Source organism: Lygodium microphyllum, unplaced genomic scaffold (genome assembly GCF_053477565.2).
Source record: "Lygodium microphyllum isolate KBCC unplaced genomic scaffold, Lygodium_microphyllum_v1.1.10 scaffold_74, whole genome shotgun sequence".
NCBI lineage: Eukaryota > Viridiplantae > Streptophyta > Polypodiopsida > Schizaeales > Lygodiaceae > Lygodium > Lygodium microphyllum.
In genome coordinates this window covers 10969-83057 of record NW_028229557.1, presented here as the reverse complement: position 1 = coordinate 83057, position 72089 = coordinate 10969, and positions in this window count along the sequence as shown.

Below are 72089 nucleotides of genomic sequence, written 5' to 3'. Positions count from 1 at the left end.
GTCCATTATCAATGTGATCCTTAACTGCATTAAGTAGGGATTTGCACTGATTAAATTTAATAGTTGAGCCACCATTTCTCGAGTTTATCTTGCCAAGTCTCCCATGAAAGCCTAGAAACCTTCTAGCCTTCACTCCACCAATAGATGGTTTTTTTGGGACACAATTACCATCCTTAGACTTTTGAAGATCTGGTTCAATAACAACATTGCCACCATGCAAACCAATTGCAGAGAGAACTTTTTCAACCTTTGTTATAGCATCTGTTCTAGTTGATAATGGCTTCAGCTTCCATGCAAATCCTATATAGAGATGAACAAGCTTTTCAATTATCCTGCAAAGTGTATGAAGTGTACAAATATGGGCATTCGCTAAAGGAATGTTCAAGACTGGTTTAAACCGTGGATTCTTATTGTGCCTAGAGGGAGCTCTATTCCAATTGCTTGAGTTTAACTCTGCAGCTGGTGATATGCAGTATAAGCAAGGAGATCTCGAGTTAGCTCCCTTTGATACATTATACATGCATTTGAGTGTCTTTAGGTCACCAGCTATGTGCCACTCAATCGTGTAGTTCCCAAATCCTTCAATAAATAGCTCTTCTCCTACTTGTTGCCTTTGAATAACATTAAGTATTGATGTTTGATGAAAAACCCAATATAGTATATCAAAATTCTCAGTATCTACCTCAAATTCTCCTAGCCACCAGATGTTATATTCAGATTGAACACTAAATGATGTTGAGTGATTGCAATGACTTAACGAAAGTGCTCTATTCATCAAGGTGATAGAGATTCTCTCCAATTTTTTACATTTCAGAATCTCACTTTCATCAAGTTTAATCACAAATCTAGCCACTCCCTGTGCCTCTGCTACTGACAAGTCATAAAATTTGATCATTAAGCATTGTAGGGTGGGCAAGTCAAGGAAAATATTGTTAAATTCATTGAATGTAACCTCCTTTTTCTTGCCCTTGAAGCTAGCCTTAATATGAAAAGGCTCACCTAGAATCTCCATCACTTTGTTATTAACTCTCTGTCTGATAGTCCTAACCACAAATGGCTTCGAAAGTATGCAATTGTGTACATGTCCTTGCTTATATTTTATTGTAAAAGCTGGATAAGTTGTGTATAAGTATCTCGACTGATAGCAATACTATCCAGTCTCTTCTGTATTAACTCAGAATCCAAAGAATGATCCTTTACAAATGACTCCAAGAATTGTTTCTTTGCCATTTTAAATTTCTTCTTCTCCAAAATATCCTTTGAAACTACTGAAGGAAGAAGATGATAATAAAACTGAGCTGCTTTTAAAGAATCTCTTTCACTTGCATTTGGTTGTAGAAGAGTTCTAAGCAAAATTAACATCACAAATCAATGCAAGTAGTTTAAATAAAGCCATATTTAAGATTTTTCAAGTGAAAAAAAATATACCTTGCTGTTTGGATTCTTTTACCACAGCCTCCTCCTCCTCGTTTGAGATTCTCAATATTTTAAAGAGCTCTTTGTCAATTTCGAAGGCCTAATAAAGTTTGCTTTCGTTGATAAGCTTTGATACACTTTTCCAATGAATGAATTTTTTGTTGACAATCCTCTAGCTTCTGCAACAACTCTATATTTTGTTTCATCAAAAGATGATTCTCTAGTCCAAGGATATCCTTTTCTGCAACAAGATTAAGTGTATAACCTAAAAATCCATTGTAGCCATCACCAATAAACCTCATTAATGATGAGCTATTATAGAAAGGAAGAGTGCTATTTCTGCTAGGATCTTTGGGATATAGCTTTCCATCTAACCAAAGATCAATATTCTTCTTTCCTTCAAACCTCAGTATATGTTTCATAGACTCTGTAACCGTGATAGATTTTGTTCTTTTTCTTATTGGTTCATACTCACTGTCCAACTCAATATGAAGATGATAGAGAGGTCTTTTATGAGAGCTACAGAGATCATTAGATGATTTATCCATAGCTGAGTTAGAGAGATCATTGGGTAATTGATCCATAGCTAAGGATATGATTAGAAGCAAGAACGAAAACAAAGAAGAGACTACTAAGGAGGAGAAAAAAAGAAGAGAGAAATGATGGAGGGAGGCAATCGAGTATCCACCGAAATTCAAATTGAATATTACTTTTCACTTTAATGAGGAGAGGTAAGATCTTCATTATGACAACCTTGCCAACTTTATGGCGACCTAGATTTCTAGGTTTGATGTGACCACGAGAATATCACGACAATGACTTATTAAGGAATTTTGATATTTTAACTTATCAAAATATAAACCTTTTAAAAATTCTATAAAATGATTTTATTTCTTAAATTGTTTTCTCTCTCTAGGATCTCTTACAGGGCATTTTCGAGACCTCAAAACTCCCCTAATGCAAGAGGCAATGTCCCAAGCTTAGCGGAGGACATCATGAAGCACCTTTCCAAGGAACTGGCCATGGCCAGGGAGCCCCCACCCAAGGCAGAGAAAGAACCACCTGTGTTGCCAACAGGGAATTGTATGAAGAAGAAGATTCGACCTTGGAAGCAGAGTTTGAAAAGACGACAGTCCATGCCACTCTTCATAAGAAAGGCCCGAATCACCGGTTTTCGGTGATTCAGACACCATCGGACTATCAAGGTAAAGGTTTCAAAACCTTGATTGATTGTGGCAGTACACATTCCTTTATCTCACCAGCTTGCGCAAGAAGATTAGGAATAGCCATAGTAGAAGCACCTACCCTGCTTGTGGAATTAGCAAATGGTCGTGAGGTCACTTATACCAGGCAAACTGCTAAGGTGGAATTCTTTATGGGAGGAAAGAGGACTTGATTAAATTCAGAGTCATGAACCTAGGTATCCATGAGTGTTTACTCGGAATGGATTGGCTTAAACCTAAGGATACTGTAATATTTCCGCGTACCCCGTACCGCAAATATTAACTTCCCGCACGCCGTGTAAACCCTGTGCAAGGGTATTCCCTACTTCGTGATTATTGGTAACCTAACCCACACCATGCACGCTCGAAAATGAGGTCTCCACGTCGAGAATTAAAGGCCGGGGTTGAAGACCGTAAAACCGCGGGGAAACGACCGCTTGGGAAGGGCAATTGGATAAATTCAAGGCAAATTTTATTATTATTATCCCTTCCCCCAGCCGATGCATGGCTGGAGGAGAGGGAGTGTGGGGGAGGAATGGCCAAAGAGGAGAAGGTCAGTTTGCATGAGGAGGTCCTCCACGTGTGTGGAGGCCCCCTTTCCCCACCCCTCCCAAGGCCTATATAAACACCCCCCTAGCTAGAGGGGGGGAGGCTAGAGGGTGTGCAGGACGGGCCGTAAGGAGAGGGAGTGTGAAGGGAGGGACATGGAGGCAGAAGATCGTGTGAAGGCCGGCTGTGGAAGGAGAGGATGCGCCGTGGAGAGGAGGGTGCTGGACGAGCAGGAGGGTGAGAGGAGGTGGAGGAGGTCGCCAGGCTGCCGTGAAGGACGCGGGGAGGCCGCCAGGCTGCCATGAAGGAGGGGGAGGTCGCCAGGCTGTGAGAAGGAGGGAACGGGTCGTGTGAAGGGGAGAGAAGGACGCCGTGTGGAGGGAGGTCGCTATGGAAGGAGAGGACGCTGTGTGGGAAGCCGCTGGCCGCTGGGAAGCCGCCGACAGGGAGCCGCCACGCCACATGGAACCACCAGGCCGCCGCCGTCCTCGCCTAGACCACGCCTTTTCTCCCATGATCATTGGGACCCCCAACATGCCCACGTGCTGCCAGAAGCTCTTAGAAGCTTCTCTAGGAAGCTTCTAAGGGGGCTTCTTAAGCCCCCCTTCCCACTACCTTTTCCCCCCATAAGTCTATCCACACCCCCCGGAACTGTGAGAAGAAGGAGGCGACGAGCCTTCTCATCTATCACCCAATAAGTCCATCCCGGGACTTTGAGGAAGAGGAGGCTACAAAACCCCTTCCCACCAGTCATCCATGGGCCGGGATTTTGAAGAATAAGAGAGGAAGGCCATAAAGGCCTTCCCACTAATCACTCACAAGGCCGGTCCTTGGATTTTAGGGAAGGAGAAGAAGAACTCTAAAGCCTCCATTCTTGCAAGGCCCATTCGCAAGAGCCCTTTTCCGCGAACATCATCGTAAGGCCCACACAATTCTTCCTAAACCCGGAATTTCAAGGTGGATTAAAGCTCTCAAATCTCCATTGTCCAAGGGATCTCATAAGAACCCTAAGGCCTTCCCAAGGCAAATTCCGCAAGTCGGAACTTCGGTCAAGGAAGCCATATATCAAAGAGAATTGCGCATACAAGGGAGACGGACCAAGGTCATAAGACTGCAAGCCAAGGCCAAAAAGTTGAAATCCACAAAGGCTAACTGGAGATCGAATTCGCGATGGCCTCTAAAAAGATCACAAGGTGCGATGCGGAAGGTTCACCCCGAGCATACGTGGACATTTCCCGGAATTCACAAGTCCAGGTTTGATCTATTTGGATTCCACACAAAAGTATTGAATTAATCACGACAACTTCACGGATTAGGAAGCACTCATGCATGCACGAATTCAACTAGTCAAGTTAAGTGCAATTGGAAAATGAATTGGCTATTTGAACATTTATTAGAGATAGCTTAAGATATGAAAATTGATCATTGGTACGTTCAATGGAGTTAATGAAAAGAGCATAAGGTGTCTATGCATTTGCAGGACCTTATTAGTAAGTTTCCTTTTGTGCATTCAAAAGCGACGAGCCTAGGACAACTGTTGCCTCATTACAAGGTTGAAATTATTGAGGTACACCTTTTTACTAGGCATGGAAAGATTAATGGCATGTCCCATTTTTAGATAGATCTTCCATGTAACGATTCATGAGGGAAAGTTAACACCCATAAGACGTTATTCGAAAAGGAATAGAGGGCACAAAAATGATCTATGGACTTGAAAGTGGAATGATTATTTGACATAAATCCTAGTAGGACCTAGGAAAGTTAGTGTCCAGATTATCAGGCATTTTTACTTTGCCAAGAAAGGATAGGGTTATTGTGAACCATGTGATGCGTAGAAGCAATGAATCACATGTTTACACGTATGGGAGTAGTTGTAACTATTGACCTAGTTTATTACCTTTGGGAAAGGTTCATCCTTGTCGCAAGACAAGTATATTGTGTTGTCTAAGTCACCTAGACCACAAGGGATTCATTTGGGCATGGTTCAGTCGATATGATAGGTAGCCCAAGTGCTAACTAGGGTTTTGTGCGGTAAGAATTCGACCTAGCTTTACACTTGTTGCCAAGTCAAAACCCTCAAACCCAAAGATCTTACACACAGTCACTAAATGTCGAGTCAACTGGATGCTCATACATAAAATGATCTAAGGTTTCATCCTAAGGATCACTCGTACAAATGATGAAACTCCGACTGAGTTGGAAATTCCTAGGGTCGTGGGCCAATATAATTAGGAATGGATTGGGTAAGAAGATACCCTAAACCCTGCTACTCGGCTAGAGGTAATTCCGTGGCCGGAGGACGCCATTTCAGTGGGCGGAATGATCTCGTGGAATGATGCAACACATGTGCAAAAAGGTTGCAACATTGTATAGACTTGAGGTTTGTCCACAAGAGAGTTTTGTCAGCTCTCGAAATGAGGTTGGCAAGTTATTGAAAGAATTTAACTTACAAGAGGATGAGTAATCATCCTGTTACTCACTTTTCTTGGGGGATAACTGCCAAGGAAAAGGAAAGGTTAGGTGTTTGCCTTGAAGCAAATGACCAGACAATAAACTAAAGCGACATGGTCGCTGGATCCTGCCACAACAAAACCTAAAGTATTGGTAGGGTATGACCCTAACCCAAGAATGATAGGAATCTTGCCAAGTTGCAATTGATTCCGGATCGAATGCGGGTTGCATTCGGAGAAAAGGAGTCACTCCTTAACAGTTTGCCAGCTAAACGACCATTGAAATTGATTGTGCTTGTAACAGTTTAGAAAGGACTGTTTGCATTGTTTGCTCAATGAACTAAAGGATGAAAAGATATCTAAAAACTTCAGGTCGAAGCCTGAAGGGAGAGGCAGCTTCAGTTACCCCCGACTGCCTGCCTGACCCTAACCAAGGGGGTTGTTAGCCGCGCCGGGAACGTGGACCGAACCCGCCGTGAGAGGTCTCTCCGTTGAGTTCTGCTTGGAGCAGGAGGACGCTTGGGTGCCAGGGGGGGCTTTGGCTGTAAATCCCTCGCCTTCCCGGCCCTGCACAAGAGACTAACGTGACTCGGGATTGGATCTCGAGGCCCGCATACTAGTCTACGGGCAGAAACTTGGATTAGTGATCCCTGGTGGATTACTGGATAGCCTTCGGGCGGATTATGAATACGCCTACGGGCGGGAACTCCTTGTATTTCAAAGATAAAAAGATAAAATGATAATAAAGGAGTTGTTTGACATTGTTTTCTTTATGTCCTGTGATAAGATTACGTGAAGGAACCCGTGCTTAACAGGGTTAATCAAAGAAGCTGTTTGTATATGTCAAACTAATGTGGTAGGTAATTACATAACTAAAACAAACCGAGGAAAGTGCGGAGGATGGACCATGGGTCCGTCCTATGGAAGGGTGGTCCCGGTTAGCCGAGAACTTTTCTCAAAGTCTTCGACGAACAGAGGTTGATCGTCATCTCCGGAACAAGTAACGAGAACGATGACTTAGAATTAACTATTACCCGATTCATGCTGTTTTAGGGAAACGGAATGGGACTATGCCTTATGGCAGAGAGGTCGAGCCTTGCTTCCCTCTCGTTTCCCATTCTCCTTGAACCAAGTGCAGCGTGAATCCGCTTCGGACCTGGCGTTTCTGCGTAAAGTAGTTCGCTCGGGTCTGACGCTAATTGTTGCTAGCTAATGACCAAACAGGGAAAGCCAAATTCAGGTTGATCCTAAGTGGGAACGGCCAGGATACTTCCGCTACGTGGCAGACTCGGGAAGACCTAGATTGGAAAACCCGTAACATTCCATGGGAGTGCCGGGCGGAGTTTTCTAGACATCCTTTCCAATGGACTGCTAAGACGTGTCCTGAATGGTTCTAGTGGACACGTTACAGATACCCACATCCATTGTGGAAAGGGCCAAGTTTCCTTTTGAAACTCTGAAGGGGAATTGGTCACAACTCATGGTGAGGCTGCAAAGCCGAAAATTCAATTGACCAAAGCATCTCAGATTATAAAGGGAGTTAGAAATGGACTACCTGTCTACTTGATTAAGCTCAATAAGTTAGATCAGAAGCATGAGTCTAGTGAAGAACCTTCATGGCTAAAGGAGTATACAGATGTATTTCCTGAAGAGCTGACAGAACTCCCGCCTCAAAGAGAAGTGGATCATGAGATCAAGCTAGTGCCAGGAGCTGCATCAATTGCAAAGAGGCCTTATAGGATGTCCATCCCGGAAGCAATTGAGCTGAAGGAGCAACTCAAGCAACTGCTAGATCAGGGCTACATCCGTCCTAGCAGTTGACCATGGGGAGCTCCAGTGCTATTCCAGAAAAAGAAAGATGGAACGCTTCGATTGTGTATTGATTACAGAGGGTTGAATCAATCAACTGTTAAGAACAAGTACCCTATTCCTAGAATAGATGAGCTTCTTGATCGTCTTCAGGGTGCGAAGATCTTCTCCAAGATTGATCTTAGGTCTGGTTACTATCAGATAAGGATCAAGGAAGAAGATATCCCAAAGACGGCCTTCAACACAAGGTATGGACACTTTGAGTTTCTAGTTATGTCATTCGGGCTCACGAATGCGCCTGCCACCTTCAACAGGTTAATGCAAGATATCTTTAGGCCATATCTTGATGACTTCATACTTTTCTTCTTCAACGGCACCTTAGTCTATTCCAAACAGGAGGAAGATCATGAACCCCAGCTTTGCATTGTCCTTGAGAGGCACACAAGCTCTATGCTAAGATAAAGAAGTGTGCGTTCTTCAAGCGTCAAATTGAATATCTCGGATTCATTGTATCAGCGGAAGGAATCTCAATGGATCCAGCCAAAGTCAGAGATGTTCTAAAATGGCCAATACCAACGACTGTCAAAGAAATACGCAGTTTTCTTGGATTGAGAGGATGGTATAGGGTCTTCATAAAAAACTATGCTTTGATTGTAGCACCTTTGAGAGATTTACTGAAGAAGCAAACATCCATTGCATGGCCAGCTACCAAACAATCTAGCTTTGATAGATTAAAGCAAAGTTTGGTATCAACACCTATAATGAAACTTCTGGACCTTAGTAAGGAGTTCGAAGTGGTAACTGATGCTAGCACGCTTGCCTTAGGATGTGTGCTCATGTAAGAAGGTCATCCTGTAGCATACTCTTCAAGGAAGCCATGAGAAGAATTATGCTACCCATGATCTAGAACTATTAGTTGTCATCCATGCTCTAAAGCTTTGGAGACACTACCTCTTGGGTAACAAGTTTACTCTAGTGACGGATCATAAAAGTCTCAAGTGGATCTTTACCCAGAATGAGCTCAACATGAGGCAACATCGGTGGATTGAAGTGCTAGCGGAGTATGATTTTGAAATCAAATATCGACCTGGAAAGGAGAATGTAGTTGCTGATGCACTTAGTCGCAAGGCATTCCTTAATTCTCTAATCCTACAAAATCCATCAACAGCTAGATCTCTAGCCACAAAGGTATCCATGCCAAATAACCCAATATTTGAGCTAGTGAGAAAAGAAGCATGCCATGATCCAGCCTATCAAAAGATGCTAAGGGAGATCCCTATCAAAGAACATGACCAAAAGCTACAGGCTACGTATCATGAATTCTCTATCAATAGTGGACTTGTCTACTATAGAAGGAGATTATGTATATCGACAAGCCAGTCACTTAAGCAGAAGATACTGTGGGAAGCTTATGATTCCCCTTTCTCAGGACATCCTGGCTATGCCAAGACCCTCAATGTAGTTAGGAAGAGCTACTATTGGGAGAGGCTTAAAGGTGACGTTCTCAAATATGTCACTGAGTGTTTGTCTTGTCAACGTATCAAGGCCAAACATGTCAAAATGCTAGGGAAGTTGCAACCACTTGACATTCCCCAAATGAAATGGGAATTCATCAGTATGGAGTTTGTTGTTGGCCTACCCCAAGTTCAAGGAGGATACAACTCCATCATGGTTGTGGTTGACATGCTTACTAAGGTTGCACACCTTATTCCTACCAAGGCAAACTATAAAGCCTCAGACATTGCAAGGTTGTTTATCAAGGAGATATTCAAGCTACATGGGTTACCCAGAAGAATCATTAGTGATTGTGATTCTCTCTTCACATCACACTTCTAGAGAGCTATCTTTGAAGCCATTGGGACTCAACTCTGTTTTAGTACATCCTACCATCCCCAAACTGATGGCCAAACGGAGCGAGTCAATCAAGTCATCGAGGATATGCTAAGGGCACACTGCTGCCGTGAACCAAAAAGGTGGATTCAATACTTGCCCTTGGTTGAGTTTTCCTACAATGCTTCTTACCAACAAAGCATTCAGATGACCCCTTTTCAAGCATTGTATGGGCATGACTATTGAAGTCCCCTAAACTTCTCATATCCAAACTTGAGGGTTGAAGCTTCAAGGTAGATGTTGGAAGAGATGGATGACCAAGTAAAGTCAATAAGACAGGACATCCAAGCCACCAAGGATAGACAGAAGGCATACGCGGATTTGAAGCGTCAAGATAGAATCTTCGAGGAAGGAGACATGGTCTTCATTCACGTATGGCCAAAGAAGAGTTCTCTATCCTTAGGAGATTGCAAGAAGCTAAGTCCAAGGTATTGTGGACCATACAAGATCCTCAAGTGCCTAGGACCTAATGCTTATAAACTGCAACTCCCTGAGAACCTAAAGGTTCATAATGTATTCCATATCAGCCTACTGAAGAAGTATATACCTAATCCTAGCCATGTACTTGATGACTAACAAGTTGAAATGCCTAGCCAAGGAGTCCTTGAGCTAAGGCTTGACAGGATCTTAGATGTTAGGGAGAGACAACTGAGATCCAGAACCTTGAGAGAATACCTCGTCCAGTGGAAAGATTATCCGGAGGAGGATGCCACTTGGATGGATGAGAGCACTCTCAACCAACTATATCCCCAGTTCATCTCGAGATGAGGACACCTTAATTCCTCCAAGGGGGAAAGAATGTAATATTTCCGTTTGAAAAATATTACTAGTTCGACTTTCCACACCCCACGTGAAACTCATGCAAAGGCTAATTCTGGCATTGGACTTACCGACAGTGCAATCTATAAACCGTACACGAGGAATCATGACCTCCCCATTGGAAAATCAGGACCGAGGTTCAAAACCCACATAACCGTAGGTGAACTCCCTCTTGGGAGGAGGTTAAGAGGATAATGTTGAGATAAAATTATTGCAAATTTTTTTTATTTACCTTCCCTAGCCGATGTGTGGCTGAGGGAAGGGGATGGGCTATTAAGGGCAAGATGAGGAGGTGGGGCAAGGGGGCCACGTGGGGGGGGAGGTCCCCTCTCCCCCAGACTATAAATACACCCCTCTAAGGGGGTGAAAGGAGGAGACGACGCCAAACTGTGGGAGACTCGAAGCTGCCATTGTAGAGGAAGGAGGAATGGAGTGACGAGTTGCCGTGCTGCGACAACTATAACATGTGTGGAGGAAGGAGGGGGGAGTGATGAGACGTCTTGCAGTGCCGTGGAGGAGAGGGAGAGGCCAGTTGACAAGCCGCCGCCTGTGGCTCGTTTAGGTGCCGCAAGCTACCGACCGGATTTTTTGTTGCTATTCCACCTCACGGCCGCCATCAAGGTCTTCCAAATCCTCATCATCCACGTAGTCATTAATCCCTTTTTCTTCCACGTAGCCTAGCAAACACCCCCAGAAGCTTCTAAGGGGGATTCTCTAAGCCCCCTTCCCATTGGATCCCACACAAGCCATTCCCTAGTGTGGTTTTAAAGCCCCCTTCCCATTAGATCCTCAATAAGCACATCTTGGCTTTGAAGGCAGGAAGCTACAAAGCCCTTCCCACTACACTTCCCCCATAAGCCCATCCCTATTTTTTCCTTGGGTCTTGTAGAGAAGAATAGAATTTCCCTAAACCCCCTTGTCCACAAGATCTTTAAACCCGGGGATTTTTTAAGAAAATAAGTGTAAAGCCTTCCCACCAATCATCCACAAGCCCCTAGGCTTGGGATTTAAAGTTCCCTTTTCTGCAAGGGCCTTCACAAGAACCCTAAGGCCTTCCAAAGCCAAATTCTGCAAGTCGGTACTTCTGTCAAGGAGCCATACCTCAAAGGGATTTGCGCGTAGGAGGGAGACGGCCAAAGATCATAAGACTTCGAGCCCAGGCAAGAAGTTTGAATCAACAAAGGCAAACCAGAAGTTGATTTCACGATGACCCCTAAAAAGTCACAAGGCGCAACCACAGGAGGATCATCTCCTAATATTCATGTGGATATTTCACCGAACCCACAAGTCAAGGTTTTCTTCCTATTTTTGATTTACGTCGAAGTATTGCAATTATGCATGGTTAATTCATGGAATTAGGATGCACTTTTGCTTGTCAAATCCACCTAGTTGATGCGAATGAATTACATTGGCCATTTTTAAAGGAAGTAACTCACGATTGAAGATTGGTCATTTGTATTTTTCAATGGAATGAATGAAAAAGAACATAAGGTATCTATGCATTTTTAGCAAGTAGCCTTTGTGCATTGCAAAGTTAGGAATCTAGAACAATTACTAATGACTATCATTACAAATTTGAGATTATTGTAGTACACCTTTGATTATGCATGGAAATATTAAGTCATATGTCGTAATTTTTAGACAAATCTTCTTCTAATGATTCATTAAGAAAATTAATTATCAACCATAGGAAATTGCAAGGCATTGAAAGATTCTAGGGCTGCATGAAGTCGGCTAATTCTAGCTTCAATTGGCATAAATCTCATTTAACTGCGTAGTAGTTAGGAAAGATTGCGTAATGCTCATTCAGCGTACGAATATTTCATTCAAAAATGTAGTTAGGGAAAGGCTACATGGTTCATTTTAACATAAAACCTTAAAAGCTTAGTAGCATGAATTATGAATGCATGTCCTAGTAGGATCAATGGAAGTTATGCGAATTTTAACATGTGATTGGTCTTAACAAGAAAAGTTACGGATTGCGAATCTAGAGAAAATGAATCACGTGCTTACGTGAATTATGATGTAATGCAACTAGTTTTTCCCCTCTTTGATCAAGACAATATCTTTAGGAATAGTTCATCCTTGTCGTAAGACAAGTAAATTGGATTACCCAAAACACCTAAACCGCAAAGGATTCTCTTAGGATGGTTAAATCAATATAATATACTCCAAGTGCTAACTAGGGTTTAGCACATTAAGGACTTGACCTAGTCGCACTTATTGCCAAGTCGAAACTCTCATACCCCAAAGTCCTGCCCACATTCACGGAATGTAGGGACAATAGGATGTACTTGCAAGAAACGATCTAGGGCTTCTGCCCTAAGGATCACTCGTTCAAAAGATGAAACTTGAATTTAGCTAGAACCCCTAGGACCGAATGATGTCGGCCTAGTGTAATCGGGAATGGATTGGATATGAAGACACCCTGAACCCTCTTTCTTATCTAATCATGATTCCGTGATTAGAAGACGTCGTTCTATGGGTGAAATAATTCCATGGATTAGATGCGACTCTTGTGCAACAAGTTGCAACGTCGCATGAACTTGTGGTTTGATCACAAGAGAATGGCCAACTCCTCGGAATGAGATTGGCATATTCTTGTGCAAGTTTAACTTGTAAGAGGATGAGTAGTCATCCTGTTATATCACCTTTCTTGGGAAAAGTTGCCAAGATAAGGGAATTAGATATTTGCTTGGAAGCAAATGACCAATCAATAATTTGGAGCAACATAGTCGCCATGATTTACTGTTAATAGAACCTAAGGTATTGGTTAAGTTGGGTTAATAGGGTACGGCCCTAATCCAAGGACATAAGGGTTAACAAACAAACCCTTGGGGATCTTGCCGAGTCACAATTGATCCCGGATCGAATGCTGGATGCATTCAGAGAGAAGGGTTCACTCCTTAGCAGTTGGCCAAATTAACAACCACTAGAAATGATTGTGCTTGTAACAGTTTAGAGAGCATTGTTTTCTTTGTTTGCTCAAGGAACTAAAGGATGAAAAGATATCTAATGCTTCATGTTGAAGGCCTAAAGGGAGAGGCAGCCTCAGTTACCCCCGACTGTTTTCCTGACCTTAACCAAGGGGGTTGTTAGCCGCGCTAGGAAGGTGGACCGAACCCGCCGCGTGAGGTCTCTCCGTTGAGCGCTATTTGGAGCAGGAGGATGCTTGGGTGCGAGGGGGGGCTCTGGCCATAAATCCCTTGCCTTTCGGGCCCTGCACAAGAGGCCAACGTGACTCGGGATTGGATCTAGAGGCTCGCATACTAGTTTATGGGCGGAATCTTGGATTAGTAATCCCTGTGGATTGTTGGATAGCCTTCGGGCGGATTATGGATAAGCCTGTGGGCTAGACTTTATGAATGTATTCCAAATATAAATATGATAACCTGTTGAAAAGAAACTTGTTTGACACTGCTTTTCTATGTCAAGTGTTACGTGAAGGAACCGGTGTCTAACGGGCTAATTAAGGAAGTTGCTTGATACATGTCCAACTAAATGTGGTAGGTAATTAGACAACTAAAACAACTTGAGGAAAGTGCGATGGATGTGGACATGGATCCGTCCTACGGATGGATAGTCCTGGTTGGCCGGGAACATTTATCAATCATAATGGACATCAAGGAGATCTTCTCAAAGGAAATGAATAGCAAGGGTGCTGACCTAGAGTCTAGGTTATAATAATCCTGGTTTATGTTGTTTTAGGGAAACAGAATGGGACCTTGCCTTATGGCGGAGAGGTCGAGCCTTGCATCCCTCTCATTTCCCATTCTCCTTGAACCAAGTGTAGCGTGAATCCACTTCGGCCCTGGCGTTTTTGCGTAAAATAGTTCGCTCGAGGTTCGACGCTAGTTGCCGTTTAGGAAATGACCATTAGGAAATACCCTGATTCAGGTCGGTCCTAAGTAGGAACGTCTAGAATACTTTCGCTATGTGGCAGACGTAGAAAGTCCTAGATCACAAACCCCGTAACATTCCATGGGAGTGCCGGGCAGAGCTTTCTAGACCTCCTTTCCGATGGACTGCTAAGACGTGTCCTGAAGGGAATACGTGGACACGTTACAACATGGCTCAGGTGGTTGCTGTGGAGAGATGGACGCAGTGTCTCCTGTAAAAAATTACACGACGCAGCAAATAGAATCTGAGAAAGAGATAGAGAGTACACAACAGATAAGAGGAGAATCAGTAAATTCTTTAGCTCCAAACAACTAATACAAAGATGGCTTTGTCCACCCGTGCGCTTCCACTGTGTGAAGCTTAGATGGCAATCTAGACAGAAGATAGGTGAAGAGCTTAAGGCTAGCTAGAACAACAACTCTGACTGGGTGAAAGATGAATGATGGATGGCTGTGAAGGGGTTTAGATTTTATAGCCCCTTTTAACTCCCTTACCCCGCAACCCGATGCAATGCGCCTCGAGTTGCTACCAGCTTAACCACTCCATATAACCCAAAGATTAGACCCACAATGGTCACCTTTTTGCCATCCGGTCACATAGACCTCATTTGATATATAAGTCAGGACTCAACCAATGTCCGGGCTCACATTTGGCTTCTCCTCATAACAGGGGCCTTACAACTTTGAGCACCATGGATCATTGGTGACACCTAATGAGGGTGGAGCATTAATCATATCTAACACCCCCCTCAATGTCCACCCATAGGTGAACTATCTCCTCGGCCCAATGCTGAGTCTCTGAAGATGAACTTGAAGTAGATCCTTTGTAAGTGCTTTGGTGAAGATATCTGCCACTATCCCATCCTCCATCAAATCACACACATAGTAATATTGGATCTCTATATGTTTGGTGCATGCATGAAACACTGGATTTTTGGCAATGGCAATGCAACTCTGATTGTCACATCTCAGCACAGTTGGTTCTTCATCCTGCACTCCCATATGCTATAGAATCCTTCTCAACCATACTGCTTCACATGAAGCAAAACAAGCTACCTTGTACTCTACTTCGGTAGAAGACAATGCCACTATTGGCTACTTCTTACTAATCCAAGAGAAAATTCCTGAACCCAAAGAGAAACAATAACCAGAAACTGACTTCCTGGAATCACTGTCTCGTGCCCAATTTGAGTCACAGTTCCCCATAAGAGAAGTTCCGAAACTGTATGTGATACCATAGTCAAGAGTTTCCTTCAAGTATTTGAGCACCTGCATCCCAGCTTTCCAATGACTCTCATGAGGTTTGTTTGAGAACTTGCTCAAAACACCATAGTCAAGAGTTTCCTTCAAGTATCTGAGCACGTGCATCCCAGCTTTCCAATGACTCTCATGAGGTTTGTTTGAGAACCTGCTCAAAACACCAACAGCAAAACTGATATCTGGTCTGGTGTTACACAAGTAGATCAAACTGCCGACCAACCTCCTATACCTCCCAATGTCTGCTAGTGTTGATGTATCCTCGACGGATAACTTTGCATTCACCTCCATAGGTGTAGCTATTTCCTTGCACTCGGTCATGCCAAATGCCTTCAAGATCTCCCATGCATACTTCTTCTGAGAGATGAAGAACTTTCCTCACTCTTGCCAGACTTCAATCCCCAAACAATAGTGCAGCAAGCCCAAGTCTGTCATTTAAAACTCAGAACTCAAAGCCTTTCGAGTTTGGTTGATCATATCTTCATAGTCACCTGTAATAAGAAGGTCGTCCACATATAGAACAATCACTATAGACTTTTTACCATCCCTGTAAACATACAAGTTAGCATCTAAGGCACATCTTTTGAAGTTTAGGTTTAAAAAGAACTTATCTATCCGCTGGTACCATGCTCTAGGGGCTTGTTTCAGCCTATACAATGCCTTCTTCAACTTACACACTTTGTTCTCAGAATGGGGGGCCTCAAACCCTGGTGGCTGAGCCACGTACACCTCCTCCTTGAGGTCACCATTTAAGAACGCTGACTTAGCATCCATTTGGTACACTGGTCACTTCTTGTGGGTAGCCACTGCATGTACCGTGCAAATAGTGGTCATTCTAGCAGTTGGGCAAATGACTCTTGAAAATCAAACCCTTCAACTTGTGAAAATCCTTGGGCAACTAGTCTAGCTTTGTACTTTTCTAAGGTACCATCAGTCTTGTACTTTACCTTCGAGATCCACTTGGTGCCAATAACCTTTCGCTTTGCTAGTCGATCCACTAGCTCCCAAGTGACATTCTTCATTATGCTGTCATACTCCGCTTGCATAGCAGCCTTCCATGATGGATCTGCAAGTGCTTCTTCTAAGTCAGTTGGCTCCTTTACTTCTCTCATAATCTCAACCATCAAGGCCATATTGACTATGTGAGCAGAAACCCTCCTTTGCTCCTCTATTCTTTGAGATCGCCTTGATCCGTCTGCCTTCTCCTCAACAGTTGTAGGCATAGGATTATTGTGATCATAGAGCTGCTTCACCCAGCGTAGCAATGGATTTTCTGGTGGGGTGTTGTTAGGTTGGTGAACTTTTTCCTCATCATCTGAAGATGATACTTCCTCCTCCTTAAGGATAGGGACAGCTCTCGCGACAGGTTCATAGTGGACTACTTCTTCGCTTGATGATAAAGTGGAAGAACTTGCATTCTCCTCCTTCATTGTATGCAGATCCTCCTTGAACACCACATCACGGCTCATGATGATCTTCTTTGCCTCTTGGTCGTATAATTTGTAAGCCTTCTTCTCATCCTATAACCCAAGAAGATACATTTTCTGCTTTTTGGTTTTAACTTGTTTCTCTTCTCATCTGGAACATGTGCATAACATTCACATCCAAAAATTCTGAAATGTGAGACAGATGGTTTCTTACTAGTGTAAGCCTCATGAGGTGTTTTTCCCTTGAGAGCCTTTGTGTAGCTCTAATTTAGAATGTAGACTGCAGTATTAACAACTTCAACCCAAAAATGGTTAGGCAATCCCTTCCCCTTTAGCATGCATCTTGCCATCTCCACAATGGTGCGATTCCTGTGTTCCACAACACCGTTCTGCTGAGGTATGTGAGGCATCGTCAATTGACGCTTAATCCCTTTGCTCTTGCAAAAGTCTTCAAACTCCTTTGAGTTGAACTCACCACCACCATTTGTTCTAAATTTCTTCACACTTTTTCATGTTTCATTCTCAACAAGTTTTAGCCATTCTTTAAACTTACCAAAAGCTTGAGCCTTATCACGAAGGAAGTACACCTACATCTTCCTACTGTAGTCATCGATGATTAACATAAAATAAGAAGATCCCCCGAGGCCTGTGTAGGCATCTTACCACACAAGTCAGCATGCACCAACTCTAGAGGAGCCTGTGCTCTATTCTTTCTTTCTTGTGGAAATGCCTTTCTCTATTGCTTGCCCATCATACAAGCTTCACATGGTTCCTTCAATTCAGTTATTGTAGGTAGGTGAGCAACCATACCTTGCTTTTGCATCTCCTGCAACACTGCAAATCCGATGTGTCCAAACCTTTCATGCCAAAGCTTACTTGTGCCCACTCCAACGGTGGCTGTAAGAGCACTTAGCTCATATAGGTTGTTCCTTCTTTCTCCTTTGCCAACAATTGTGCCAGCACTATCAAGAATTTCTGCACCTATCTTCTTGAACCTCACTTCATGACCAAGATCAGTTAAGGCAACAACTGATAATAGATTTCTTCTGATTTCGAAAACATTTGAAAGCTTTTTACTTCACCATTTGAAAGCAACAAAAGAAATAGTACATGTGCCCGCAGCAGGGCATTTAGCATCATTTCCAACCATCACAATGATGGATTCTTGTAGACGCTGCATAGAACTGTATAGACCTTTCTTGTTGGTCATGTGACGGGAGGCCCCACTATCCAACACCCATGAGTCAGTGGTAGATTCTTCTTGCGCGGAGGAGCACACTTCCTCAATGGTCGCCATGAATAATTCCAACTTTGCTTCACAGCCGTATTGGCTGTCTCTTTCCCTTTACTTTTAAGGGTACCATTCTTTTCATCTACCTTCTTGACACGACAATATGCAATTACATGTCCTTTCTTCTTGCAGTAGAAGCACTCTCCTTGAAACTTCTTCTTGCCACCGTTCTTCCTTTTGTCACCATCATTTTTTGTGGAGGAACCACCTTTGCCTTTTGCATTGGCAGAGAGTGTAGCATCTCCATTATTGCTTCCTTCTCGGGCTTTCAGCCTCAACTTCTCCTCCATCAATAATGCACAAAACTCCTCAAAAGTCAAAGCTTGAGGTCTCACCTGAGTATTAAGGGTAGTTACTAGTCCATCAAACTTTTGTGGACAAATTAGAAGACACCTCCGAGCTAGCTCTTTGCTAGTCTTTTGTATCCCAACGCCAGCCATCTAGTCACGCATATTCTGAATCCGAGTGATGAATGCTTCAACCATCTCTCCTTCAGCAAGCTTCTCCGCTGCTAGTTGATTCTCCAAGTTTTGAATCCTTGTTTGGTTTCGTGTTTCATACTGACTCCTTATTACATTCCAAGCCTCTGATGCTTTGGTTGTATACTGAATCAAAGTCAGAAAACTATCAGAATATCTTGTAATTAAGGCACACAATGCATCTTCATTCCTTCGTTTCCAAGCTCGTAGAAGATCTACATTCGAAGGAATCATCACACTAGAATTTGATGTGTCGGGGATAGGCTGTGGTTCTGCGTCAGTCCCCAGTACAGTCTCTAGAAGCTCATAAAAATCAAGGACAATTGTAATTTTGAACTTCCACAAGGTGTAGTTTGTACCATCTAACTTGCCTTTGCTGAAGGTTGGTGGACAAATCCTCAGTGTTTGAATAGTCGGTACAGCAGCACCACCTCCTGCACCGCTTCCTCATGCACCAGAACAGCTTCCAAAAGTCGACATAGTTTCTCTTTATTATTGAAGCCTTTGCCTCTTGCACACTCTCTGATCTCTAGAGCCCCCCTGAGCTCTGATACCATATAAAAAATTACACAACGCAGCGAACAGAATCTAAGAAAGAGATAGAGAGTACACAACATATAAGAGGAGAATCATTAAATTCTTTAGCTCCAAACAACTTATACAAAGATGGCTATATCCACCCGTGTGCTTCCACTATGTGAAGCTTAGATGGAAATCTAGACAGAAGATAGGTGAAGAGCTTAAGGCTAGCTGGAACAACAACTTTGACTGGGTGAAAGATGAATGATGGATGGCAGTGAAGAGGTTTAGCTTTTATAGCCCGCGAAGGCCGTTAGGTCGGCCTGACCGACCTACCATATGAGCCTCCACTAGTCAGTCCCTTTTAACTCTCTTACCTCGCAACTCGATGCAATGCGCCTCGAGTTGCTACCAGCTTAACCACTCCATCTAACCCAAAGATTAGACCCACAACGGTCACCTTTTTGCCATTCGGTCACATAGACCTCATCTAATATACAAGTCATGACTCAACCAATATCCGGGCTCACATTTGGCTTCTCCTCATAATGGGGGCCTTACAACTTTGAGCACCATGGATCATTGGTGACACCTAATGAGGGTGGAGCATTGATCATATCTAACATCTCCATCTCGTCATTCTGCTGGAGTTGCATCACCTCCAGGATTTGTCACACCTGTGGGGACATCTACTCTAGTTACTCCGTCTTTTGCTCAATCGTTTGTAGGTGGCACCCCTATGGGTGCTACACTGATAGATACTACATTGGTCAGTACACCGGATGTATAGGGTTCTCCTCGATATGCCCAGGAGCGTGGACATAGGTGGGAGAGGACCCATCTTAGGCATACCCCAAAGGGATATGCCTATCTTGTCGATGATAGGTTAGGAGCCATCATCATGAATGATGAGGGGAGGAGGGAGATGGCTCGCATGGGAGAGTTGTGCCAACAAGATTTTTGGCACAATGTCTTAGATCATTGGAAAAACATACCGGAGGGGAGCAAGGACTACATAGTAGCATCCTTGCATGAGGTGTTTCTGGTTCTAGCCACAACAAATAGGCTTTCTAGGGGCTAGATGATGGATTGCATGCATGCATATATGTCACAGACGATCGGACGCACGCAAGGTACTCAAGAGTGGGGCTGCAAAGCCCGAGTGGCTAGATGCGGACGACTAGCGCCGACTGAGGGAGGTGGCTACAGACTCTCTAGAGTCAGTAGCGCAAGGCGGCAAGCGTACGACTAGAGGCCGGAATGGTCCATCATCTTGGGAGTGGTGGCCACAGGACATATCTGGAGGACTTTGTATGTTTTTTTTTGTTTTACTTGCTTATTTTTTTGCAATATCTTTTGTACTGACAATGATGTTTTTAATAGTTAGTATTTTGTTTTCTTTGCAGCACTCCATTACAAATCGCGATCTGACCAGCCTTGAGACTCAATATGCAGAGAGGCACGATCTCACTACATTGATTGACTGATTGTATAGACACAGCAGCCCTGTAAGTCACTCATCTTTTTTGTCCATAGTTACCATGTTTAATTAGAATGCATTATTTTATGGTAGACTGATGTGTATTTGTTTCTTTTTTTGCAAAGTCCATTCGGTGTGCCTTTGCGACAGGATGAGCTTTCGGATGGTGATGATATATACCTCACCCTTGGATCCCTGGAGCTCACACTTTCTTCTTTTTTGGTCGCCTGATCTGTGTAGACATTTTCTATGTAGTAGTGATATCTTGTCATGATTGTACCAGTCGCTTTCATTATGCAATCATGTATTTATTTCATGTATCAGTGTTATGATTTAAGTACACTTTTTTTTGTTTGCACAAGCATTGTACACAGTGCACAAACTATTTTGTATGGCCCAAATAAAGCACATAGTGCTATATGTGGCACGACAGCTTGCAGCCCTGCCACAAATATTTTTTCCCTATTACCGTCGCTATTAGCATTGCAAATTTACCTACACGCGTCATTATTGGCATCGTTATTAGCGTCGCAGAGCATCATTATTATCGTCGTTATTTGCGCTGATATCAGTGTTGCATACCGATGCAAATAGCGACGCTGATACCGACTGTTCTATGGTGTCGCCAATAACAACGCTTTTTGCGACGACAGGGGAAAATTTTGTTATTTACATTTTCGTGGCTTTTAACGTCGGTATAAGGCCTATATCTTGTAGTGTCTGTAGAGGCTTTGTAGGAGAAGAATAGGTCCTCCATCTTTGTGTCTACGACTACTTCTGCCTCTATCTTTAGCTCTATCTTTGCTTCTGACTTGGTCTCTAACTCTGCAACTGCCATGTAACAGGGAGAACAGTACATCCATGCTTCTATTTCGTTGTCAGAGGTACCATCTATTTTCTTGGGAAAGATTTGTTTGAAATCCTCCTTGTCTCCTAATGTACCATTTGTTACTTCATTGGAGGAGTTTGTTATGACTTTGATGGATGTGGATCCATTTCCTTTTGCGATCTATACAATTTCAACACCACTTTATTGGGTCCTCTACCAAGGGTTATGGTTTCTTTGAACCAGTCCATCCTTGCTCTTGCTTCAAAAAGCCAAGGTCTTCCCAATAGTAGAGGGTATGAGGTCCCGTAGGAATTCAGTTTGACCATCAAATAAGTCAACCAATAGTCTCTTCCTGTAAGGGTTGTTTTTACGTGTGGGAGAATGCCCAATGGTTTGATTCTGCTTTGGTCTACCAATCTAATAAGCAACTGTATAAGTTGAATTCCTTACAAAACTAAATTCTTCATTGTCACATATGTCATTATGTTTACTGATGAGCCTCCATCAATCAATGCATCTGAAGTAAAGCATCCTTCTATCCATACATTAATATTTGGGGTTCCAAGATCTAGGAAACCATTAGCCACATCCACTTCTTTCATAGGTTTTGAGGCTTTATTGGACTTTGTTGTGGTTGGGGGTGCAATCCTTAGTCTGCGTCTTCTTGTCAAGTTCCTTTTGAATCTTTTTCAGCAAACTAGGAGACAACATCAACAACTGTTGGAATGTTAGGTTTGGTTTAAAGGTATCTAGGTCTTTCACCAAATCATACACTTTAATAGGATCCATACGATTTTCCAATCGACTGGGAAATGGGGCCACGCCCACTTTTATCTTCACTTTTTCTTCCAGGAGTGGGAAAAGCTATGCTTCTTCCTCATGAGGACGTACTTCTGCATCCTCTATTTCTTGGACCTCTAGTCTTGTCTTTGCAAATGTCTCTGTAGCTCTCTGTGGCTCTGTAGTGCTTTGTACTTCCTTATTTTGGATTTCATTGTTCTATTTTTCCTGAGGAAGGTTGAATTCACAATCTTGGTAGAGGGAACGTTCTCATTTGGAAGTACGGGTTCTCTCTTCTTTGCTCGCGTTGTTACGGCCACTTCCAATTCCACCAAATTGGAAGCAAGTTCTTGGGTCTTCGGTTGGGTATCAAAAGTAGATTTCACAGGGACTGGACTTGGACAATCTTTTGCAGTGTGATATTCTTCTTTGCATTGACTGCATAAGGGCTTGTAATCCACAGATCTTCTAGGGTTTGGACAATTTAGTGAGATACGAATCTTTTCTCCACATCTGTGACATTCCACTTCTGATCTCTGGCCACCACCGAAATGTCGCCCTCTCTAACTTTGAGACGGAAACCTCCTTGGACCGAAATTAGGACCAAACTCCCTAGGCTTTGGTCCAATGTCCTGCATTGTCATTTTGGATTCTAGCAAGTTGAATCTTGTATTTTCATATTTCTTTCTTGGTTCTTGCATCTCTTTTAGAGAGCACATATCCTCTGTATGGTTCTTCTTCAAACAATATGAACAGAAGGCTCCAAGAATGGTTGGTTTTCTAGTACATTCAGTGCCTAAATGTCCCATTTGATGGCGCTTTCTGCACCATGTATTTGAATGTATCACATCTCTCCCACCTCCCACAAGAGTGGATATATTGGTGGTATTTAGCTTCAGTGTTATAGTTGTTATGTAATCACATCTATAAGCTCTTGAAGTAGTCCTTCAGATTTGAGGTAGATAGATAGTTCTTCATATTTTCACCTCCTAAAGTACTTGTAGTAGGGTTTTGGGAAGCTTCTGTTATTACTGCATATAGAGGTTGGGTTGATCCAAGAGGTCCTCTATTCTGATTCTGATTCTGAGCTCCTATTGGGACTTGGGGTTGTTGATTCCAGTGGGTAGGATTCCACTATCGTTAAGTTGCCATTGGAGGAACTCTTTGAGGCCATTCTTGTTATGGTTGAACCATCGTTTGAGGCATTGTCATTTGCAGCCACTGTGGATTAGGTGCATTGTATGGTGACATTGTTTGCATCTAGGGGTAGAGGTAGGGAACTATCCTTGGAACTCCATTTGGTGGGTATACCATTCCTGGCATAAGAGGAGGTAAGACTCCTCTCCCTGGAGTCATTGACAATCTTGCTTCAACTTTGTCATATAGTCTTGCACCTTCCACTAGAGCTTGTAGATTGACTAGTCTTCTCAATTCCACGAACTTGCGCTCCTTTCTGGATGCCTTCATTCAAATGATGATTGGTCCATCTCACTAGGATGGATTCCATTCATGAGAAATAAGCTTCTACTCTTTCTCCAGAGGATTGACTTAGGTTCATGAACTCCTTTCATATGCGCTCTTCAAAACCTTCACGCCTAAATTTAGTGAGGAACTTCAGGTCATCCCATCTACCAAACGTTTCTACTACTTGTCTCTCGACCCATTGAAACGCCGCGCCCTTGAAAGTGGCGGGGAAGATTGCTAACCAATGCTCGAGGATTCTCACATTGTTGGCCACACATGCTACCATAAACTCTGCTACATGAAGATCATGGTCTTCATTGTACTCTTCCTTAAAAATTGGAATGGGACTACATTTTCTGGCTTGTCATCAATATTTCTAGGACGAATCTAACTAGGAAGGGGACCTTGAGTTGCCATGGGGACTTTTGTAAAGGGTACTTTTAAGGCGTCAAATGAGGCTTCTACTGCAAGCTTGTTCTCATTTTTTATTCTTGCCTTCTCTCTTCTTGTGTACCTCTGGACTCATTCTAGTGATTGCCTCTTGATTGTATCATTCATTAGGGGGTTGGATCAAACCAGTTGGACTATACTCAATAGAATAGAATCAGAGGGGCTTCAGTATCTAGAGGACTCTCTCGCTAACATTTTTTATACTTCCTTCTTTTCAACATCTTTGAATTCAGCTTTCAAACCACTACAGAAGGGGAGATTCCGTTTTGAAAGTATCAAAAATCATTCTTATTAGGATCTTGTTATGCCATCATCATAATAATGCCAGCTTTTGATGGTTTCAACAACAGTATATAATGTAAAGAACACTCTATCTACCAACTTCCGGTAGGTTGCTAATCAGACAAATAGAAGATTGTCTGAACACCAAGCATCCCACCTATCTTACTGTTGAGTATCCACGAACAAATTCTAACTCTTTTCTTTCTTGTTTTCGTGAACCTCCACACTAACCATGACTCTTGAAGCTTCTTCAAGATCTCCCACTTGATGATGTTTGGAAACTTCTTAATGAATGCCAAATCTTCCATGGATTATCATTCTCTATGTTTCTACTCTTCAGTTTTTTCCCAAACAATTTGCCACCAAGATACACGTATCTATTGCTTCGACTGAAAGAGGAAATAGTCCACCACATAGAGCTTGCATCATGATGCTTATATGTTTTCGCCATTGTGCAATGAGTTTCTTGTAGAAAGTGGCTTTGGTAATGAGAATATTCAACTCTACAGTGGAAGAAGGAACTTTGCAAACATCCATTGAATTATTTCTTCTTGGCAATGCCATTTCCTTCATTTTTAGCCTCTTCTAATGCTTGTTGATGGTAAGTTTTCCCATCTGTGCACCAAAAACATGGAGCCCCAAGAGGAACACCAAGGAAAAGGGGTTTCTATTGCAAGAAAATCTATCTTGTAACATCAACAAGATTTTATTTCATTCTTTAGAGAACCACAACAAGGAAAAGAACAAATCTTCACGCAGCATCATAGTAGACATGTCCCATGGATTTGATAGAATCAACCATAATCTTCAACATCTTCATAGAATCCATCAATATAACAAGAAACAAAAAATAATACACCATTTTTGAATGAAAATGATCACATAGTATTTATCTTCATTGTCTTCATATTTTTCTCTGTCAATCTATCATAAATAGATACATTGTTTTTATAGAATTGGTTACCTCTGACTCTCTCTTTCTTTCTCTATCAATAGTACATCATCTCCTTGCTACAATACTCAATAATCACTCTCAATAATCCTTCTTAGTTCGTGGATGCACCTCCCAGGAGGTATGGGAGATATGAAAGGGCACCAAAGCCACTACACTGTCTCTTCATAGCTCACTATTATCATTGCACTTCAGTCTTCTCTTCAGTTTTCACTAGCTACTTCTTCCATTTTTTAAAGCTCTTTTGAACATAGATTTATCATTTCCAAAAGTTAGAAAACTTTCCCAAAGTCACATATACATTCCACATAACACTTATAGAAGATCTACAAAACAGAACAGAACAACGGCTCTATAAAAGGTCTACAAAGAGTTAATAGAAGATCATCAGAGAACATCAGAACCTCATAACTCATACTAAAACCATTCGAAACTATAAAAAACTATTCAGTAAGCTTTCAAAATACCTCAACCTTCATCAATCATCAATCCATGCCTCATATAGAAGAAAATCAGAACAAAATAGAAGCTAAACAGAAGGTACCTCAACAGAACTATCAGAATATCACAAAGCCTCATATTTCTACTAAGAATCATCATGAGCTTCCAAAACATAATAAATATTATCCAAAACACTCTCAAACACTTCCAAAAAAACCAAAAATCACTCAAAATCCATAAAAAATCAACCATTCAGACCTCAAAAACAACAAAAATCAACCAAAAAATCTAGTCATTTCAACATTCAACAATACAAGCAGCAAATCATGAGCTTTAAGAGAATCTTGATGATTTGCTAGAGGATCAAACTACAAAAACAGGTCTTAAAAGAGAGTGGAGACATGTCAAGGAAGCTATTACTACACTTGTGAAAAAACATAGAAGAAGAGAAAGATTGCATGTCTCTAGCTTTGCCCACTATTGCGGGTAAAACAGTTGATGCATCCAGTAAGCCACCCACTTCTGTGGCTAACCCTATGGCTATACCTGCTTTTTTTTCCACTGTTAGGGAAGATGTATTAGATGAATTGGTCAAAGGCATGTGGGATCTTCAATTTAAGGTTGCAAAATTGGATGAAAAAGGACAAGAGGAAAGGAAATAGGCAGTAGCCCCTAAGCCAATAAAAAGATGTATGTGGTATGATAGTTTGTAGCGTGATAGAAAAGATTATGCTGCTTATCAAGAGGCCTTGGCACAACAGCTCATCTTTTGGAAAGATGGTAAGATCCATGTACAAGAAATAGGATTGCCTCTTGCTTTGAATTTTGGAAAGGGAGGTATGCAGAAGTTGTTGGAAGACTTGGTTGTTCGAAATGCTTATGTGATTGTACATGCTTCTACTTTTGGTCTTGAGTTAGATATAATGCATAGCCAAGTGATGGTTGGCCCAAAGGCTGCAATATGGATACATGCTTTTTATGCAGTTGAAAAGAGGAAATTTACTGATAGTCATCGGCAGATGTATATTCAATGGATGTATATTCAACAAAAGGAAAAAACACAAATGTGCTTATGGAAGAGAGATGAAGATAATGCAAGGATTTCTAAGAGAATGACAACAAGAAGTATGGATCAACCTAAAGGTGCAAATCAGCCACCTCTCAAGCATGTTATGAAAGAGGTTAGGCAAGAGCAGAAACAGGATAGCAAGCAAGAAGGTAAACAATTGGGATATAAGTTGTAGTTTGATATTGAGACAACCACATATTATCTTAATGTATCTAAAGAGACTTATGATGATCATGTTTTACTTGATGCAGGGACTCAAACAGAGATTAGTGACTTGTTGGATGCATATGATTTGTAGGATAAAGTTATCGTTTTTGAGACAGTTCATGAGCTCTAGGATATGTCTTTAGAGGATGTTAGATGTGTTAGCTATATATAGACAAACTATGTTAGCTATATATAGTCTGTCTATATATAGCTAACAAGATGTAATACTCCACAGTTGGAAAAAGTTTCGGATGCTTTGTCAAAGGCCTTAATAGGTAGCTCTAAGATGCTTCAAGATATAGATTACTTCACTATTTTTGGTGATGGTGAGAATGTGTTGGATGCAAGTGAGGCTCAATTTATGTTTGATGTGGTACATAATTGTTAGTACAGGAAGATTTCCATGTGTTGGACTTTGAAAGAGCAGTCATGTTTCTATGTATTTGTTGATGGATTCATTGAAAACATGTATATGGAGATTCAACAGCCTCTAGTGTACGATACACACCAAGGCCTTATGACCCTAGAGGGCGTGCTAGGTATGGCTCAAGAGTTATGCAGATATTGAGTATTTTGATCTATGATCTAGGAGGATGCTTTCTTACATGTATGATAAGCTGCAAGTTGGCGTTATGGGAGTTTGGCTAGGGTGGCGCAACGATGGCACATACTAGAGGATGTGCAAGTTCAGAGGGGGTGGATGTCATGCCACTATGCGGACATAGTGTGAAAAACTCTAGAGTCCATCATCATCTAAGTTGCTTATTGATCTAGAGAGTCAATGTCATTTAAGTCATTAGTGCTAGTGTCCGTGGCATGGATGGTTCAAAAATACTAGATTTTTGAAAAAAATTAGCCTAGTTTTGATATTTTTGATATTATTTATTGTAAATATCCTAAAAATCTAGGGAAACTTTGAGAACAGGGTGGTATGCAAAAAGCAAGTTACTTTTTCAGCCAGTTTTGGATTTTTCATGAAAGAGAAAGAGGGGTGAAATCACACACGTCACAATCAAAGTGGACACGCAACAAATAACACTTTAAACTAGAAGAAGAAGAAGGAGTGAACTGAGAGATTCTAGATTAGATGTTTTGAGGGGTTTACCCCCCTTTTGAAGCCAACGGAACCATCAGATTTGGGTTCCGAGTAGCAGAGAAGAAGTGAACTTTTAATGCACCATTTTAGTCTATGAGGGAGCTCTAAGAGATCTAATGCTTGGAGATTGCTTATGAATAGTGCCAAACAAGGGATTTTAGGTTTTATCAATACATTTTGATTTGATTCATTGTGCTTTGTCTTAATCGTGTTTACCTCTTATCTATTCTTTTTCTTTCCTTCCATCTCCTATCCTCTACTTCCTTCTATCTTTGATCCCCAATGGATACGACTTTCGATAAAAACCCCTCTGACAGCATATGCGAATTTTCAAGTAAGTGATCGTTATTTAAATTTAATGATAAATCGTTAGTGCATATGATGAGAAAATGGTTTCAAATGATTGAAATATGTTTGTTGATATCTACAATGTCAAAAAATCATTCATTTACCTTTCCATACATTAAAAATGATAAAATCGCAAAACTCAAAACATGGGATTTAATGAAAAATGGGGTCCAATTTTGGGTTTTAGGAGTTCAAATGATGTTCATATGGTAGGAAATTCAGTATACTGATGGATTAGACTTCTCTTAAGTCATAAAAATTAGAAAAATAAAAAAAATCAATAATTTATGATTTAAATAAATGAAAAAAAAATGAAAAATAGTCAAAAAAGAAAAAAAATAGGAAATTTTAGTTTTTGCACGTAGAATTTATGAAAAACTAGGAGAATGTTTGTGAATATATAATGAAGGTGAAGCATGAGGGGTTGCCTGAATTTGCATTTGTTTATGTGTTAAAGTGCATGTTTTAGAGCTCATTTCTATGAAAAATTGATATGAAATCCCCCTATATTTGTGCAATACAATCTAAATGTAAACAGTAGGGAGTGTGGACTTGAAATGGAAATATATTTAAGTACTTTTTAAATTTATTTGCATATATTAGCATATAGGATACAATTTGTATAAGTTTTAAGAGATTCAGTAGCACAGGTTAGCTCGATATTATTTCTTAGCAATGCCACACGATGCGATTAGAAAGAAATCATTAAAAGATTGTTTGTACACTTCAAATTGGCTGGTTTTATCAAGAAAATATGAGAGGAGGAAATGGAAGAGGATATTTTATACGACACAAATTTTTTATTCGTGTGGGGAGATAGGTCATATAAGCACAAATTGTCCATATCCACCAAGAGCAGGAGGGGACATGTATCGTTTACCTCAAAATCTTCCCAATAGACAGAATAATTATGATATAGAAATAAAAGACCCTACTTATTCTCAAACACAAAAGCATGCGGAAGAAGAGAAAGAAAAGACCACCATAAATTGTATTCTTGTTGGAAAAAAGGGTGAGGAAAATAAAATTGTAGATGTGATGCCAGCCAATAGAAAGGAGGAATGCAGAGGGAGGCAAACCTGAGACTTGTAAAATTGGAGAGGAAAGATGGAGAAAGTTGAAAAAAGGAGAAAAGAATGAAGGTGTTGCTTGGTATAAGAATCAAAATATAGGAGAGGAGTATATTGATGGAGGAGCACAAGTTAGTGTGATTACACAAGTATGTGTAGAACAATTCGGAGTGTGGATAATTGTCAGATCTCGATTTCAAATCAAGCTTGCAAATCATGCTACAGTGAAATGTGAGGGAGCATGTGGAGGACATTATTCCTACAAAATAACTCTTCAAAAATTTTGAACTAAAGGATATATGTGGCCAAGTGTTCATATAGATGTCAATTAGTGGTGTAAATCATGTCATGAATGTCAAAGAATGAGTAAGAAAATATTACAACTAGAAATAAGAAAAGAAAGTTTTGCTTATGACATTTTTGAAAAATAGAAAATTGTCCATTATCGCATACATCAAGAGGAAATATATATATTTTGATTGCACTTGATTATGTTTCTACTTGGGCAAAACCTAAAGCAGTTAAGAACATCAAAGCCATAGATGTGGATAAATTTATACATTAGGACATTTGCTAGAAGTTTGGAACACCTTTAGAGATTTCGTCTAATAGGGGGCCAGGTTTCAAAGGAGAGTTAATTGATTATCTTTGTGAGAAAACGAAGATAACAAAGAGGTTTTCTTCATAATATTATCCTTAGTGTAATGGTCTCAATGAGCAATTCAATGGTGAGCTAATAAGAATGCTATCAAAAATGACAAAAGGCATTCCTCAAACCTAGGATATTGATCTTCCAAGTGCTTTGTGGGCTTATCATTTAGCCAAGAAAGAGAGTACATGATTTTCCTCATTTAAAATGGTTTATGGAAGAGAATCCTTGTTACCTATAGAAGTAGAAATACCAACTTTAAGGATGTTTGAAAATTTGAGTGAGAGTGGGGACAAAAATTATCTCATAGAGAGATTGTTGCAATTACAAGAACCACAATTGAACAAACAAGAGGTGCATGATCATTATGAAAGGATCCAAGAAAGAAATCTTCAACAAACTAATCAAAAAATAAAAAATAAAAAGATAAAAAAGGGATGTGGTTCTAAGGTATAACAACACCATCATACTTTCTAAAAGAAATTTCAAACGAAATGGGAAGGACCATTCAGGGTCATAGAAACATAATATAAAAATGGGACTTATGCGTTAGAAGATTTAGATGGAAAGGCACATAAAAAAAGAATCAATGGATATAGATTAAAGAATTATGTTTTGGTATTGATGACAATTTAGTTAGAAGAGGGGTCACAATAGAAACTTGTAAAACAAAAGAATGAGGAACTTGAATGAATGATAGATGTAGCATCACTTTATGAAAGAAACTCCTGTGCATAAATGCTTGAAAACTAGGGGGAGGGTTAAATATATCAACCAATTTTGTGTAAATTGAAAACCCCTTAGAAAAATTTCAGGTAGGTAGGATTTTTGTAGCTTACTTGTGGTTGTATGATTGTTTATTTTGTTGTTTTGTAGCTAGAATTTCATTGTATTTGTCTTAATTGGAAATTGCTTTTTTCATTTCATTTGGTTTTTTTGAGTGTGAATACTTGATAGCCTTGGTTGGATATTAGTGCTTTTTTGGATAGATTGAAGAAGGATATAGATAGTAGCCACCGAACATCTTAAAATAGGTATATTTTCTTACTCTGATACTCTAGGGAACTATTATATGTATATCCTCTACATCACGTGCATTCAAGGCCTATTTATAAATATCCTTATCTTTGAATTTTTCTTGAATAACATATAACCCTTTTCTATTCAATCAGTAAATAATCCCTTTATATTGCACCTTTCTATATGTAAAAAATATATAAAAATGGTATTTTAAAAAAACCTTATTTTGAACCCATGTGATGCACACATATATTCATGAGTACCTCACCCAAGTTGATACTCTTGCATGTTACACAAGGATTATGGATTCATGAGCACTTCACATTACACTTGTCAAATACACTGTACTTAGGGGTCATCTCCTACTTTGATCAATTACTTCCATACAAAGGGTTGGATTGATGTATATTTTATGCCATCATTGAGCACTAGCATGACGTGATGCCTATTGTAGCTCTATGCAGTAAATTTTCGATGCACATACACTTGAGAGTGCACCTTTCATTATGTATGCACAATTCTTTTGATGCATGAGAGTGGGATATTCAACACCAAAATAGGAACCACTGGTTGAGTGGGAAAGGTGGTTGGGTGAGTTTGGGAGTCATGAATGATGCCTTCAGTTATGAGATGGTTGTTTTATGGGTTAACATCATGATGTCCATCTTTTTGTTAAGTGATTGTGAGATTTTAGGTAGTTGGAGCAGAGTACAATATTTCTTTTCTTACTGAGCAATGAGAGGTGAGGTTACGAATCCTAAAGTAATCAAGGAACTGTGTTTGCATATTTCATATCGCATGGGCACTTGTAGATAGGCTAGGCACTATATTTTTTAGTGCATCCATCTTTTCATTTGGGGCATTGCTTCTATGATTGCATAAGCATGGATCTCGCTTTGTATTTCTTCTCAATCCATATGTGAATGAGCATTGTGTACAACTTCAAAGCATATTTTTTATACAACACTTTGCATTGAGTCCAAAAAAATGTACTTTGTGAAGGAAAAGGTTTCTTTAGAGCTTGGAGTATTTCTTTGCATATAATGCAACATTGGGAACTATCCTTGTAAGAGGATACAGTGGCACATAGTTTTTTGGTGAACGTTTGGTAGAAGTTTCCAAGAAGTCTTCCTAAAACATCGACAAAAGTAAAAGTTGAGAGAAGAGAGAGTTTGAAGAACATTCAGGAAACAATTATAAATATCAAAGTGAGAGAGTTTGAAGAACATTCAGGAAACAATCAAATCATATTTAATCTTAAAAATATCAAAGTGAATCAATCTCATGTCTACGTGAGAAGAAGGTTGCATTGGCCTTATGAGGATGGAAAAAACATGAAAGCTTTAGCGAAGAGTAGAGAAGAATGCTCTAGTTTTTGAATTGTATGCTTGATGTCCAAGTATTTGGATCTTGAAATTGAGATAGGAGTATCCAGAGATTAGGGATTCCAAGCAATTTGGTACGAATTCAAGCATGTCTGATAGTCACAAGTTTTCAAGGTGTAGTGTATGGGGAGCTTTGTCCATTGCAGTTGTTGCAAGGCTTCATGTGGGTACTATACTCAAGATAGCCAATATATGTTTAAGGCTTCATGTGCGTACTATACTCAAGATAACCAAAGGCTTTGAGTGGGTACTATACTCAAGATAACCAATATATGTTTAAGGCTTCATGTGGGTTCTATACTCAAGATAACCAATATATGTTTTGTGTGTGAGACATAAGTGGATAACTAATACAAGCTCTTCCTAGCTCATATTCTTCTCGGACTACTATAGCAAGTGATCACTTGCCTTTCAATTCTAAGTTTCAGCAATGACGACACAAGCTTCAGCAGCGAATGCTTATAGGCAGCAATGTCTTATTCAAGAAGTCACTCAATAGTACAATATGTAAAGTATAGTATGGGTATTGTGACAAAAAAAAGGCGTGAAGAAATCTAAGGCCAGCCAGCCAGGTTGTGAAGGCATTTTTTGCAAGTATCAATAACAAGAACATGGATTTCGTCTACGAGCTCATCGCACAAAATCTTGAAGACCTGGTTTTATTCCTTATCCAATGTCAGTAGAAAGGATATGCTTGATTTTTTCAGAAGTTCATGTCAAACATTATTTGAGTTTGTCATAAATGGCATTCGCACTCACTTAAGCAGCATGCTTTTGGGAAGATGGAGTGTTGCATCATTTTCTTAAGGTGGCAACTAGAAGTTTGTTAAAAACGCATCACTTTACCAAAACAAGTTTAAATTTTTTTGAAAAGGTTTAAAGATTTAAAGCAAAACATAAGGAAAAACTTAGTATTTTTCATAAAACACAAAAGGTTATTTAGCTTTTAAGGTGTGAGGCAACTATATAAGCTCTCTATGTGAGGAGAGGGGGCCCTTCTTTCGAGTTTGTCTTCTTACCTCTTATGTGAGAAGATAGGAGGTCACTTATATATATATTTTTAAAAGCTCATGTTCTCTATTGTGTTTGAGATTATAGATACCATATAGTGTGTTTTCAATGTGTTTGAGGTTACAAGAGGCATACCTGTTGTATATATTGGATCAATTTTGTTGGTATTTTGGTTGTAAAAAAGCAAAATTTTTTGTTTAATGTTGTATTTAGACAAATTCAATCATGGCACTCCTCGTCATTCGTTTTTCGGTTGTGTGAGAGGGTTATCCTCGATCACTGCTTGTGAAACACCATGTGTGCTTCAAGGGTACTTTTTCCCTGGCAACCAAGCACATGCCATCATTTTTCTACTGCTCACATTTAGGAGTCTTGAGATTGAATTTAGAGCTTTTGACTGGACCAAACTCTATTAACAAGATGGAAAGCTTATTTCTTGAATTTCATGGAAGAAAGGGGGAGGACCCTCATAAGTTCCTAGAGAAGCCGAAACTAAGATGTATCATTTAGAGGCTTGTTGAACCAGCTTTCAAGCTCCAAATTTTAAAAATCCAACTTCTGAATGAGGGAAGAAAGTGTTTTGAAAATTATGAGAGATAGTGAAGTTAAAGAAATCCTTCAGTGGAGTTGGAGTATGAAGCCACAAAACAAGCTTTTCTAGACCATTTTCAAGAGACTGAGACTCCACAAGAATTGTGAAAAAAAATAGAGCTATGCTATTGGAAACAAGATCATTAGTCCATTGAGTCTTTTTTCGTAGATTTTGAGAGAATGTCGGACCCTTGGAGCAATGTCTTGGAAGATGGGGAGAGAGCACCAACCATGCTCAAGGTAAAACACTTTGTGGATAAGATGTAAGGGGATGTAAGGACAAAGTTGGAAGTTAAGGAACCAAACACTTTTGAAGAGGTAGTACGAATAACATTAGAGAAGGAACAGACGATTGAGAAGTATAGAAATAAACATCAATCAGATAGGCCTAGAGAACAGAGACCAAGAGTGGAACATAGAGAACCTATCCTAGAAGTCAATGGTTAGAACTATCAAGTTATGACTAGGTAGGGAGCTCAACTAGCCCTTGAAGTTGAAGACTAGTTAGTTGGTCAAATGCAAAACATGAGGCTACCTGCTTTGAGAGATAGACAATGGGGAAGAGGAGTTGCAACACCTACTAGTCAAGGAGTGCAAGGAGAATTGCCTAAGGGAAATGCTAGAGGGTTTTGGAGAAGACTTCCAACTTGTTTCAATTGCAGTAAAGTGGGACACATAAGCCCCAACCTAGAAGATCAAGAGGTAAAATGTATCAACTTCTCAAAAACTTACCCAACAGACATAATGACTATGCGATTGAGATACACGAACCTTCAAGTTTTAGAGGTCCTACTACGGAGGAGAAAGGAAAGAAGGCATTGAATTGCATTTTGGCAGCAAACAAAAATATCAATGTGGCACCTTCAATGAAGAGAAAAAGAGAGGTAGAGAGGGATGAGCAAGAGATTAGCAAGGTTGGTAAGAGAGAGAAAGCAAGGGGAAAGAAAGATGCTAAGGCTCAAAAGGGGAAGACCAGAGAGCCTACAAAGCAAAGTGAGAGTAGGACTAGAGCTCCTAGAAGAAATTATCATGCAATTGACTTGCCCTTAAGTCAAGGAGAGGAGAATTACAATATCCAAAAGGACATTCTTGGAAGGAGAGCCAACATTTCTTTTGCTTAGCTTATGGATCTTTGTCCTAGGATGAAAAAAGAGTGGAAGAGGCTAGTGAACCCTAAGGTTAAAGAGAAGAAAAGAAGGACAATGAGGATCTTAACTATTGAGGAATTTCCTAAAATTTTTACAATAATGAATGCTCAATATAAGAATAAGGACATAGGAGAAGCATATATTGACACAGGGTGGTAGAGGTATATGCAATCACACAAGCTGCCACTGTTAAAAATTTTGGGATTAAGATGATTGAAGGATTGAGATTTAGATTGAGATTGGCAAATCATGCTCGAATTAATTTTATAGGAGTCATGCAAGACCTTGAGTTCAAGGTGTATGACATACCCATGAGGATAAACTATCATGTGATGCTAGCTAGAATAGGGGCTAAGACAACAAAGACTGATTCTAGCCAAGGTATCTCCTACTTGATAATGGGAATAGAAGGAGTTAAGGAGAGAAGCCAAGAGGTATCTATGAACATACTTGATGAGAGAAATATTGAGGAACCATTTTTAAATGGAAGTTCTTGTGACATAAGAACTAAAGATTATGTTGTCTTTGTAGATCTTGGTGACTTGACTAAGCTTAGGAGGTTCAAGCACATGCCTTGGAGGACAAGGATGAATTCTATAGAGAGAAAGAGGATACTCTAGAGAGGAAAGAAGTTGAGAATGTGAAAGGTTTGGTTGAAGGTGATTTTGAACCTTGTGAAATGAGGAGCCATTGTGATGTGGACTCTTCTTCTGCAAGCATCAAAGGGGAGTTGGAAACTAGAAGGATCTTTTTAGAAAATGAGATTAAGGAAATGAGTAAGGGGGCAGGATTAGGGTTAGTGACCTTAGACAAAGAGCTATGTCACGATCATGAATATAATGAAAGTAAATTTAGGATTTTTCCCAATGAGACTCTTGGGGAGTTTTGTGATTATGAGCCAGAGATATAAGGGTTTCGTTTAAATTTGTTGCCTATTGAAGTGGATGATGACCTAGTTGATTTCGTAGATATGGTTGTAAATGAGATGAATGAAGAGACGATTGAAGTATAAAGAAGATAAAATATATGTCAAAATGCTTTTGAATACCCCATGAATGAAGTTCCTAGGAAGTTGGGAAGTAGTTAGGCCAAAAAAGAAGTAGAAAACCCTAGATTGTTATCTAATGAGACTGGGTGCAATATGATTGAGTTTGAGAATGAGCTTCTACTTGTAGAAGCATAATGCAAGGATTTTGAGACAAGTGTTTCCCACTCTTTGAAAGTTGTTGAGATTGGAGACTCATTGGAGTGTTCTAAATTGGTGGATGAGTAATTGAAGATTTGTATGAGCTGTGAGGGGAGTCTAGGAGAGATCCTAGGCATTTTGAGAAGTTTGGGTGATATTGTTAGTCTAGGGGACTCAATGTGATGTTGGGAATGGTGAATGTATTGTTGGGAGCCTTTGAAAGTCTCAATTTGTGGTTGAGTTTGGTTGTGATTTTGAGAAAAGTGGGGATTTCTTAGCATATCTCACTAATGATATTGATAAGTCCATAGAAAACCTAGACAAGGAGGGAAGGGTGGAAACCTCTTTTAAATATCTTGAGAGTTCAATGTAGTCCCTAGACAAGATAGGGAAGTATATTCTTTGCAAGAAGATATTGAGAATAAAAAGGATTGTGATTGGGGTTACAAGGAGCCCAAGATTGAAATGGAGGAAACTATATGGGAAAATGTGCAAAAGGCACAAAAAGGATTCAAGAACTTAGAGAAGAGAAGTTGAAACAACAAAAGAAATTCAGCATGAGGAGAAAAGTAATTCGGTAAAGGAAATTAAGGAAGAAAAACTAGATGAACCTCCTTTAGAAGATGCTTTTAAGGAAGAAGGGAGTGAATTTTCTATGGAAACTTATGAACAAAGGCATAGACAACTGCTTGAAGAAATGGGTATCATGGAGAACATGATTATATCAGAGGAAGTAGACCCCTATAAAGAAGTAGGAGCTGAAACTAATCACCATTAAAGTGTGATTGTATCTATTCTACCTAAAGTGTTTGAAAAATCAAAGAAAAGATCGAGGGACCTAGAAAAGGACTGGATGATTGATAATTTATCATTGTATAAAGAGAATTACTACACATTAATGTTTGCAACCTAAAGAGGTGGGCTAAAGATGTCATGCGTTTTTTGAAAAATCCTAAGCACCCCTAATCAATAATAGAATGTTTGTTTATTGAAACCTTGTATAGAGATTTTGTTGATGCTTGTTGGTTTGGATAGCCAATAAGCATATAACATTTTTCTTGTAATCACTATCTCCATGCTCTTACAAGAACACCATTGAAAAATGACTCAAAATCTCTTGGTCATGGAGATCCTGCTCAAAGGGTAAATTTGATTTATCAAGGGTCACCAGAGTCACTACAATGTCTCTTCATAGTCTATCGCTATCACCATCACTTCAAGTCTTTAGCTACTACTATTCCTTCACTAGAAATATCTATGAGGAGCTTCTATTCTCCACTTTTCAAGAAATAAAATAATTCCTAAACCACTAATCTATCCAATATAACCCATATAGACACATAGGAAAGGCCACAAAGATATAGATAAGCTAATATAAGGTAAACAAAATTAACAAATCCACATACTCAACAAAAAAACCATATCAATCAACCAAAAACCATCAAAATAATTCAAAATTATATCCAATCTCATTCATCCACCATAATCTCAAAACCTCAAACAAAAGCGAAACAACACTCTATAGAGACAAAAAAAAGTGAAAAGTAAGGTCAATCTAAACCATATGCAGCTGAATTTAAAAAGATTGTTTGGCTAAAAAGAGTAGTAGCTAGCTCTAGGGGAGCCCTATTTTTAAAAAGAGCTATGGGCCACACCCCTTTCACATTAATATATAGGGAAGAGTGTGTTTTACATTTGGAGATTGAGTTGCCTACAATAAGGTTCACTCCAAACCATTCTTTGGGTAAAGAGGAAGCATTGAAAAAAAGATTTATTTCCGTTGCATATCTTGATAAGATTTAGTTACAATACTTGTTACATTTGGAAGTAGGGCAAAAGCAAATGAAAATACTTCATGACCTTTGGGCTAAGAAGTATAAAGTTGCTAAAGATCAAGTGGTTTTATATTATGATGCCCATCGTGAGCTCTTCTCAGATAAGTTAGAACCCAAATGGGACGGTCCTTATAAAATTGTTCAAAAAGGAAAGAATGACTCTACAACCCTTTTAGCGGATTTGCAAGGGGTAGAGTTCAAAACTAAAGTAACTTTCAATAAATTGAAGCTCTATTATGTATAGGGACTGACATCCAACTTGGTGCCTTTGCAAGTCCAAATGGGCAAAGTGTAAGGCCAAATGGTCGTGAATGTTTCTGTTAGTCCTGAGAAAGAAGATTACCTCAGCATTTCTCCAGAGGATAAGATCCTATTTAAGAAAAAGGAAATTCAACTAATAGATTCAATAGTTTATTGTTGTTTGAGGTAAGGTCTTTTGCTTCTCTTTATTTATAATGAATTTTCCAAGGGTCCTTATATTGTAGTCATTCTCTTATTCATTTTCTACTTTGTATAGAGGGCATATGTTGCTTCTCTTAGCATTGATATTGCTAAGGGTATATTTGTTATTGATCCACTTCTATCTATGGATTTTTTTTCAAAATCTGATTCAAATATTGCAAGGGTTTTTAAGGACTTCGATAGTGTCACAAACCATCATATATTTTTTCCATATATTGAAAGGTACTTTCTTCAACATTCTATCTCTTGATGATTTGTCTTTAAGGTTATTTCTCACTTGTGTTTTGGTTTGTAGAGGCCTAATCTATTTATCCTTTTTATAGTTAAAGTATCTTGCTACTTCAAATAACTTGTCTGCTTTGTTAAAGCATAGAGACTACCCTGAGTCATACATGTGGTGGATACGGGAGAGGTGTATTGAACTAGTTTTAGATAGGGCAATTACATCGATGGACTGAGATTCCCTCATCCTAGCTAAAAATTCCAAAGGACAGGCAACAACGAAGGACAAAGGCAAGAAAATGGCAACCATCAAGAAAAAGAAGTCTCCAAGGTCCAAACAAAAGGGGCCAAAAGGAAGGGCATGCCTAAGCTTTCTCCATTGAAATTTAGTCCATCCCCTCTAAAGCCCAAGGATAAAAGAGTGCCAGAGGTAACTAAGTTCTTCAAGCGACCAAGGAAAACACCTACTAAGAGAAAACTAGTGATGACGGATGAAAGTATGGAAGATGAAGCAACTTTTCCAAAGAAATAGAGGAGTCTTAAGGATGGAGAAGCTAAAGAAGAGCCCGAGGATGGAAAAGCCAAAGATCAAAGAGAAGCTAAAGAATAGCCTTATAATTACCAGTTTGTCTATTTGTACTGAAGTAACATTCCCCTTATGTATACATCTGTAGTGCAATATTCTAACCCAAAATGTAATGATATGTCATTTTGATCTTACCCATGAAAGACGATTTTTTGTTCATAGAATCATAGAGAATTATAAAGCTTGTACCAAGACTTTCCTATTGAATTATACTGCAATTTTGTAACACATGATATAATGAAATAATTTTGGTCCACAAACGATGATTTGTTATTCACAGAATCACTGCAAAGCTTGTACCAATTTTTTTTAAAATAGTACTTATCAATGTGTATAATTCCATGTTTCTGGCAGCAATATTTGTGAGCAAAAGAAAGATTCAAAATTATTTATACATGCATATTTATAGTCTGAAACTCACAACACTAGGAGGCAAACAACTCATACATGATACATGGCTCTCAGCTCTTTTTCCAATTACAACACCATTTACCTTGAACTTATATCCAAAAGTAACATTCTCTAGAAACTCCAAGGTGTCTCTTACATCCTTAAGACTCCACTTTGAAGTAATGTTCACCTCCTTTACTTCTTGTATGGTAACTTGTACTGTAAGTTTCAATGTCTTACAATCAATATATGAATCTAAAGGAACCCGAGCACCAAATCTAAGTTTGAATCTTTTGTAATCAAAACCTATGATAAGAGATTGTTGAGATATATTAAACAATAACCCCAATGATTAAGGGCACACATTGCACCTTATAAAGTCACAATCAGCATAAATAATGTCTACAAATTATTTATGACTGGCATGGAATGTTCCAATGAGGCTCTCCACCGATTGCTACTTGAAACTTGTTGATGGAAAGATATCTACAACCATCAATCCATTATTTAGCATATGCTTCAAACAAAACCATATACTCACGTAAACCCGACAACTCAAACTTACAGTGTGCTTGCTGGGAAAAACATTCCTGTGGAGCCAAGTGCGTATCTCTAGCCAGGTAAACATGTTTCACCAAAGCAAACCACAAGCATGATTTTGAAGGCAAAGATACGTCCCTTCCAATGATATTTGATATCCCCTTGTTTTGTGTTTTTCACTCTGTGAGAGCCCCTACAAGATGGTAGCATTGTAACCCAATCATTTATAGTAAATATTTTGGGCTCCCAGTCCCAATTTGCGCTCTTGCTATACATGGTGCAAGATTTTATGGAATGAGAAGGACGCCTTGTGGACACCATGTAAAAGACGACGAGTATGCAGACAGTGTGTAGAGAAAGAAACCTAAAGAGAGAGGTCAAGGAGAAAAATTAAAAATAGTACGAGCACCAAGAACTTTGAAAAATCTCTCGATTTTCAAAATGGTCTTAATTAACTTAACTTTGTCATATCTTCATCAAAGGTTTTGACAACTTTTATTAGTTAATAGGGGCCGTAATGATCTTTGGGTATAATGATCCTTTTTCAACAGTAATGGGTATAGTCCCAAATCCATCTCCTTGGGTACAATGATCCTTTTTCAATAGTAATGGGTATAGTCCTAAATCCATCTCCCTTGGTGCAATGTATCATGCTTCCCTAATATATGCTCCAGATCTTGCTATGCTTCCTTGGGTACATTGATTGTCTATCTTCTACTATATCCATAACTCTTGTAGCATGTGGTTCTTCTAGTGACATCATACATTCTTGCTATATCGATTATCTATTTGGGAATGCTTTTTCATCCACATAAACTTCATTCTTCCTCAATGGAAATATTTTCATCGGTAAAAAATCAAGTGATGTGAGATTTCATCCGAACTAGATGTGATCATGAATAAGGATTGCCGTTTGTATTTATCAAATGAGTGTGAGGGAGAGGGTGGGGCAATAGAATGTGTTTTGTTCAAATGAAATGAGAGATGAGATGTCTCAATAATGATTGTTGTAGGCATTGGTTGGGCCTCTCAATCCACAAAGCACAATCTATTCTGGGCACTATACTATAAGGCTCCTTAGCCTTTTGTTTCTTTCATTAGATGCTAACATTAGGTTGAAGGTATGTTTGCACCATCATTTGTACACAACGCATTCAAAAATTTTCACACAAAATTTTCAACATCAATCAATGGGTACAACAAATTGGATTGCCCTCCAATTTACTCTCAAGGGTGCATGAGAGAGGGGGAGATTGAGTGTGATGAGTCATCTTTTCAATCAAGTGAGAAGTGAGGTTTCAAGGATGCTACAACAATCAAAGATAAGTACATTCTTGAATCGGTATGCATGCATAGAACAAGATTCTTCATGACACAATAGTTCTGCTCTATGCATTGTACTATAAGTCTCTCTAGCCTTTAGTATTGCATCTATGCCAACCTAGTTAGGCTACATTGGTGTGCCATTGTGTATGCACATTGATATACTCTCGTTATATCCTAGAGCTTGTCAATTTCTTTGTTGGGTTGAAAATAGATTTCTATCAAACCCAAAATTGTGTGCTATTAATGGGTGGGATGAGTAAGCATTTTATCATTTACTTTAAGTGGTTGATGAGATTGAGAGGTCCACACATTGATGATGGAAATGTAATCTTTTTCAATAGAAATTATCATTCTCCCTAGGATATTCTAGTTTAAAATTTGATATAGGGAGTAAGAAGATTGGGTATGGATAGGATAACAATGTTAGTTGAATGCCTAATAAATACTTTAGATCCATTGCTGAATAAAATGGTTCAGTTTGTGACAGAGCTGGTATGTAGCTTTTTCTTCTGATAATTTTTTATTTAAATGTTATTCAATCTCAGTTGATGTTATGTGGTCCCTTCCACACTACTGTACACTATTGTTCCATGCAAAAAAAACTTCATTTGGGTGGTCCCACAATCATCATTCACAATTCGTGGGCAAAGTTTTGAAACCATATTCCCTTCAATGGCTTTGAGTATATTTAATTTCTTTTTGCATGTTTTCTCTACATTCCATTAAAATACCTATTTGTCACATTTAATTTGGGCATTAGCCCCACAATTGTGTTTGTGATCTCTTCAACATTGATGATTTTTCTTTTTAGTTAGCGTCAATTAGGCCCCAAAACTTTGTCCAGTTCATTTTTTATGTCTTCCCTTCGGTTCCATGTGAACATCTACCTTTTACTCTCGACGTATATTTTGAACTCATTCTCCCTTTCATTCCTTTGAATTTGACATTTTTCCTTTTCAAGACATTCTATATTGAGCACCATAACTTTCTGTTTTAAATTTTGCAGTTTTTCATGTGTATTTTAAGAATTATGTTCGATTTCCTTTTTATGGCGTAATGTTTTGGGTTTTGAAACTCTTCATATTAATTTTTCTAGTGTCTTTTAAATTTCCTTTAGCTCTTTATGGATTTTCCATGCGGACACTTGATTTTCCACATCTTTTGGTTGATTTATTCTTCTGAAATCTTGAGCAAATTTTTCCATTTTCATTGTTTGTAATTTTTTATTTGGGTAAAGATATCTCTCCTTTTTTTAATTAAGCAAAAAAAATATTAACAAAAAACTATAAGAAACCTCTTTAAATACATAAAGAACAAAGAAAAAACCAAAAAAAGCAAAGAGAACAAGAAAGAAAAAGAAAAAACACCCTCCCCAACTGCAAATCCCTTCCCTCCACATTCCCTTATTTTCTCTCTTCTCTTTCTCTCTTTCTCTCTTTCTTTTCTTGCATAATCTCTAAGGGCCATAGTTATCTCTATTTCTCTCTTTGTGTCTTTCTCTTCTGGTATAATCTTTGAACAAGAAACAAAATACTTATTTATCTTCTATAGCTAAAGGACATACTTACTTAAGTACTCCCCAACATCCTCTCCATTTAACCTTACCTCTCTTACATGAAAATAAAAGAGCAATTCTCTCTCTTGATCCCCCTTGCAATATACTCTAGGACTGAGAAAAAACATGAATCCCCTTCGTTTGGTGGACCCCTCCATGTTTGTGTTTGCTCCTATTATGAAACATGCTTATGCCATTGAAGTAAAACGCTCAAACACATCTTGCTTATGCCATTGAAGTAAAATGCTCAAACACATCTTGCTTCAAAGAAAATGCAAGTTTTAGGATCTTGCCATGCTCTCCAAGTTGTTCCATATTCATAAAGAAAATATGTAGACAAAGAAGGTCATGTGCCAAGCATATGCTATTATACTCCATGCTTGATGCTTATATGCACACAAAGTTCATTAGTTTTACTTAGGTCCTTTAATGCTCATGACCTCACCCCTCTTACGAATGAAGTACACTCTACCCCCTTGGTGCGCAGATCGGATGCTGTACGCTCGCGTAGTGAATGCCGGAAGGTCCCCAAGAACAATAGAACTCTACTTTTTGCACAAAATTCAAGGTAAAAAGCATGCACGACATGAATAAGAGACCAATTGGGTGCAATCTCCCCCCATGCCTTGTGTGAGCGCTCCACAAAGCATGTATTTTATGTATTAATCATCTTCAAGCTCAAATAATAGCCCAAATTACAAAATAGCAAGCTTTTAGCTTTTGAGTTTGCTTTAGCACAAAATAGGAATAAAGCTAACGGGCGGTGCCCAAAGAGTTTGGCATGCCCAATACAATGTCCAAGTACAAATAACATAATCGTGCACCCATACACATACAAAATAATAATAAATATCCAACGCCTCAATAAATAGGCGCGACAAAATATAGGCACCATGCCTAAGGTATGCGCCCATCAAAATATAAGTGATAAATCGAATACTCGCTATCCTCCAATGCTTTCCTCCGCCACTGCTGCTATCTCTACACATCAACTGAAGCATTCACAATCGTTAGTAAAATAATACAATTAAATCGACAAAAGTGAATACCTAGCAGTCTTCAGCTACATAAATAAATCAACTGGTTAGAAATCAATCCTAACCTTAATTTATTACGAGTGCGCACTCTAAACTCATAAACGTTTATTAATTTAATATGCATTTTGCGGAATCACCCGCTATGGAATCACCCATGTACACACTAAATTAATGAAACGCCCAAAAAGGATAGGCATCCCCATCAACTTCTCGCACAAAGAATCCACTTTGTGTATGAGCCCCGGGTCATCAAAGTTTACGGAATTCACCGTAAAACCTCACAGAATTCACCGTGGCACGGAATCCACCGTGAAATATGCCTCTTGGTATCATACCCCCGGGATGGGATAGCAATTGACCTCAATTTCTATTAGCTCAATGTGGAGCTAGCAGAGTGGGGAAAGCATTTAAGTCTCTAGCGTGCATCCATTGTGCTTCTTCTACAGGATGGTTCTTAAATTAGACTAGGTATTTAGAATATCTTGGGCCAGTTCTAGTGGTTATAAAGTCAGTGTCTATGATAGCTTCAGGTTCAAGTATTTCAGTCTCTTCCTCTAACAAAGGTGGGTTTTCATAAACAGGGTGTACAGGTAATTGGCCTCTAAAGGGTCTTAATAAACTAATGTGAAATGTGTTGTCAATTTTCCAGTGAGGTGGTAATTCTAACTTGAATGCATTGTCATTAATTTTATGAATGATCCTAAATGGTCCACAGAATCTAGGGGCTAATTTGACAACTGGGTGTCTATCTACACTTTGTAGCCTACGTTTTTCTATTCTCAACCAAACATAGTCATCAACTTTGAAATTCATTGCTTGTCTTTTCTTATTGTCTTGTTTGGTATATGATTGCTGGGCTTTGGCAATCATGTCTTTAACCTCATCAAAAATGGTATTATGCATACTAGCAATATCATCAGCACTCTGAATTGTATTTGACAAAGATGTAACAGGTGTAGACAATCTATAACCATAAATCACTTCAAAGGGTGTTTTCTTTGTAGATGTGTGTGGTATATTGTTATATGCAAATATAATAAATGCAAATGTGTTTCCCATGTCTGTGGTTTAGAAATAGTATAAGCACGTAAAAGATCTAGAATAGTACTGTTAGTGGCTTCTGTTTGTCCATTAGTTTCAGGATGAAATGCAGATGAGAAATCAATTTTTGTGCCAAGGTTAGCAAACAGAGTAATCCAAAAGTTGTTACAAAATCTAGAATCACGATCAGAAATAATAACTTTTGGTAATCCATGGTTAGTGAAAACAGTTTTCAAAAACAACTGTGCTGCCTGTGATGTTGTTAAAGTTTTCTTACATGGAATGAAATATGCTTGTTTACTAAACCTGTCTACTACTGTCCAAATCATATCATGGTTAGATTTAGTATTAGGTAAACCAGTAATAAAATCCATAGAAATTTGTTCCCATGGTCTCGATGGAATAGATAAAGGCATAAGTAATCCATACTGTTTACCATGATGTCTCTTAACTCTTTGACATCTTAACTCTTTGACAAATCAAACATTCAAAAACAAAGTTAGATACATCAGTGTCCATATGCGGCCGATAAAAATCTTCAGTCAATGTATGTAAAGTAGATATGATACCTCTATGACCTTGATATGGAGGACAATGAATCTCATTCAAAACAAAAGATCTGAATGGAACTGTAACACATAATCTCTTTTCATAAAACATAAATCCATCATTATAAGATAGTGAATCAATAGGAATCAAGTTATTTTGAACTAATTTATTCCAATCAACATGAAAAGTAATATCCTGATGATAAGTATCTTTCATAGCAATCAAAGAATCAAAAGATATAACATAAATATTATGAATGGCAGGTCTTCTACTTAATGTATCAGCCACTACATTTTCTTTACCGGGTTGATATTGAATGATATGATGAAAACTCTGGATAAAGGATGCCCATTTGATATGGCTGTCAGATATTTGGGGTTGGCTAAGTAAATGTCTTATACTTTGCTGATCGGTCTTAATCATAAATTCTGAACCCATTAAGTAGTGTTTCCATTGTCTTAAGGCTTGTACCACAGCTAAAAATTCTTTATCATATGTGGAATATTTCAATTCTGAGGGTTTCAGCTTACAACTAGAATAGGCTATGGGATGATTGTCCTGCATAAGTACAGCTCCTATTTCTGATCCACTAGCATCAGTCATGACTAAAAAGAATGGTCTATTAAAATCAGGCAACTGTAGTACAGGAGCATGGGTTAATGCATGTTTCAATAAGTCAAAAGATTTCTGTTGATCATCGGACCAATGATAAAAAATACCTTTCTTCAAAAGTTTAGTCAATGGTAAAGCAAGTAATGAAAAATTACGCACAAACTTCCTATAGAAACTAGCAAGACCTAGGAATGATCGTAACTCATGCACATTTTTAGGTACAGGCCTGTTCAATATTGCATCTATTTTCTTAGGGTCAACTTTAATTCCATCAGATGATACAATATGACCTAAATACTCAATTTCTGTTTTAAAGAATTTACTCTTTTCCGGATTTGCATACAGTTGATTATCTTTTAATAACTGGAAAACCAATGACAAATGCTCATAATGTTCTTTCTCATTTTGACTAAACACCAAAATATCATCAAAGAATACAATAACACAATACTGATATTTTAAAAATATACGATTCATCATTCTACTAAATGTAGCATGTGCATTAGTCAATCTGAAAGGCATCACTAAAAATTCATAATGACCGAATTGTGTCCTATATGCAGTCTTGAATATGTCTGACTTATCTAGTCTCACCTGATGATAACCAGATTTAAGGTCTATTTTACTAAATATAGCAGATCCTTGCAGTTTATCCATAAGGTCATCGACTCTAGGAATTGGATACCTATTCTTTACAGTGATTTTATTTAAAGCTCGATAGTCAATGCACATACGATAGGTATTATTCTTTTTCTTTACTAACAGAACAGGTGCACCAAATGGAGAACTACTAGGTCTAATCAATCCTCTATTTAGTAATTCCTCAACTTGACTTTGAATTTCTTTTTGCTCTATCTGATTATGCCTATATGGTGCTTTACAAGGTGGTTGGGTACCAGGAATCAAATCTATTTTATGGTCTTCTGGACGTGAAGGAGGTAAACCAGGTGGTAGATCTTTGGCAAAACAGTCTTTAAAATGTGCAAGAAATTCTTTATGCCTAGGGTGCATATGATTTTCTTTAACTTGCAGTTCATTCACCCAAATGAGATAAGATTTACTACTTTTGCGTAATGCACGTTTAGCTCGAGTATTCAAAAGCAGTGGAAAAGCATTAGATGCATGCATACCATACAATGTAATATGTTTTCCTTGAAATTGAATATTAATTGAATGTGTGGAATAATCTATATCTGGGTTATGCTAATGACGCCAAGGCATACGTAAAATAATGTCACTGGATTGTAGTGGTACAACTAGAAAATTTCTTCTTTCACTGTATTCACCAATTTGAATTTCTAAGTCATGCACTTCCTATGTACCATTATACCTAGTGCCTAAGAATGCTGCTTTGATGCGATAATTTGTAGGTACAGTCTATAATTTCAATTCTTTTACTAGTTTTGCAGAAATAAAATCATGAGTACTACCATCATCATGCAAAATAATATTTTCATTTCCATGCACTAAACATTTCATTGTCAATAAAGAATATGGAGTTGGCATACCTGATAAAGTATCCGAAGGAGTAGTAATGTCGTCCTCATCTTCCGTGAAATCAGGCATATCTTCATGTTCGTCATCTTCCATTGCTCCAAGGTAGTTGATATGGACAGGCGGCTTCTTCGAATGACAATTTGCTGCTAGATGTCCACGTTGGTGGCATTTATAACATACTATAGGTTTGGCTTTGGTTACATTGTTTGCAATGGCAGGAAGTCTAGGGACATTAGGATTTGGCTGTGGAATAGGCTTAGGGTTTTGGTTGGTATTGGATGGTAAAGCAGGTGGTTTTGCCCAATTTTTACGGAAAGATGATGAAAGAAAATGACCTTGATTAAATCTTCTAAAATTTGAGTTGAATTTCTTAGATCTATAGTTACCATTGGCTTGGAATTGCTGTGGACGTTTATCTCTACCTCGCAGCTTGTCTTCAGTGTCATGAGCTAATGAAATTGCGTCTTCAAGGGTTGCAGCCTTGAACATATTAACTTCAGCGTAGTAATGCCCAAGGAGTCCAGACATATACTTGTGCTTGTGTGTCGCTTCATGTACATCTTCAAGCATGCATAACTGGAGTAATGCATTCCAAAAGCGCTCGGTATACTGAGGAATAGGCTCACGATCCCGTTGCTATAGAAGATCCCATTGCTTTATGGCTTTTTCATGGAATTGTGGAGGAAGAAAATTCTGCATAATCTTCTTCTTGAAATTCTCCCAGGTAGCGGGACAATCTATACTCTTGCGAACCACGGTCCACCAAAGAGATGCTCTATCCACTAAATGATTAGTGACACACTTGATTTTATCTTTTTCTGCATAGGTTTCCTCATGAAAGTAGTCATCAAATTGACTAATGAATGCAGGAATAGTTTTTTCCTCTCGAGTGCCATTGAAAGTATGGAATTTGAAATTTCTTTTACTTATCTTTGCTTCCTTACAGATAGATTGAGCTTCGAGAGTCGCATCAATGGTATGTCGAATAAGATCTTCAGATTGAGGTTCGTCTTTGTCGGTAGTCGATCTTTGTAAATTTGCCAATTGAACTTGCAATGCTTGCCTAGCCCATCGTTCTTCATCCAACTGCATCATAATTAAGTCCAGCTTTTGCAGCATCGTAGGTTTAGGTAGGTCGCCTTCAGCCATTAAATCATCCATATGTGGTTCCGTCATCCTGTAAAACTCAAAAGACCTCTCACTCTCAAAATCAAGTTAGCGGGATAAGCGTAGCTCAAGATCGGGTATACAAGGATTATATATTTCTGGGTGTGGCTTTCACAATCTTCGTCTTTGACTGTTGCGAGATTTGTAATCTTTGAAAAATCTGCATTTTAATCTTCTGTGTATGCTGAAAATGCTTCAGCAAACCTGCGTATGCGAAGAGTACCTTCCAATGAACAACTTTGCAGTTCGGAGTTTCTGCGCAGGAACAGCCCTTCTATGAGTTTTGAACAGAAGTCAGTTTTGACTTCAGGTGACTTGTCTAACTTGCAGAGTTGCAGACTTATGTGACTTGCAGAGTATGAAGACTTGCAGAACTTGATTGCTTTATGTGACTTGCAGGATTTAGACTTGAGAGATTTGCAAAACTTGATTGCTTGTGTGTGTCTTGCAGAATTGTTATGACTTATCTAATTGGAAGCTTAGGTGATTAAGCTTTAAGCTTAATAACAAAAACATCAAATCGTGGGGGGGGGGGCTGTTTTTGCAACGCGGTGAAAAATTCGCGGCACATTCTGATACCTCGATGAGATTTTTTTAGAAGCTTAAAGCTTCTCTAAGCTTTCTAAGCTTTAATTTTTAAAGCTTTGAAGATATCAAGATTGAAACTTATCTCTGCAACTCCACGACTTCTATGTGACGATGTAGAAGTGGTCCTCGGCTGCTGCAGGCCAGTCCTTCACGATCTGATGATGGAAACAGAGGTTCTTGATTGCCAGGAATCCACCCGTATCGACCGTTCGCGACGAGATTGACCGTAGAGCTCGATCGTTCCAAGAGCTCCGCCTTCGTACAAGATGGGTAGCGATTGGAAGCTCTTGATCTCAGCTTTGCTCTGATACCACTGGTGTGCAGATCTGATGCTGTACGCTCGCTTAGTGAATGCCGAAAGGTCCCCAAGAACAATAGAACTCTACTTTTTGCACAAAATTCAAGGTAAAAAGCATGCACGACATGAACAAGATACCAATTGGGTGCAATCTCCCCCCATGCCTTGTGTGAGTGCTCCACAAAGCATGTATTTTATGTATTAATCATCTTCAAGCTCAAATAATAGCTCAAATTACAAAATAGCAAGCTTTTAGCTTTTGAGTTTACTTTATCACAAAATAGGAATAAAGCTAACGGGCGGTGCCCAAAGAGTCTCGCATGCCCAATACAATGTCCAAGTACAAATAACATAATCGTGCACCCATACACATACAAAATAATAATAAATATCCAACGCATCAATAAATAGGCGCGACTAAATATAGGTGCCATACCTAAGGTATGCGCCCATCAAAATATAAGTGATAAATCGAATACTCGCTATCCTCCAATGCTTTCCTCCGTCACTGCTGCTATCTCTACACATCAATTGAAGCATTCACAATCGTTAGTAAAATAATACAATTAAACCAACAAAAGTGAATACCTAGCAGTCTTCAGCTACATAAATAAATCAGCTGGTTAGAAATCAATCCTAACCTTAATTTATTACGAGTGCGCACTCTAAACTCATAAACTTTTATTAATTTAATATGCATTTTGCGGAATCACCCACTATGGAATCACCCATGTACACACTAAATTAATGAAACGCCGGAAAAGGATAGGCGTTCCCATCAACTCCTTGCAAAAGAATCCACTTTGTGTATGAGCCCCAGGTCATCAAAGTTTACGGAATCCACCATTAAACCTCACGGAATCCACCGTGAAATATGCCTCCTGGCATCACCCCTCTCTCACATACATTCACAATTGATACAATGAAATTGATGAACTCTTCCCATTCCTATTAGAGTCCTACATGGCCCTCTACTCTTCATTCCACCTCTCTCTCTATTTGTAGGATTTATTGAATGCAAGGATTTTGTGATGTGTAGTGTTAGAGAATGTGTGCTCAATGTAAGGTACCCACTCTTGTGCATGTCCATCTAGATTTTATTGCATATAGTCTCAATTGGCCTCATGCCATGCTAGTGCATAAAATGGGGTGATTAAGCGTGTTCTCTCCCACTACAAGAGAAAGGCCCTATAGACGTGCACTGTACACGTGAAAAAGCGGGCGTGTTTATAGGCGCTTGTATCAGTGCATCTATTTACGCTAGTATATAGAACGCGTCTATATATCCGCGTTTATAAAGGCACCTATAGATGAGCAAATAAACGCACATATTTTTCATTTCTCATAAAGTCCCTAAATATGACCAAACCTCTTAACAACTAGTATTTGTTTGAATACATTACTAAATTTACTTCTTTCTGAGTATTACAAATATACATCCAATCATTCAAAGCTAATTATATATGTGTGATTTCATGCCCTACATACATCCAATCATACCCTATACAAATGTGATTAGATAGGGCATGATTGGATGTATATACGACATAATTACACTTGGATCATAAGGACATGATATACATGTATAGGGCATACATGTATATCATCCAATCATTCAAAGATAATTATATATGTGTGATCTCATGCCCTATATACATCCAATCAGGCCCTATACAAATGTGATTGGATAGGGCATGATTGGATGTATATACAACATAATTACACCTGGATCATAAGGACATGATATACATATATAGGGCATACATGTATAGGACATGATATACATTATCAACTTTACTTCTTTCTGAGTATTACAAATATACATCCAATCATTCAAAGCTAATTATATATGTGTGATTTCATGCCCTACATACAATCATGCCTTATACAAATGTGATTGGATAGGGCATTATTGGATGTATATACGACATAATTACACCTGGATCATAAGGACATGATATACATGTATATCATCATAAGGACGTGATATACATGTATATACGACATGATATACATGTATAGGGCATACATGTATATCATCCAATCATTCAAAGCTAATTATATATGTGTGATTTCATGCCCTATATACATCCAATCATGCCCTATAAAAATGTGATTGGATAGGGCATGATTGGATGTATATACAACATAATTACACCTGGATCATAAGGACATGATATACATGTATAGGATCATAAGGACATGATATACATGTATATATGACATGATATACATGTATAGGATCATAAGGACATGATATACATGTATATATGACATGATATACATGTATAGGGCATACATGTATAGGACATGATATACATTACCAACTTTACTTCTTTTCTGAGTATTACAAATATACATCCAATCATTCAAAGCTAATTATATATATGTGATTTAATGCCCTATATACATCCAATCATGCCCTATACAAATGTGATTGGATAGGGCATGATGATTGGATGTATATACGACATAATTATAAGAGAAGTGATTGATACATGAACATGTTGCATCTATTGTGCACTTAACCTAGCCATGGCTAAAACTTATAGATCAAAGGTTGACTTGTGCATATGCAATATATATATATATATATATATATATATAGAGAGAGAGAGAGAGAGAGAGAACTGATCAATATACTCACATGTCTCATTTGTTGTGCACTTAACCTAGCCATGCATAAACTTATAGATCAAAACTTAATCAGTGATTCAAGGGAGTACCCTCACTTTTTAGGGTAGTCCCTTGATTCCCATTATTCTCGAGGAATATATATCACAATCAATGCAATCAAAGCAAAAGCAAGATATGCATGCCAATTCATAGCATGAGTAGATTGATGTAAATCAGTTGGCTTGTGCATGTGCAAGCTATTCCAATCATGTCAAGGTGCACTTATAGCTCACATATAATTTTAGATAAGGTGGACCACATATAGCCAATGTGCACATGTCCGATTTTCATCATCTTTAGCTAGTGTATCCACTTGTTGGTGACTAAAATAGATCACTGTAAGGATACTTTGCAATACCAACAAGCCAACTACAAACCTCTTATCTATGAAATGTATAAGTAAATTAACTTGGTTAATTTGATGAGGTCAAGTTTTCCTTCCATGGACAGTGTGGTTGGCTATCTACTTCAAGGTTATGGGAACTTGCAGAAGTCAATGGAGCATCCTAAAAATGACGATACTCTAATTACTATATCAAGTCACTTCATGTACATATCTTTGATTGATTGATGGATAATATGCCTTTCTCTATCTCTTTCATATACACCTTCATTGCATTATCTCTCTGTAGCTAAAAACCATTCATGCTTTATCCACCTATTGATACTTGCATGCAATTGCAAGTGGGATGGTCTAGTAAGTCACCACATATGTGCCAATTGACTTGCCAATGTGTTATCTCTTATCCTCAAGCTTTGTTATATATGTCACCACATAGGTCAATTCATTTGCTAGTGTACCATCTCTTATCTCAAGATTTTCTATATATTTCACCAGTATTCTCAATCAAAAACATCATATCAAGCATATCTTGCATTAATCAAGCAGATTGGCCAACCCAACATAAATGAAATTGTATGCATAGCAATGTAGATCAAGATCTTAGCTTAAATCAATGACACTTTTTTGCACAATATAAACTGTTAGAGTTTAACTACAATATATAATGCCTGCAAATAAGAAAGAGGCTTGATTTGTTGGACCACTATGTACATACAATCTATATATGTCATATTCCCTAAATGCATGCATTGATACTTATTACATGGAGGCAAACATTTTGATATTGAAAGACTAGGAAAGTCATGTCATGTTGATCCAAAAACAACCAAAAGTTAGCATCCAATCAGTTTAATTGTTCTGCGCGTCTCTCAACACGTGTAATAGGTATTATCTGCGCATATACACGCGCAATTACACGCCCTTACAGATGCGCTACGCAAATATTTAAAAAAAATAAAAAAAGTTGTGGCTTTCTTTTCAAACCTGTACTTTCTTGCATTTTTTGCACGTTTTCTGCAGTTCGAGCTCGACATCACTACTCATGTCTATCTATCACTTCATGAAGACAATGAGGGAAGGAAATAAGAGTAAAAAGAGGACAGGAGGAAAGAAGAGCCAAAGAGTAAAGAATAAGAGCCAAACAGCAAGGAAGAGAAGAAGATTCAAGCAACTTACCAAGGGAAGGGAGAAGGAGGACAAGGAGCTTGCAACCTAGCCGCCACCCGAAAGGTGAGTTCTTCTTCTCTCTCTCAATCTTGTTTGCTTTCTCTGTCTGTTTGTCTCTCTCTCTCTCTCTTTACATGCTATAGACTGTTATCTATGGAGGTTTTTTTGTGTGTTTTTTAACCAAGTTTGAAAAAAATGGTCCGACTGTGCACGTCTGTCAGCGTATCCAGATGATAGTGTAGACGCAGGTATAGATGTTGAAATAGACGCGCTGTGACAGATGTGTTACAACTATATATATCATCTCTCACTTGACTTGGGTCTCACCTATATATACTAACTCTACATCAATATGAATCATTCTTTGGGAGCATGTCTTGTGTATCTCTCTTGTACTCTCTCTCTCTCTCAACATGGTATCAGAGCTATGGATGCGTAGCAACAACAAGGAAGATAAGTTGTTTCATTGTTTATACTTGATTGAATTCTTTGCACAAGTGATGATTTGATACATGAACTTGTTCAAATTAGAAGTATTAGTTAATTTTGTCTTTAAAAACCGCTTGTCAATCGAATCCTGTCAAAACCGCTTGTCAATCGGAGTTCTGGATCAAAAGTTATGATAGTTCAGGATTCAAGACAACAATTCTGCTCAAATCTGCGATTCTTTATTTAAAACTGTATTTCTAATTACAGTTTGTTAATCCCCAATTACAGTTTATTAATCGCTCATCTTCGTTAATGATGTTGATTACAACAAGCAAACATCTTGCTATTTTTAGCGATGTTTTATTATCGTTCACGTTCTGTGCTCGACCGAAATAGCACTTTTCTTATATGTGTCATCTCGTCTTGCACGTTACGCCTCTCTATTTCGGGTTTTATTTTTAGTCACTCAATACTTTTCGTCGTTCTTACGTGCATATCCCTATTTTGATTGGCATGCGTCTCAACTACGCTCGTCTTGATCATGGTTTGCAGATTCTGCGATCTCATCTTATTTGTTTTCTCTCGACATACAAGCATGGCCAATTGCATAATTGTTAACGGATATCCGTCTGGCCAACGTTCGGTTCCCTTCTTCCAAGGACAAGGCTTTCCTGGGTGGAAAGTAAAGATGATGCTAATTCTTGAAGGTGACGAATTATTTGATATTGTTTTGGGTGACCTGTCTTGCCCAGCTCAACCTATTGATGTGATGAATAACAATTCTGTGATTACTGATGGTCCATTATTTGAACAATGGAAAATTGATCATACTGATTGGATTCGTCGTGACAAAGCGGCTCGTCGTTATATATTGTCTGCACTTCCTGAATCACTTATGTTGGATATCTTTAATCTGGAAACCTCTCATGCTATTTGGGAGTATCTTATCTCAACGTTTGAGAAGAAATCGGTCACCGAAATTTTATATCTCCAAACTTGTTTTAAGAATCTTCAATGTAAGGTTGGTACCTCTATGCATTCTCATATCGAGGCTTTTAAAGACATTATCAATCAGCTTGGTGCTGCCGGCGCTCCTGTTGCTAAAAATCTGATTGTTACTCAACTTCTTCATACCATCAAAGATCCTTTATATGACAATATCATCACTATTTTGTCTAACAAGGATGATATCCACTTTGACAAAGCATGTATATCTCTTATTGAATATTCTCAACGTCATGAGCATCATTTGGAAAAATCTGATGCTGTTTTGGTCACTCGGGAACAAAGGGATTTTGATGCTGCTTTTGTTGCTCGCAAGCGTCCTGCTTCACATTTTCAGCAGGGTGGACGCCCTAATCCAGGTAGTAAATCTTCTCGTCTTGCTTATCCTAACAAACATTGTTCTTATTGTGATAAGAAAGGTCATGTGGCTTCTGATTGTTGGGCATGTCAATATGATGAGGAGCATGGAGTTACTACAAAGCAACCTCGCTTGTCCAAAAGTTTTCCTCCTTGTGATTATTGTGCACATACAGATCATCCATCTCGTCGTTGTTATAAACGCAGATATGATGAAGAATGTTCTCGAGCTTATATTGTTCAACAAACTACAACTGATGATGATCATACTCATCAGGAGCTCAATTTCGTCCATTATGATATCTCTCCAGAAAAGATACTTCATGTTCATGATGGTTCTCTATTCATCGTTGATTCAGGTGCCACTAGAAACATGACATACCAATCACAGTGGCTTCACAATTATCATTCTCTTCCTGCCAAGAAGTTTGTTTACCTTGCGGATGATACGACTTGTCAAGTCAAAGGAGTGGGTGATTTATATCTGGGGACTGTTTCATCCACTAGAATATTAAGAGGAGTTCTTCATGTTCCAGATTTGCAAAGAAAACTTCTTTTTGTTGCTCGTCTAGTTGATCTTGGTTTGTTTGTTGGCTTTGATCATAATCAATGTCGTATAGAGAAAGACGAGCATACTATAGCAGTGGCTCCTCGATATGGTAATCTATTTGAGCTATCATTGAATGATACAGTTGCAAATGTTGTTACTGCCCCTGGAGATGCCGATTGCAAATTATGGCATCAACGATTTGCACACTCCGATTTTGCCAAAAATTCTTGATCTTCATCGTCATGGTCTTGTGCAAGGTATGGATCTTAAATCTCATCCACGTATGGGAATATGTGAGTACTGTGCACTTGGAAAACACCATCGTTCGCCTTTCCACACTTCTACTTCATCACATTCCTGTGCTCTCTTGGATTTGGTTCATACCGATATTTGCGGTCCTTTTCCTACCTCAAAGTCTCAATATCGATATTTTATAACTTTCATTGATGATTTCTCACGGTACACACATGTCTATCTTCTTCAACATAAGTCTGAGGCTTTATCTATATTTAAACAATACAAGATAAGTGTGGAGCTTCAAACTGGATTCTCTATAAAGACGCTTCGCAGTGACAACGGCGGTGAATATGTATCCAATCTATTTGATGACTTCTGTAAGGATCAAGGTATTCATCATGAGTTTACAGTTCCTTATTCTCCTTAGCAAAATGGTGTTGCTGAGCACAAAAATCGCACGATTCTTAATGCTATACGTTGCATGCTTATATACTCTGGTTTGTCTCGAAGTTTTGGACTGAAGCACTTCTAATAGCTATTTTTATTCAAAATCATATTCCAACTACTGCACCTGCTGGTAAAATTCCTATAACAATTTGGACAGGGAAGACACCTTCAGTCTCTCACTTTCGCACATTTGGCTGCATTGCTTATATTCATGTGCCCAAGGACACTCGACATAAGTTGAATCCTCCAGGTTTGAAGGTTATTTTTCTTGGTTATTCAAATCATTCCAAAGGTTACAAATTTTATGATCCTTCTTCTCAAAAGGTTATCATTAGTCGTGATGCTATATTTGATGAGAAGACTATGGGTGGCACATGGTCATCAGATGTTTCAGATGATACACAATCTTTGCTTAGTGCATTTCCTTACTTGCTTTGTGATTCTACTAATTCTGATGATCATAAACCTCCTTCACCTCCAAAGAAAGATTGATTCTACTAATTCTGATGATCATAAACCTCCTTCACCTCCAAAGAAGATTGATGAAAATTTGGAGATCTATGTTGATCTTCCTATTGAGATAGAGCATGGATTCTATTCTATTGAATATGATGTCTTTGATGATGCTATGTCTGTCCAAGAGGATCCAATATCATATATGGAAGCTATCAATTGTCTCAAAGGGATCAATGGCAAGAAGCTATGCTCCAAAAGTACATGGATTCTTACTGAACTCCCCCCAAATCGTGTTCCTATCAAATGTAAATGGGTTTATAAAACCAAGACCAAAGCTGATGGCTCGTTTGATAAGTTCAAAGCACGACTTGTTGCAAAAGGTTACTCACAGATTGTAGGAGTAGATTATCAAGAAACATTTTCTCCCGTTGTGCGCTCCACAACTGTTTGTATGATTTTGGCTTTTGCAACACTATTTGATCTAGAAATTCACCAAATGGATGTTAAAACGGCTTTTCTCAATGGAGATCTTGAAGAAGAAATCTATATGGAGCAACCTAAAGGTTTTATGATTGCAGGAAAGGAGCATCTTGTATGTCAGCTTCATCGTGCATTATATGGATTGAAGCAAGCCTCTCGTGCTTGGTATATTAAGATTGATCAGTTCCTCACATCTAAAGGTTTTGTTGTATGTTTTGCTGACCCAAATCTTTACATCAAAAGGGAGGACAAATATTTTATTATTCTTGCTCTATATGTTGATGATACTATTCTTGTGTCAAATAATATTGCTTTCTTGGATGCTATGAAGAAGCTTTTATCGACTGCATTTGAAATGGTGGATCTTGGTGAGATACATTCTTGTTTGGGTATTCAAGTTCAACGACACCGACAACAAGGCATTCTTCTTCTTCACCAAACAAAGTTTATTAATGATATTGTTAAGAAGTTTGGGTTGACAAATGCGCACTTTGCTAACACTCCCATTCTTTCAAGCTCTACCAAGGGTACATCTACAACACGCAATGAAGAATCAACCATTCATCAACCTTTTGCTAATCTTGTTGGTTGTCTTCAATTTATTGGTTTTAACACAAGACCAGATATTTTATTTGCAGCTAACTTTTTGGGACAGTATCTTTCTTCCCCTTCCACTATTCATTGGAGTGCTGCAAAACGTATTCTTAAGTACCTCAAGGGTACTAAGGAATTTGGTCTTATTTATCATCGTCGAGAGGATTCTTCTTTATCTTCTTCAACTTCTCTTGACCTTATTGGATATACAGACGCTGATTGGGCAAGTTCACACTTATCCATGCGATCTACAAGTGGGAATTGTTTCTTTGTAAATGGATGTTTGGTTTCTTGGTCCAACAAGAAACAACGATGTGTTGCGGTTTCTACAACTGAAGCCGAATATGTTGCTGCATCATTAGCAGCTTGCGAGCTAGTTTGGCTTCGACAACTACTTGCAGATTTGGGACATCCTTCATCATCTAGTACACCTCTTCGATGCGATAACCAAAGTGTTATTAGTCTTACCAAAGACTATATACAACATAGTAAATCAAAGCATATTGCTATTCATTATCATTATGTTCAACATGAAGTCAAGAAAGGTTCCATTATGGTGGAGCATTGTCCCAGTGATCAAATGGTTGCAGACATCTTCACAAAAGCTCTTAGTGAAGCTCGCTTTAGCTCATTAAGACATGAACTTGGTATTGTTCCAAGTTCTTGTCTCACTGATTGAGGCATGTATCATTGTATTCAAGAAAACTTTATAGTAAATCATTTTTGTATCGTAGGTATGTGTAGGGGCTCGGGTTTTTCCCTTGTTCTCCCCAAGGGTTTTTTCACTCATAGCCAGAGACCTTTGTTTGAGTGGGGATGTTATAACTATATATATCATCTCTCACTTGACTTGGGTCTCACCTATATATACTAACTCTACATCAATATAAATCATTCTTTGGAAGCATGTCTTGTGTATCTCTCTCGTACTCTCTCTCTCTCTCAACAAGATGCACACAAAGACGCAGATATAGACGTAGCATGTAATATGTTTTATCTGCACAGGGTAATATGATTTTTCTTGTGTAGATGTGGAATCCTGGATCCTCCAGCACTGATCCTGAGTTGGAACGCATAAACAACATCTTAGCGGAGTTTTCTAGAGATGTTAGTTGCTTTTTTGGAGATTTTCCAAACAATGAGAAATTCATGGGGGACATGGCCAATTACCTTGGTCACCCTTCCACTGCAGAGGAGGTTTTCAGTGTGATGTCTGGGACACCTATCACATCTTTGCCTAGCACTGCCGCACAAACACCAAACCTTGGCACACCTCTACTAACAAGTACTCCACGCACTATGCATACACACAGATCAGCTGATGCACAGGGATCAGCTGAAGTACATGGATCAGCCGAAGCATGTGCATCAAGTGAGGTAGAGGGTAGTGCCCGCCTAGGGAGGAGGGAGAGTCCTGCGGGAGGAGGAGGAGATCAAGGGCTTTGTGGGGGTTGCCTAGGAGGTGGCTCTGGATCACCCTCACCAGGAAATGAGAGAGGTGAGTCTCCACAAATGTACTACTCTGTCCTTGATGTTGGTGGTATCTTGCATGACTCTGAGGGGAGGGAAGTGATAGCCTACTTGAGGAGTATCGTGCATGCCACATACAAAGATAGCATGATTCCCTTCAAGTACCAAAAAATAGTTTGTGGCAAGAGGTGCTACGGGCAGTACATAGAAGGTACCCTAATCCTGAGAATTCACGATTCTCAGATGATTGGGGATGGTCAAAGGTGAGAGACGCGCTTCATAACAAGAGGTCTCACCTTATGATGTGCGCCAAGGAGTCACTACGGAGACAAGAGCAGGGGCACCCTGGATATGGCCAACCACCCAATTGCCACTGCAGGGAGTGGAAAGAGACCAAGAAGAGAAAGAGACCAAGAAGAGAGCAACAGAGAAAATGACAAGTTGCCAGCATGCAGAGGCGCGACATATCCAAATGGCAACCATGGGATCGTCGCATTATGGATCGGGTGGCAGGGAGTCATGGGAGGTTGAGTTTGTAAGTATTATTTGATTTTTTTTAAAATTAAATTTTGCAATTTGTTTCACTTCATTATGTAGTGTCTTCTAATATGTTGTATGTTCAAATTGTTTTGTAGTATCATATTGTTGGTAGGATGTCTACTCCTAGAGAGGTAGGCTACCATCGAGGTCATAACCGGGCGTCCACTTGGGAGCATTTCTATGAGAAGGAACTCATCACGGAGGAGCAATATAATCGTGCCATGAGGATTCCACAACCAGAAGAGGTATGTTTTATTTTTTACATGAAAAGTATAGGTAACTCTAATTTATTGTTTGTAATGGTATTTATATACCTTAATCCTTTGTGTAGGCGAACCCTGATGCAGTTGAGGATAGCGAAGGTGGGACTAGTAGTAGCGGTGGTGGCAACGACAGCGACATAGGCAGCAGTGGTGGTAGCGATAATGATGCCTCTTCTGAGGAGATGTAGAGGAGCCCCATGCATGCATGCCTCCCCTTGGCTTGTAATTTTCATTTTTGATATGTATTACTTTCTACTAGTGCTTGCGACCATGACCATGTTTGAGGTCACAAGCACTAGAACTCATCATGTAGAAACGTTTCATCTATATATATGAAATTTCGTGTTTTACATACATTGTTTTGTTTTCATGAGTAGAAAAATCTTTGAAATAATCTTTCTCTGTTTTCCCTAACATACAATTTGATGTTTTCCCTAAGCATACCTCTGTTTTGCGCATCTATCAGCGCAACTAAATTGCAGGATAAATGCGCGTCTATTCTCGTCAAAAACTTGCAAAGTAAACACTTTTTTAGACGCATAGATACACACGTATATAGACGCACAATATGAATATATCCACTTTTTTATAAATATGATTATATATTTACGTAGCGCGTCAATATGCGCATTTATATGCGCGTCTATATGGGCGTGTAACTCAGACTATAAGTGCATTTTTAGACCCGAAATTGTAGAGTAGCAGTACACGCTGTAATAAACGCGCCCGATATTTTTATCACAATTCAAATATTGCATCTACAAGCGTGTCTATGGAGCCTTTTTGTTGTAGTGTCATCATGACATGGTAGTAAATGAAAGGAAGGTGCATACAAAGCCCTAGTGCAATGCACTAGATTATATGTTTTGTGGTCCATAATGACAACCTCCCTAGTGGGTGTAAAGTACTAGCTAAGAAAGCATACCTCCTTATACTAAAATTTATTGACATTCCTTTTTATTGGCCTTTCCCACTTTGCACATGTCTAGCTACAAACATATTTTGGTGAAAACACATCCTTTCCTACTTATCCAAATTCCATACTCTCACATTAGGGTAAACAAAAGAAAAACACAAGCATCTTATGTGCAATTTTTATTTTAACAAAAAAAACCCCATCATCTATGGGTCGATTTTGTTGTACTAAAAAAAAGGATGTTTCAATTGCCATTTTTTTCAAATTCTCTATATGTTAATTTCATAAAATGCTTGTATCTAACTAGGAGAGACACTGAGTGGAATCTAATTTCTATAAAAATAATCTTATTTGATTAACAAAAGAAGATACATGTCTTGCCCTTCTTGGCTATGCAATGTACGTTTTGATCTTATGATGTAAAATTAATGTATTAATATTGTGTGGCACCTCTCTCGCATGAAAATGTTTATTTTTTCTAAGACTTGAGCTACTCAAGATCATTGACTACTTCACATGTATGAGTAATCTGTAGAAGAAAGAAAAGATTAAGTAGAGAAGAATAGATTGAAAATGTGAGAAAAAATAGAGAGGAAGCAATAAGCACACACTCGAAGGACATAATTTTGCAAATTATTCATAAGAGGATAATGCCACTATTAGTGACAAAAAATTAGTACGAATTGTAGTGTCATTGAAAATTACTAAACATGAATATCTAGCAATAGATTTCACACACATAAAAGAGACCTAAAAGTGCCTCCAAGATTGTTGCTATGAGTTGTGTTTATTTTAGTATATGATATTATTATATAATGAACACAATTTCAATAACTAATTAGACATAGCAATAATCCTATGAATAAAAAGAAGTAGAAATTATGAATATTGAAGATCACTTTCAAAATTGAGAATGCACAAATTTGATGAAAAACAACAAAAGAAAAATTGGGGACAATCAAAGATGGGTCACATATGAAAGTCCTAAAGGGTGACATAGAATCTAATTAATAAACATATCACTTTTGAAGGACAAACAATATTATACAAGAATCAACCATAACCACAATGAATCCAAATGAAAAGATACAATAGGGTTGTACAATGCAATTTCCTTCCCATGGATAAACATGTTACAAATCGAACAATATATGAGTTAAGTATCATACCTAACTTACAAAGAAATGAAATTATAAAACATACAGATCTATTGTTAAAACCTAGAATATTGATGATAATGCATAATATAGGAAAAAAAATGTTTAATCCCAAGGGAGTGGCCATGGATGTAGTATCGCGTAACATGATTGTCCAAGGGAGGGAGTTCAGCTAGCTTGTGTGATGTACATTAACAACGTCCCACACATTAAAATTGAAACGAGGTTTTTAAAAAATTGCCCTCCAAATATCTACAAGTAGGTTCCAAATGTACAACATGCTAGTCCAATAGTGAAATGTAGGTTTTGACCCTTATTCTCACACGGTGGAGGTGACCATTGCAAGTAATCCAATCACCCTTCACGTACTTTTATGTTGTGAGTGGTCATAAAGTGTTCTATAGCTAGCCCTCAATAATGTCCAATATGTGTTTTGTTACTGGCACCCGTTTCATGATTCGCCCCTTTATCCTATGTGTACACATCCCATATGATTGAGGTGCTATTTAACTTCCACATTTTAACAGCTTAATTGATATCACAAATTGTGTTTCTTGACATTCATTAACTAGAAAAGTAAGACACAAGTTTGGGAGTTGTTGAAAATTAGAGATTTACAAGTTTGGGAGTTGAGAAAAGAGAAAGGATGCTTTGCAGCACGGAGCAGCTTCTGGATTGCTTGCTTATCATAGTCATACGTAGTACGATTTGCAAAATATGGAGCTCTAATTCTTGCTAATTATGGAGTTTAGAGGGCGATGACAATGCTGACACCGAGCTGGAGGACGGCACCGAGGAGGGAAGCGACGTGGATGTCGACGGTGCCATCGACCTCGCCGTCAACGATGACGACGATGCCGTCGGGGAGAGTGACGGGGCCGACCTGGTGGCCGGAGGAGGGGTTCTTGAGGTAGCATTTCTGCTGGGGGAGGGGACGTCTACCGAAGCCCCGATCTCCACGTCGATGCTGACAGCCACCCCGACCTCCACCACCGGCACCAGCACCACCGGCTGCCCGGACTGGTTCTCCACCCGGCAGTTCGCTTTCACAGGACACGCCATCCAGCTGCATATACTCGCGGCAACTACGACCACTACAAGGAGCTGCCTCAGAGAGAGCACTACACTACAGCCACGGCCACAAAGAATATTGGCTGCCATGTTCGACGGCGCGCAGGCAGAGAGAGAGAGAGAGTATATCGAGCTGGGGGAGTTTGGAGGCTGCCTCTTTATAGCTGTCAGCTCCCATCATTAGCTCACTAATCAACATCGTTATCGACCAGTTAATTAGTCATAGCCATATCGGGCCCCGGCATCAAGGCGGTGGTCGTTTCTGCAGCCAAACCTTTCCTTTTCGACGGTTGCAGGCACAGATGCTCATTTTTGACGATGATCTGTGTCACACACCTTCGATATCAGCAATACTTTGCACACTGTTCTTGTTGTCTAGTTGATTATAGATTTATTGTCTATATCCACCATGCCTTAACATGCTGTAAAGTTTTAAGTTTCATTGCGCCGCCCATCCAAACTTGCTACTCTCTCTCATCTTCCCCGCATTAGCAGTAACTCGTACTACAGTCTCTTGCTCGGGCTTTCAAAACATCAAGGACGAACGGTAAGAAGCACACTACCCAAGTGCGGTATTTTGATACTGTGGGCTGCCATCTTAGCTGTAAAGGTTCGCCCTTCCCCCACCAAGTTAAAAACTTGAGCTTGTTTTTATTTTTGTGGTGATTTTGTTGCACATCACAAGTCTCAAATACAAGACATATGATCCACTCATGGCTCCTATTATTAAGTAGGGTGTCTAGACGTGTGAAAATCGCACATCATATGGTTGTGGGATCTCATCAACGATGAGAGTTCTTCAACGGTTTCCACTTTGTGAAATTGAAATGCTTACAAGGGATCGTTCCACCATTGGCATAGGATTTGAGAAGTGTAAACTAGACTTTGACATTTTGTGATTGATTGGATGTTATTCTTGGCACTTGCGTGGAAATACAAGGACCATGAATAGAATTTCAAATGACAAAGTTGTTGTCTATAAGGCACTTGCATATTGCTATAGTTGTTAAGGACCATTTGTCATCTTTTGCATTTTGGCAATTTGCTCTCGACGTTATGAGGGACCCTAAGGATGACTCTTTGGGTTCATGTCTAGCAGTACAACCAAAGTGGGAGAGTGTGCCAATGAACTGGTCTAGGAGTGATCTACAAATACTTAAGGATCAAATCCTTCCCATGAAATAAAGAATCTTTTGTGGAGTGGTTGAATATTTGTACTTGCTAAGATAGTGGTTGCCCAAAAGATTGCAAGAAGGGTTGACATTTTAGCATTAGCAACTTTTAAGCCATTATCAATTACTACTCAAGGATTTGGATTTTGGTAACTTGTAAAATAAATTTCCATGCATTATTTGTGAGTTTTTCACACTAAATTATTCAATTTAAAATGGGGATCTCACAATATATAACCCTTTTTATTGACCTACATTGAAGGCCTATTTAAGAAAACCATAGATGTGATTTTTTTCAATGGATTTAACACATTTTCTATTTGAACCTGAATAACCCCTTATAAATAGTAAATATGTATAAAATGTCTACTATCTCGAAACAAGATAAGATACGTCCAAATCCCTTTTAGAATATCTGCATATAGTTAACACACTAGCTTTCAAATTACGGAATCTTCATAGGTTCGATAAGATGTTAGTTGTACAATTATTTTGACTTTTAGAAAGCTTGCAATCCCAAGGATTATCTAAAGACTTTTACTTGTGCTATCAAAAAGTGATCACATGCATTCATTGAATGACATTGAGGAAGACTATTATCTTCTTTTATACTTAAAATGCCATTATTTTCTTTCTTCTCGAGGACTTATTCGCATACGTTTTCCTTCCTATATGTCAATGTACATGATCTAGAAGAATTATGTCTTGTAGCGACTCCCTCTCAATTACGTAGTTGCCTTTGGACATTTGACATAAAGTGAATGTCCTTTTCAATCTTACCTTTTATAGACCATACCAGAGGCTTGCCAAAGAGTGAGATCCAAAATTATCAAATAGAGTTAGAAAAATGTAGCCAAATGTTTTTCAAAATTTTCAACTTCAAAACTACAATGTAAAAATAAACTTCTATATTGTTCTTTAACCATATCGCTCTTGACCATATGTTGTCAAACTCATGTCACACAACATTAAATAGACATACATGCATATCCACACATACACATCCCCCCCCACAAACATAGAGACAAATATATGCATACATATATACAAATATGTGTGTGTCATGTATATAGGTATGTGTGTATGTGTATACATGTGCATTTGCATGCAAAATAAATCCACTAAATTGATATCGATGTACAAAGAACCTAACATTTTAAATGGATGAAGCCACAAAAACTCAAAAAATACTATTGACAATCCTCAGTTAGTAAGACTGCTAAAGAGCAACATGTGTGTAAACATCTTTATATCCAAGAAGCCAAAATGATTGGTGAATGCTTGCTATAATTATGAAATGTATGTATTATTGGTCAATTTTTGCTGTTGAATGTGGCCTTAGAGATTGAAATATGTGTTGAATCATACACTTAGAGTAAATTGTATGTGGTTATGTGCATATCTTGGAATTTTGAATGCTCTATTATTTATCTTTTGTTTATTGAGCTCATTTTCCTCTATACTGGATTGGTTTTGATTTTCAAGTGTTGGAAATGGTCATATATGGATTTCAATAGCCTTTAACAAGTTCTAATGAGAAGGCGTTTCTAGTGCTATGTGAATTTATATATTTCAATTTAGTTTTTAATTTCATCTTACAATTTTATTTTTTAGTATGAAATATTTTCTTTTGCTCTCCATCATTAATGGAAAAAGTGAATAAAAAGGGCATTGTAAAGGAATGAGGTAATAGAGGATTAGTTTTTAGAATCTTGAGAGATGGGTAGGGCTAGTTGCCATGATAAGAGAATAGGGGATTTTGAGCCAAAGCCACTTTTGTTTTCATTATAAATAAGAAAAAGATAGCATATATTTCTATTTATATAACTTTGTTTAACAAAAATGACTTTCTAGCCTAGTACTAGTAGGTACGTAGCTCTAAGATCTAGAGGTCATGATTTAAACCATGTTCATGCAATTTGACGTATTTTCTCTTTTATTGAGGGGTATGATAATGATAGGCCTAACATTTTGGCAAGTATTATTGTTCTATCTTCACATGGTGCAAGTCTTATGACATTCATAGCATAAAGATTTAAGAAAAAAAGGAATGGATTTGAAATTTGAATGATAAAAATTTCTTACAAAAGACATATTCCATAGGGGGCTTTTTACAATAGTTTAGTGACAAATATCATAGACCTAACCAATGGTGAATAGTACCAATCTGCCTCCACATGCTAAGCATACCATGCTTTTTGTAATATAAATTAAAATGATTTGTTGAATAGGTAGGTTAGAATTTAAATGATCAAAATCCCTCAAAATGGCATCATTCCTCAAGGGACATTTTGTAATAGCTTAATGCCAAAACCACTATATATTTTGAGAAAACACAATTGCAGACCAAAGGTAGAAATAGTAGTGCATAAAATGTACACTTCCAATCTCCCATTGATCAACCTCAAATATCTTGTGATATCCTAATGTAAAGGCCCTTTTGGAGTTCATACTCTCCCTAGTGCTAGAATATACAAAGTTTAGACCTCTATCCTCCTCTACATTAATGACTTTGAAGTTTTGGGAAACCTTCTCGATCTAAAGTTAGAAATGAACTCTCTAGGTTGAGGAATGATATGCTAATTAGTTATCTTAGACTCTAACAAGTTGAATCAAATAACTTGTTCTCTTTTCATCTATTTTGCATCTCCTTTAGAGAACAAGTATCCTCAGTGTGGTTTTCTTTTAAAGAAATAAGGTAGAAGGACCTTTGTATTGTTGGCTTTTGGCTACACACAATGCTTAACACTACAAGATATAGACCTTATAGCGACGTTTAAAGCGACGAAAATTCAAACAACAAAATTTGCCCCCGTCGTCGCAAAAAGCGTCGTTATTGACGACGCCATAGAATCGTCGCTATAACCGTCGCTATATGCGTCGCTATATTCGTCGCAAATGCGACGAATATAGCGACGCATATAGCGACAGTTACAGAGTATTTGCGACGCTGATAGCGACGGCAATAGCGACGCGTGCAGTAAATTTGCGACGCAAATAGCGACGGTAACAGAGAAAAAAAAAATTTGTGGCAGGGCAGCAAGCTGCCCTGCCACATATAGCACTGTGTACTGTATGAGAGCCATACAAAATAGTCTATACAATCGGTCGATCAATGATCTCAGACCGTGCCTCTCCGCATATCGAGTCTCAAGGCCTTGCGGATAGCGATTTGTAATGGAGTGCTGCAAAGAAAACAAAATGTTAACTGTTAGAAACATGATTGTCAGTACAAAGAATATCTCAAAAAAACAAATAAGCAAAACAAAAGAGAATCTTACAAAGTCCTCCAAATATGTCCTATGGCCGCCACTCCCAAGATGATGTACCGATCCGGCCTCGATTCGTGCCCTCGCCGCCTCCCGCTGCTGACTCCAACGTCCTGGCGAATTTGTAGCCTCCTCCCTCAGTCGGTGCCAGTCGTCTGCATCTAACCACTCGGGCTTTGGAGCCCCACTCTTGATTGCCTTGCGTGTGTCGGATCGTCTATGTGACATGTATGCACGCATGCAATCCATCATCCAGCCCGTAAAGAATCTATCCACTGCGGCTGGCACCGGGAACTCCTCGTGCAAGGATGCTACTATGTACTCCTTGCTCCCCTCCGGCATGTTCCTCCAATGATCCAGGACGTTGTGCCGAAAAACTTGTTGGCACAACTCCCTCATGCGAGCCATCACCCTCCTCCCCTCATCATTCATGATGATGGCTCCTGACCTGCCATCCAATAGGTATCCATAATCCCTAGGAGTGTGCCTTGTATGGGCCCTCTCCCATCTCCGTCCACGCTCCTGGGCATATCCAGGAGATCCCTGAACATCCGGTGTACCGACGGGGGTACCCTCTCCCGGAGTGCCACACAAAGGGGTGCCGCCAGAGGGTGTGCCACCAAAAGGAGTGCCACCAGAGGGGGTGCCACCAAAAGGAGTGCCACCAAAAGGCGTGACATCTGCCGACGGCTGCGCAAAAGCCGGAGTAACTAGAGTGGACGTCCCCACAGGTGTGACAAATCGTGGCAGTGACCGAGCTCCAGCTGAACGACGAGACGGAGACACCGCGTCCGTGTCTCCACAGCAGCACCCCCCTGATCCTCCTGCAGTCGCACTCCCTCCCTCTGGCCCAAGTCGCGAGCATCGTCTACTCGAAGCTGAAGCATTTGATCGCGCCAAAGCTGATCTAGCAGGGCGTCCTGAGGAAGAACGAGACAGCTCCTAATCTGCTATCTCTCTGAATCTCGCGAGCTGATCTGGAGACATACGTGCCATCATCTCCTGAAACTCCTCATCGCTCATCCCTCGACTCATCCTGAAAATGTCGATACCTGCACAGATAAAAAATAATGTTAGAATAATCAATTTAAACTATACAAAGCACATTAATAAAATCATTTTTGAAAAATCCCTCTTAAAATGCATATCTTATCTACCTTTATGGAAGATCTAAACAACGAATTGAGTAATACAAATCTCCAAGAATGAAGTATTCTATGGTCCCATGTTAATCTCCTGACACAACTCTGCATACACTGGAAGGTCGATAGACATGTCACCACAAAACAACGAGTCTGTCTCGTTCTCAAAAAATTCTACGACTTCTGTATTTCCATCATTGTTAGCTTATACTCTCGCACCTCGAGGAGTTGAAGGTATAACATACCACCATCGAGGTTGTCGGGGATTTGGATAGAAGATAACCTGCTCACAAACACTTACAAACCGTCTTCAAACCATTGTGACATAAACCATGTCGTATTACAATTAGCAAGCAAATGCCTAGTTGCACCTATTCACAATGGGCTGGCAACACAAAGGTGTCACGCAAATCCATCCATTTTTTTTCGGAATCTATTTCGAGAAATCCAGACGGACCTCGTCGAACTGTTGCGCCAGCTCCTCCAAGTACCACTTTGAACCACTGCACGTCGAATATTATCATGGAGAAGCTACGGTAATCCACCGTAATAATACTTTGCAAATTCCCAAAATACTCCATCTCATCCACAACCGTGTTCAGATCCGTTGCTCGTCGCCGGCTCTCTTGCTCAAACCTTGCCATGACACCACAGTCCATTGTGGAGCGCATTTTGTCAATACGCTCCACCCGAAAATGCCGTCCGCGCGACCACGCTGCACTATATATTTTATACTGCACATTGAAACACTCAAATTAGATGTAGCAAGCAAATTTAGATATGACACATTCTAAACCCCTCATTACCTTTGGACTACATCCCCTCGAGAACTCCCACTCCTCCATTGAGACCTCTGTCCCTTCGCTGGATGCTGCGGTCAAGGCTCCATGCAACCATCGTGTTGACATAAACCGCGGCATCTCCTCCATGCCTTCGGGATATCGAATCGGTCAGTGATGCGTACTGCGTCAGAATTCGGCTCGTGCTTCCTCTCGATCTTGCCTTGCAATCTGGTACTTGGCGAGCCACGTCTCCATGGAGGCATGGTGCAACATACAAAAGCGATTCACCTTCTCTTCCATTGAGGCATCCATTCTTTTTTCTACCCCATTTCCAACCACCACATCTCCAGTCAGCCTGTCATCGTCCTTCAGCGTCCATAGCATTTCATTGTCTGGTTCCACCGTTGGTAGCCATTGTGAGATATGCACTAACGCCTCTGACACCAACCAACCTTCCGCCATGCTACCTTCCGGACGAGCTTGTTGTCGCACAAAGCCTTTCAGGGTTTTCATGAAGCGCTCCAGGAAGAACATCCATCGCGTATGGACAGGTCCAGCAATCTCCACTTCATCCACAAGATGCACAAGAAGGTGAACTTGTATCGTGAGCATGCTAGTGGGCAGGTATTTCTCAAAGAGACAGACCGTCTCAACTGCTCCCCGCCTTGCAGATTCAATAGAGGACGTCTTAATCTCTTTCTGTGAGATCCACTGCACCAAAGTCGACAGCTTGTAAATGGCCCCGCGAATTTCTGGAGTTAGGCATCCCGCGATTGCGATCGGTAGGACAAACTGCCAAAAATGAGAAAGCATTAAGAATAGTGGTCACTTTTCAAATTTCAAAATGTCCATGCTAATTAAAATCCATTCCGTTCACAAACCTGACATATCTTATGCCAATCATGGGATTTTAGCCCAGAAATCTGGTCATCTTTAGAAAATGCGGACCTGAGAGAACGCATCATACCCGTCGGAGTGCGGATAGACTTGATTACTTGCTTCACAATGCGCTCTTATTTGGTAGACAAAACCCAGGGAGCGCGAGGAAGCTGCACTCCCCCTTCAGCACTCGACTGCGGCCAAAGCGCCTCCATCTTACCTACCTCCTTTAAATCCATTCGTGCCCCTATAGTGTCTCTCTTTCCTGTGATATGGTCCCATAGCAAGCTGCCCACATTTTTGAAAATATGCATGGGATCCAACAAGTGGTTGACCTGTAAGTGGGTCCAATGTGGCAACTTGTAGAAAACTTAGAACCGCCGCATTCCATTTGGATGTGAATCCGGGTTTACCATTTTCAGCTCGTACCAGCTTGCAGCATTCATACGTGCTGGAGGTCGTCCAAGAAAACCTTCCCTGAGTTCATGATCCTCCG